The sequence below is a fragment of the Pseudoliparis swirei genome, chromosome 20 (assembly GCF_029220125.1).
Source record: "Pseudoliparis swirei isolate HS2019 ecotype Mariana Trench chromosome 20, NWPU_hadal_v1, whole genome shotgun sequence".
Classification (NCBI taxonomy): Eukaryota; Metazoa; Chordata; class Actinopteri; order Perciformes; family Liparidae; genus Pseudoliparis; species Pseudoliparis swirei.
The window spans coordinates 8,855,031-8,927,119 of NC_079407.1; the positions used below are offsets into that span (position 1 = coordinate 8,855,031).

Here is a 72,089-nt window from a genome sequence, read left to right on the forward strand (position 1 = left end):
ACGAATTTGAACTAATACTGATACAATTTGATGGCTGACACATATCTACACTAATTCAGTTTTGCACCAGTTGTACATTATTGTTTTAAATATATATTTTGTGTAAAACCCTTTATTGCCAAATATTTGAACTTGTTTTGTTTGTTTTTTCACAGGTTACACTTATTGTTTTTTTTTGTTTTTTAAAGATATCCAAAGCTAAACATGTTAATTGCAGCCACAATAAGCTATTTGCCAAATAGTAGTTCTTTTTTGCGCAACTTTATTTGCATTGTTCGAAAGTGATTGCAGTTTGTATTTGTTTTTGTCTGATGGAGCAATCTGGTTTAATTAAAAGTGATTCCAATTATTCTTTATTCTATTATTTGAAAAAGCACAGTCACAGGAGTCACACAAAGTTGTTATTTTAATAAAAATTCAGCATGAACCATTTTATTCGTGCGGTGGGGCACGAACATTCTTTTTCCTCCTAAGTGGGAAGTTTGAGAACCATTGGTTTAGTCCGACATTTTCAATTGTTGACATCACCTTTCCACTTTTTTTTCTTTGTGCACTGTTGTAACGATGGGACGGTGAGGTAAATCCTCAGTGCTTGAAATGTTTCTATTTCCTGGAACACACAAGATGATCATTTATTATTTTTTAAGGTAAACCACACACACTGGCTGACTCACTCTTACAGGAAAACACATAAAACACTTGCCAGGTTGTTTGCTGCATGTTTATCAGAGTTATGTTTTTTTTTTAAATTCTCTGACAAAATATTTTGATCATTGCTTCCTGTAGGCAGACTCAAAAATAAATCCACACACGCAGCGGATCACTCATGCTCTGTGGATCTCCTTACCTACGTAGCTATGCCAACTCTCACCCACAGCATTTATTTATGTCCCCCTAACCTCCCTCTCATGTCTCTGATGAATATGTTTAAGTGTTTTAAAAAACTAGGAAACAACAAACAAATAAGAAAATATTGTTGGCAATGTGTTGGCTAGTTGTCTGGTTATTAGCAATACAATTCTTATATTAATACAATTACCAAATGATCAGATAATAATTAAGCATTTTTTTTAAAGAAATGTATTTTTATTTGACAAATTAACACGACAGGACTTTAAAGATACAATACAGAGGGAAATGAGAAGGAAAGGGATAAAGAACAACAGTTGGAGAGAGTATTTGCTCGTCAGGTCCTCAAACAAGTCCATTGCTTCTCCCTCATAGAGTTTGACAAGTTGGTCCAGACCAGTGGTGTATAAAGTACCCAAAATTCATACTTGAGTAAAAGTAAAGATACTTGACTGGAAAATTACTCAAGTAAAAGTAAAAGTCACCTATGAGAATACTACTTGAGTAAAAGTATTAAAGTATCTGATTTTTTTTGTACTTAAGTATCAAAAGTAATTTTCTGATATTAAATGTACTTAAGTATTGAAAGTAAAAGTAAATGCTGTTAATAAAAAAAACAAAGGGTCAGAATTTTGAGAATTCTGAAGTTTATTTGTTTGGGTGCAGTGGCCGCCATGAACAAGGAGGATGAACTGAGCAATATATGAATACTATGAAATTACAAAAATATAAAAACACGAATAACATAGAAAAAAGAAGAACCAAAAGTAACAACCAAAATCATCACTTTAAAGTGAAAAATGTATTGTTCATCTTCAAAAGAAGTTGATTTTCAAAATGGACAGATGTCAGTCTCGCTCTTCTTGGACTGAAGACGAGTCCTGCGATGCTGAAGAGCCGTTCACAGGCCCTGGTGCAGGTAGAGTGTGTCTAGCTTCACAGGCCCTGATGGTGCAGGTAGAGTGTGTCTAGCTTCACAGGCCCTGATGGTGCAGGTAGAGTGTGTCTAGCTTCACAGGCCCTGATGGTGCAGGTAGAGTGTGTCTAGCTTCACAGGCCCTGATGCAGGTAGAGTGTGTCTAGCTTCACAGGCCCTGGTGCAGGTAGAGTGTGTCTAGCTTCACAGGCCCTGGTGCAGGTAGAGTGTGTCTAGCTTCACAGATGCTAGACAAATATGCTAAATCACATCGTGTTTAACGTACGGGTACTTTGTTAGCATCGCTACACCGTGCAGCTTGACAGCAGCAGATGTAGCGGGCTGACATTCAAGCTAATCTGAACCCCCAAACGATGTCGACATCTGAACGCTGATTGGCCGAAACTCGACACGCCCCATCAAAGATGTTTTATTGCGAAGAGCACCACTTCACACTTTTCTCCGCGTCTCACTGCAATCTCAACGGCAGCGGGCCAGGTGACCCCCCCAAAACAAAAACTCTTCGGATCTCCACGATTCACGTGGATGACCTATTTTGAGTTCAAAACGGTGAATTTCACCGAAAGGTGACAAGTTTGCAGGTATGTAAAGATGAATTATTATATGGCAACAGCAGTACAAGTGTTCTGATTGGCTAATGGGTCGTCATGCCAGGCACGTATTGCCCTCCTCGCTGGTCTGATACGGATCTGTACTGTCCTCTGACGTCATTTTCAAAATGAACGATATTGAAAAAATGGGCACCAGCAGAAAGGGCACTTTTCTCATCCAGGACCTTGCTGAATTTTATTTGAATACTGCTGCCATAAGTGAAATAAAGACAACAACATCTACTATGCATGTCAACTGTTGCAATGGGATTTTCATAGAAATGGCAGGCTTCTATCAATATCTGTTTGCCAATGACTCAAAAAATAAACGTAGATCTAAGGCAAGCATTGACGCCAAAATAAGATTTTAAAAAATCAAACGGTGAAAACAAAGAAAAGGAAGAAAATTATATCAAACTTAACACAGAGGATGCATAGCTTCTTCTGGACAGGTAATGTATTGTTCAGCTTGCTTTACAGATAACTTTACTAATTACTGATTACTGGCAACTGTACAAATGTGTTATCAGGAACAGATGATTCATTTTGATTATATTGAGAAAATAAATGTTTCTGCATTTTTGGTTGGAATGTATTGTGTAAACTGGCTAAACATACTTTAAAGTAGTTATAATCCTGACTCCATTTCTAAAAGAAAACTTGCATGCAAAGTCCATCTGTCACAGTTTGTGTAACCAAACTGTGACAGATGAATAAAGCCTGTTTCTAGGCTTTATTTATTATTTACACAATAAATAAAGCCTAGGAACAAAAGTGACCATAAATCCTGGAATTCTTCAAGTATTTTGTATGACAGACAATATTTAATATTTCATATTTGTTAATACATCATTGTTTTTTATGTTATGATAATCATGCCTACATGGCAGAATGTCCTATTTACTTTTCACCTATAAAAACGTTGACGATTTGTGAGAATAACAACTTATTAATGTTGGACAATGTAGCATTCATGAACAGACAACATGAAACAAGGTTGAAAAGACAGTCTGATGTCATGCCGATGGATGGCCCCAAGGTACTCAACTAAATGGGAGGCTGACTTTGCAGAGTGTTTTATAACAACAGCATGGACGTCATTTTTGTTCTTGCCAGGAGTCATCTGCGCTACCAAGTCAAACTCGGGAAACAGTGCTCGAGGTGGGGTAACAGCTGGGAATTTCAAAAAAAGTTTGAACCTTAATCTGCATCACATCAATCAGAATGGATTCTGCCATGTTTCGGGCTACTTTTGAAAAAATCTCTAGTCTACAGCATGTCCGGGATTTTAAAGTCATAACACAAAACATTCCTAAGGACGATCAATTAAAAGTCACATTTATTTAAAAAATAATGTTGTTCCATCCACACCATTTTTAGGCTGAGATCAGTGCTAAAATAGGTCAGATCATTTATCAAATCATTTTCCATCAAAGACATCTGTCCTTTGCAGTGTGGAGTGGGCATCAGGGTACGCACAGCTTCAGAGCAGAGCTTATTGATGCGTACTGTTATAAACCTCTTTAGCCAGAGGGTCAGAGGTGTGTGACAGATTGGGAACAAAGCATGACAGTCTTTTTTAATAAGAGCCACAAAAGAGGGTTGTTATAAAACCAGAGAGCGGCAAGTCTATGATCTGGTTGTTATTACTGATGTGCCACTGTTGACGCACCAAGAGCTTTCAAGATAGAGAAGAACAAAAGCCCTGAACAATGTTAGTCATATCCCTTAAAAGGGCTTCTGTTGCAGGTTCCACTCAAAAAAGCCATTGCACACAAAAAAATACTCACACAGTCTCTCTTCACCTCTTTCTTCCTGAAGGGTTTGCTTAAAATTGTGCACTCCATATTCAGTCACACTCAAAGCGATTCACACAGATTTACAGAAGAGCATGCTCCCGCAAAAATTAGACAGTGCTTTGACTCTGAATGTTCTATTATTCTCACTTATTTCCCACTTTTCCCCAGCCCTCTTTGGAAACCTTTGCTCAGGGAAACACAATCTGTAATCAGCTTAGTCATGTTGATGCATCAGACATTTTTAATCAGCGGTATTGAAAAGAGAGCAGCTCAATGCTAAGGCGCTTGGCAAAACCAATGCACCAAGAGTAGAGGAGCAAGGGGATGAAGAGAGGACAGCACATGTTTTTATTTTTAGATGAGTATCCTTCCATTTATTGACAGGATCAAATAAAAAACATCTTTAAAAGGATTGAGCCTTGAATCGCTGCTCTTTGTTAGGATTTAAGTAGACACTTTCTTGGAGAGACCTATAAATAAAAGGATACATATTTTATTCAAAGAGGCCGTGAACATATATTGACCCTGTGATCGACCAGGTTTCCCATGAATTGGAGCTTTTAGTTGCTGAATCTGGGAGTGTATTGCGATGCATTGAGCTGTAGCTTTTTTCTTTAGATGCTTACAACATATTTAGAAATTGGTTAGAAACTGCACCTGAAGTCAACAGAGTAAACAGACTATTTGTTTTCGTTTCTTATTCTCCAGGTGAGATGATTGAAAGCTCATGTATTTTGAAGATACAAATGTACACATGCCTGGTAAATAATTCTGTCTCTTCATCTACAAAGCCTTAATTGGTGATGCACCATCATATCTTAAGTAGCTTGTAGTACCATATTTCCCCACTAGAGAGCTGCGCTCACTAAATGCGTGGATACTTGTGGTCTCTAGAGTCTTAAGAAGTAGGAAGGGAGCCAGAGCCTTCAGTTATCAAGCTGCTTTTTAATGGAACCAGCTTCCACTTTCGGTCCAGGAGGCAGACACAATCACCTCATTTAAGAGTAGACTTAAGACTTTCTTTTCTTCTTTTCTAAGACTTTTTTCTTCTTTAATAATGCCTTAGATAGGCTGCTATAGGCTTATATGCTGCTGGGTAATGTGTTAGGATACACTGAGCCCCTATCTCCTTTTCTCTCTCTACTTATGGATGAATTTACATTTCTCCATCACACATTACTAACTCTGCTTCCTCACCGGAGCCTTTGTGACTCCACGTCTCATAGGGTCCATTGGATATGGCTGTATCTGATGCCACCGCCCCCACCCCCCCCCCCTCTTTATGGGTTGTGAACCATGCCTACTACAAACTACTCATACACTCTGTCATACTCATTGAATGTGTTTATGTAACTCTGTATGTATTTTATGTACACATGAAATCTATTGCTTCTGTCCATCCGTGAAGAGGGAGCCTCCTCTGTTGCTCTCCTGAAGGTTTCTTCCCTCTTTTCCCTATGAAAGTTTTTTTTCTATTTTTGGATGATCTGATGTGAGGTCCTGGGACAGGAATGTCGTATATATGTGTACAGATTGTAAAGCCCGCTGAGGCAAATTTTGTAATTTGTGTTATTGGGCTATATAAAATAAACTGAATTGAATTGGTTCTGAAAATGGTGTTGTTGTATTTCCTTATGCTTTGGTTTGATTTAAAGTTGGACTCGAAGAGTGGAACATATAATAAGCCCATATTCCCTCGCTTTAGAATGTTATCGCATAGCCAAAGAATATCCCTTTAAAGCAAGGAGAGTCAATGGCAGTCAAGCAAACGCCTCTTTGCATTGTAAATGCAGGATGTTAGGACCACCAATTTAAACAGCTTCTCCCAAACTTCAAACAGCACCTCTCCTATCCAATTGTACTGTTGGAGCATGTTAGTCAGCAATGAAGCTATATTCTAAACTCTTGTTGACATTTCCGACTTTTTCATCAAGTACACAGTATCATCACACCGCATCAACTTGTTCCCCCAGAAACAAACAAATGGACTAACAGCAAAGCCAGCATTACTTTTCCAACAAAGGTGAGTACATATTCTACATATACAGGACTGTCTCAGAAAATTAGAATATTGTGATGAAGTTCTTTATTTTCTGTAATGCAATTAAAAAAACAAAAATGTCATGCATTCTGGATTCATTACAAATCAACTGAAATATTGCAAGCCTTTTATTCTTTTAATATTGCTGATTATGGCTTACAGCTTAAGAAAACTCTAAAATCCTATCTCATAAAATTTTAATATTTCCTCAGACCAAGTAAAAAAAAAGATTTATAACAGCTGAGTGTTTGTCAAGGCTCAGGAAACCCTTGCAGGTGTTTCGAGTTAATTAGACAATTCAAGTGATTTGTTTAATACCCTACTAGTATACTTTTTCATGATATTCTAATATTTAGAGATAGGATATTTGAGTTTTCTTAAGCTGTAAGCCATAATCAGCTATATTAAAAGAATAAAAGGCTTGCAATATTTCAGTTGATTTGTAATGAATCCAGAATGCATGACATTTTTGTTTTTTGAATTGCATTACAGAAAATAAAGAACTTCATCACAATATTCTAATTTTCTGAGACAGTCCTGTATATGTGATATTATGTTTGGTTGAGCCATTGAGTCACTCTCATAGTGTTTGGTCAGCTGGGGCCTACACTGTAAAATGTAATAGTAAAGTTTACTTAAAAAAATTAGTGAGCTTTACTCATTTCTGCTTACTTTGTTGACCTTACTTTAAGAAACTTAGTAAAGAACACTTTTTGGTGAGTAAAGTTATTAAACTTATTATCTCAAGTAAGCTTTACTTTAAAAAAATGAGTGAGGCGGACTCGGAAGAAACTCGGGTGCACTCGGCAGCACTCGGCTCGAATACGCATGCGCAGTCGACCACTGAAGACGTTCTTTGGCCGAGACGGATTCGCGGCAGCGAAAAGGCAGTGCAGGTGTGCGAGTTACTTTAAGGTAAGTTTCAGCGTCTCAATAACGTTTTGCCGTTCATGTCCTTAGTAAACATCGTCGTATCTTCGCCATATTGTTCATATGTATATTCGTAGTTGAATGTTAACTTTACGAAGCGTTTAATGTAAGCTAGCTAGACCGTCAAAAGTTCAAAACAAACGAGTCACAATGTTAATGGCGGACATCGTCGTGGCTGTCTCACTCGTGCGCATTAACGCAGCACTACGGGAGTCACACAGCGCTACTGTCACTGAGTTAAGAGTGAATGCAATGTTAGGTTGAATGTAACGAGGAATAATTCAACCACGAACCGTATGATGGAGAACTTCTCGGCCACAGCGAATGTGGTACAACGTTTTTTTATTTTTTACTTGTACATCATTTCCTATTTTGTGATATTTACTGGAAATGACATCCATTATAACCAATAGCAAGTTTGAAACTAAGCTCCCTGCCAACCTCCCTACAGACTATTTATGACTTCAATCTATCTATCTATCTATATCAAAGGATAAGCATTTCTAATCATATTTGTCTGTGAAATCTTCCATTAAACTGATGGCTTTTTAGCCGTAAAAATGCATCTTGACGAGGAGTTATTTGCAGTTTGACTAATTGCTTTTGTTGTTTCTTTTGTAGGCTTTGAAAAACCTGGCAATGAATTGTAAGTATTGCTTATTTTCTTCTACACACTACTGCATAACACATGGAAGCGTTGCCAGATTGAGTCCATGTCTTCACAGAGTGTCTCCTGTGACGACCATGAAGGGCCGATGAGGGGAGCTGATGAAATCTGTTCAATCTAGAAGCCACTAGTTTTCTGCCCAGTGTGATGTATCATGTTGTAATGTGTGTACTGTAGGTCTAATATGACTAAATCTTAATTTATTTCTCTTTTCGTTAGATTCTGGCTGAATTCTGTCGCTTATCAAGCAAAAATCTGAGTTGCAATCAGAGTTCTTCAAAGATCTCGACAAATACACTCCTCGCTTCCTGGAGAAGTTCAAGACCCAGAGGGGGAAAGTGTCGGACAGAAACTTGAATATCTGCAACAAGTCACACCTGGGGTAAGTTTCTCAAGCAGTCATTTTTCTTTATGTGGTTAATAAAGTAGTGTCACAGCATTGCAAGCAGAGCTGTCAAATGATTGTCCTTTAACACTTGTGAATTGTGTGTGTTTAAAATATTTTTTTAGAGTACAGATGTGACTGGGAGGTGAACAGCAGTCCTCCGTGGCTCTCCCGTCATCCTTGGAGATGACAACGCAGACTTCTTCAAGAATTTGTAAGTAGACTTTAGTCAAAATTATTTTATTCCACACCACAGGATGCCCAATATATCTCATGTGTTCTGCCTGTTAATCTTTTGGTATTGGCTACTTCTCTTCCAATCAGTGCTTCTATACTTTTTGATTCACTTATCCCTGATTGGGGCCCTTTTAGTGGGATCTCCCGTCTTTCCAGTCGGGTCCAGTTGCAGCTCTCTAGTCGCGCCATTCAAAACCCAAAGGCCTTCACAATAAAAAATTACAAATCATATCACACCTAAATGGGCATCTGTACACCTTCACATGTCTGCATGATGGTAGAGGGGTTCTACTAATATCTCCTGTTACCAAAAAAGGGTTTTCACTTGTAACATTATCGCTATTTCTTTGTTGCTTTTGGGCAATATGCTCGCTCTCCTGCCACAGGAGGTTCAGGAGCAGCCAATATGACGCAGGTGTGACGACTGAAGATGGCAGGTACCTGTTCAGCCTCCTGTGGTAGGAGCACATTTCCCAGAAGCAGCAGTGACAAATAAATGTGGATGTTTACCACGAATATGGTTGGTTGCCCACGTATTAAACGTTGGTCTTTCTTTATTGAAGGTGTGAGTTTAGGATGGCGTGAAGCTTCGACTTGACCCTATGGAAACACAGCAGATGCCACCAAAGGGTCCTGATCGGGGTTTGTTGTGATGCAACTGCATCGACCTGTCCTCAGGCCCTTCGACATTCTGTTGTTTACATTTGCTCTATTATTGTTGTTCCATTCAAATATCATCCCTATTTGTAAATATGATAATTCATATTCTTTATTATTAGCTTTTGCAATCATTCAGTGAATCACATGATCAATGAATGAATCATCGCACTCACTCCTGAGCATCTTTCACTTGATTATCTAATATCAGAATCCAAGTAACCATTGTGTGTTCTACCATAGAAATGCAACGTGAAATTTGACATGTAATTGTGTTTTTTATGCTGCTCTTGTTATTAGGACTCTGATGACCTTCTGGACGTGTCCCACGCCTCCATTGGGACCCTGACGGTGCTGAAGACATCGTGGCCTCCTCACTCGCTGGACCTGGAGTCTACAACTACTGCCATCGTTTTGGGAGGAACAGTCGTGATGGGTGACCGTGATAATCTTCCCCGTGCCGTGTGGCTACTCTTCGGACTTATTTACCCCTGAATTTGGAGTATCCTCAACGAGTGAGGAACACCTTCTGAATTTATTCATAGAGTGCTTCTCACTTGGACCAAAAACCCTAAAATACAATCACTCAAAAATCTACTGATGCCGTAAGGGAATGTGTTCATGATGTGCAGTCAGGCCCGAGAACTTCACCCTTCTATCTCCAATAGAACTCTTTTATAGAAAATGTCTGTTTTTGTTGTTTTTCTGTAGTTAAATTTAGCAAATGCCGAAAACGCTGTGTTCATCATATTTCTGCGTTACAAAACCTAATCTGGCAAAATGTTCAGCGTTTTAAGCACGTTGTTTGAGTTTTAAAACATGTGTTTTTCTTCTAAATAAACGTTGTCTTCCATTGTAACTGTTCTCCTTCTTTTGTTTCAACAACTTACAGTTTTTAGTTCAGCTTACTTGATCATTTTAAGGCAATCGGTTTCCTCACTATTTCTAAGTAATGGGATCTCATTGACTATTAAAGTTAACTAGTTCTTATTAGTACTGTTTACTTAATATAACTTGGATCTTTTAAGTTGTCTTTTTGAAGTTAACCTAACTAATAATTGTTAAGTTAACTATACTAATGTTTACTGCAATTACATGAGTTGCCTAAACTTAGTTTCTTTTAGCTTTAAGAACTTAAAATTATTGAGCTACTTTACTTAGAAATGTTGAGGCAATCGATTTCCTCACCTTTTTCAAGTAAAGTCAACTTATAACATACTTAAAGATTTTTAAGTTACCGTCACTTGTATCTTTTAAGTTGTCTGAACTGACATATTATGAGTTGACTTAACTTATGTTTACTCCAATTACATCAGTTGCCGAAACTCATTTATTTTTAGTTTTAAGAACTTAAAATTATTGAGCTACTTTACTTAGAAAATGTGAGGCAATCGGTTTCCTCACCTTTTTCAAGTAAAGTTAACTTATTACATTTTACAGTGTATATGTATTGTCACTTGTCCTGCATGTTATTAATTTCAGAATTTCCAAAAAATAAGAAAGAAAAATGCATATTAATGGTTGTTTCTATCTATTACTGTTATATGGGGACATTATTTGTCACTTGCTTTTCAACCATTGCGAAAGTAGAGGGCACAAAACGATTATAAGTAAGAAAATATATGAACGCTAGTCCAACATCAAACTGTGCAAAAAATGCAGAAGACGTGATGAACATATTGTATTTTTGTTTGTTTCGTATATTAATTTGAGGAATGTCCCTTTAAAGTGACAGTTTTATCTACCACCATTCTTTGTATTTTTATTCAGTTGTTTCATGTTCCTGAAGGTTAATTCTCGATCGGTTTTCATTGCAATTTGTCACTTTTCCACCCTGGCCCGATTTGACATGCAGGCTGGTGTGATCCCATTACAAAATGATCTTTAAAACTTGATTGTGAAATTATAATGTGATATAATGTGCATCAAAACATATCATAATATCATGTCATTCCCTGTTATTTATTAACATTAATTAATCATGTGTTTTTATTCTCACTTTGATCTTACTTAGTAAAGCCGTTTGAAACATCTGTGTGATAAAGGGATGAATTAATACATATCAGCTATTTATAAAACTTAAAACAATAATAACCTAGAATGGACACTCGGTAGAGCGCATACCTTCGCATATCACAAGATTGGGCATTGAATTATGAACATTTTGGCATTATTTGCATGCCAATTGGATATAAATTGACCGCGCTATGGTAAAAAGAAGATGTTGACCTTTTCATGACCTTGACCATGACCTTTGACCCGATCGATCCCAAAATCTAATCAAATGGTCCCCGGATAATAACCAATCATCCCACCAAATTTCATGCGATTCGGTTTAATACTTTTTTACTTATGCGAATAACACGCATATAAATAAATAAATAAATACACAGCGATCAAAACATAACCTTCCGCATTTTCAATGCGAAGGTAATAAGTGCTTGAACTAATTTTGCAGCAGTAGATGCTGTTATATTTTTTAAAGCTCACAGAGCTATTATGAATGCTTCATTAAGAAATAAGAAATATTAGCAAAAATAAATAAATGAATTCATTTAGTAAAGTGCAAAATTTAGGAGAATAATGCATCTTGCATACAGCATCATCCGATTTCGTACAGCAAAAGGACAACACAGGTGCTTTACGCGATAACTATCACTGTAATATCAGGCTCCCAACATGTTTAGCATGTTGTGGGATGTAGGGGAGCCACATTATCCCTGGGGTTTGGGGATAAATAGATTAAATATGAGCACCGCATAGAAACATCTCTGCATGTGCTCATAGAGCTAGGGCAACTAGGACTTTTCGTTAAATTGATCAGATCATTTAACATGGCTTGAAATGGCCCAGTGTTCAGCCACTAGAGGATGCAATGTAACTTACATCCACTTCTGAACTTCTGAAGTTATACGTATAACATTGATCTCTATTGTCTCTATACGGATGGTCCGAGACAGTGAACAGATGTCAAACTTGCATAATCCAAAGATTTCAGAATAGAGCTTAATTTTGGAAGTTTTTAATTGTGCAGAGTTTAGTTCAAGCACCCATTGTAATGCTACTAGTTTATTTTTCACCGCACTATTGTGAATATAACGATTAATTCCTTCCTCACCTTCACTTGTCATTCAGTCACAATAGACACAATAAACTGTGGACAGTCCACCTCAAGATGTCTCCAAGTCTTACTCTTTATTATTCTATGAATCGCTCCATATCTCATCACGACACACACATGCATCTGCTCTCATTAGGCCAAGGCCACAAAGACTAAAGGAGACAATGGCTTATTTCCACAAATAGAAATTACACAAAGCAAACTAATTGTCAAATCTATAAAAAAAATAACACATGACTCCTCTTTTTCACCTCATTGTATCATCTTGCAGCCTCTTCTTCCATTTTTTTTACCAAAAAAGGTCAAGCCAGCAGTGTATCTTCTTAGTATTAAGGCAATGGTCTTGCAATATACTTTAAGACAAACAGATTTGTTAAGGTACCATTGGTCATTAAAAATCTGTGTCGTTCTTACAAATTACCACACAGTTCACATGTGATGAACTCGCAAAGCAATTTTTACGGCAGACTACTTGGCTCCAACCTCTTGTCATAATAGTATCACACCATCTCACGTCATCTGGTTTGCCCTGAGACCTCCATGTCTGTCCTGCAGTGCATTGCACCCACAGAACATTGTGTGTGACAAACCTTCTGGCTACAAATTAGGGATAGCCAAGCCAGTACATGTTCAGTAGTTATGGCAAATATTGATATATCAATTAGATATTAACATATCATATCATTGGTGATATTCACCTCCATCCTCCCCCTCACCCAAGGTGTTACACGTTTGACACAATGTACCACAAATGTCAAAGCACATCCTCCCAGAGTCATCAATTAATCAATTCTAAAAACAAAGACATCAGGCATTCTTTGCTACTATAAACTCAAATAGCTCCTTACAGCTGTCACACTCTCATATTTCCATTGAGGATAGATGTTTAAGAATATGCCTATAAATCATATGAACATCGCACCCCATATACACACAGATCTTGGATCATAATAATCAGATAAAGGCATTTTATTCAGGATCAAAAGTAATCCAGATGTTTGACCCTCCGTGAGGTTCATCAGTGATGGCTTTGTATGCGTTTTCACCAAATCTCCACTTAACACTACTTGACAGATATGATGATCTGAAGTATGGGACCATCTTAAAAGTACAAACAAGCTTTTCATATTCGTGTACAGCTTTATCTTTTATATAAACTATATACACTTCAGAGAACCCTGTGGACCCACCACCCGCAGGGACAATCATCGGGGTCGGGTGCTATGTAGACCGGGCGGCAGGCTGGGCAGGGGACCTGGGCGGGCCGATCGCCGGCGACATAGACTAGCTCTAGGGACGTGGAACGTCACCTCGCTAGCGGGGAAGGAGCCGGAGCTGGTGCGGGAGGTGGAGCAGTACCAACTAGATCTAGTTGGGCTCACCTCCACGCACAGCGTTGGCTCTGGAACCAAGCTCCTGGAGAAGGGTTGGACTCTCTTCTTTTCTGGAGTTGCCCAGGGTGAGAGGCGCCGGGCGGGAGTGGGGATACTCACAAGCCCCCGGCTGAGCGCTGCCATGTTGGGTTGCCCCGGAGAACGAGAGGGTCGCCTCCCTGCGCCTCACGGGTTGCGGGGAGTAAAGCTCTGACTGTGGTTTGTGCTTATGCACCAAACCGCAGTTCAGAGTATCCGGCCTTCTTGGAGTCGGTGGGAGGGGTCCTGGAGGGCACCGCCTGCCGACTCCATAGTTCTCCTGGGAGACTTCAACGCTCACGTGGGCAATGACAGAGAAACCTGGCGGGGAGTGATTGGGAGGAACGGCTTGACCGATCTGAACCCGAGCGGTGTTCTGTTATTGGACTTCTGTGCTAGCCACTGCTTGTCTATAACGAACACCATGTTCGAACATAAGGTGGTTCATAAGTGTACTTGGTACCAGAACACCTTAGGCCGGAGATCGATGATCGACTTTATAATCGTATCATCTGATCTGCGGCCGTATGTCTTGGACACTCGGGTGAAGAGAGGAGCAGAGCTGTCAACTGATCACCACCTGGTGGTGAGTTGGATCAGATGGCGGGGGAGTCGGCCAGACAGACCTGACAAGCCCAAACGTGTAGTGCGGGTGAACTGGGAACGTCTGGTCGAGGACCCTGTCCGGGAGGTCTTCAACTCCCACCTCCGGATGAACTTCTCACACATCCCGAGGGAGGTTGGGGACATGCAATCCGAGTGGACCATGTTCAAAGCCTCTATTGTGGAAGCGGCCGACAACCCAAGAACCCGGTGGTGGACACCGGGGGTCAGGGAAGCCGTCAAGCTGAAGAAGGAGGCCTACCGGGCCTGGCTGGCCCAGGGGTCTTCTGAAGCAGCTGACGGGTACTGGCAGGCCAGAAGGGCTGCAGCTGCGGTGGTCGCGGAAGCAAAAACTCGGGCATGGGAGGAGTTCGGGGAGGCCATGGAGAAGGACTTTCGGTCGGCCTCAAAGAGGTTCTGGCAAACCGTCCGACGGCTCAGGAAGGGAAAGCAGGGTCTACACCAGGCTGTTCTCAGCGTGGGGGGGAGCTGCTGACCCGGACAGGGGACATCATCGGACGGTGGAAAGAATACTTTGAGGAACTCCTAAATCCGGCCAACATGTCCCCTCTAGAGGGGGCAGTGCCTGTAGACTTGGGGGGGGTCGCACCAATATCCCTGGCAGAGGCCGCTAAGGTTGTTAAAAAGCTCCTTGGTGGCAAGGCGCCGGGGGTGGATGAGATCCGCCCTGAGATGCTGAAGGCGCTGGACATTGTTGGGCTGTCTTGGCTGACACGCCTCTTCAATGTCGCATGGGGGTCAGGAACAGTACCCTTGGACTGGCAGACCGGGGTGGTGGTTCCCATTTTCAAAAAGGGGGACCGGAGAGTGTGCTCGAACTATCGTGGAATCACATTTCTCAGCCTCCCTGGGAAAGTTTATGCCAGGGTACTGGAAAGGAGGCTCCGACCGCTGGTCGAACCTCGGATTCAAGACCAGCAGTGCGGATTCCGTCCCGGTCGTGGAACTGTGGACCAGCTCTTCACCCTCGCAAGGGTCCTCGAGGGGTCCTGGGAGTTTGCCCAACCAGTCTTCATGTGTTTTGTGGACTTGGAGAAGGCTTTCGACCGGGTCCCTCGGGAATTGTTGTGGGGGGTGCTGCGGGGGTATGGGGTTCCGGACCCGTTGCTACGGGCTATCCAGTCTCTGTACGCCTGCAGTAGGAGCTGTGTTCGCATCCTCGGCAGTAAGTCAGACACGTTCCCGGTGGGTGTTGGTCTCCGCCAGGGCTGCCCTTTATCACCGGTCCTGTTTGTGATTTTCATGGACAGGATATCTAGGCGCAGCCTGGGGGTGGAGCAGGTCAGGTTTGGGGGTCTTGGGATCGCCTCTCTTCTGTTTGCAGATGATGTGGTCCTGTTAGCATCCTCAGACCATGACCTCCGGCATTCACTGGGGCGTTTTGCTGCCGAGTGTGAAGCGGCAGGGATGAGAGTCAGCACCGCCAAATCTGAGGCCATGGTGCTCTGCCGGAAACCGGTTGTGACACGCGTCTTGCCGTCACTGGTAGGTTCCCCCTTCAAGCACCACGGAATGATCAGCCAGAGCGATAGTTTGCAATTTACTTTATTGTATATGACCCCAGACAGTGTCTCTGCTCCAGCACTCCCCCCCGTCTTCAGCCCGTCCAGCTCCTTTTGAAGACAAAGCCTCGCAGATACACAAACACAGATTGTCATCAGCTGGTCTGATTGTTATCAGACCAGCTGATGACAATCAGACACCGTTCCCTGAACCACACCCCCGCTCCACCCACTCCGCAGCCGAGCTTAAACACACCCCACTGCCACACCGGTGGATTGCTCCCTCCAGGTGGGGACAGAGTGCCTGCCCCAAGCGAAGGAGTTCAAGTATCTCGGGGTCTTGTTCACGAGTGAGGGTAAGATGGAGCGGGAGATAGACAGGTGGATCGGTGCAGCTGCAGCAGTAAAACAGGCGCTGTACCGGTCTGTCTTGGTGAAGAGAGAGCTGAGCCGAAAGGCGAAGCTCTCAATTTACTGGTCGGTCTACGTTCCAATCCTCATCTATGGTCATGAACTTTGGGTAGTGACCGAAAGAACGAGGTCGCGAATACAAGCGGCCGAAATGAGTTTCCTCCGTAGGGTGGCCGGGCTCAGCCTTAGAGATAGGGTAAGGAGCTCGGACATCAGGAGGGAGCTTGGAGTCGAGCCGCTACTCCTTCGCATCGAAAGGAGTCAGCTGAGGTGGTTCGGGCATCTGATTCGGATGCCTCCTGGACGCCTCCCGTTAGAGGTTTTCCAGGCACGTCCTACTGGGAGGAGGCCCCGGGGAAGACCCAGGACACGCTGGAGAGATTATATCTCCCGGCTGGCCTGGGAACGCCTCGGGATCCCCCAGAATGAGCTGGAAAGTGTCGCGGGCGAGAGGGAAGTCTGGGTCAACCTGCTGGGTCTGCTGCCCCCGCGACCCGACCCCGGAATAAGCGGATGAGAATGGATGGATGGACACTTCAGAGAATTTTACTTTCATCTCAGACCTTCATAGTTTTGTGTTTAACTGACCTGAAGTAGGCCGGTATTTTTTTCTCATCGTCATAAAAGTTAGATATTGATATAACAGATGAAATAGCAACACAGTGTCAATAATTTGCTTTATTGACAATGTTCTATAATTCAATAAATAAGACACACTATAGTGTTTGTATATATAATATGACTATATATAAAACTTTATAGGCTGTGATATCAAATAGCTTTTGCGGGAGACACATTTTATTTGGTGGAAAATAGGGTAAAATGGCTCTTTGGATAGGAAAGGTTGCCTACCGCCGCCCTAGCTGCTCCATCCTGCAGAAGTACTTTACAAAACAAGCTTGATAGCACGATTATAATCTGTTAGGATGCAACTCAGCAGAGCACGACAAATATTATTCAGAATTGTTACATTATGGATGTCTGTCCTTGAGGGTGAATGAGTATGGGAAGACATAATTAGTGGAACAGAAGGACGTGAAGAAAGGGAAAAGTTGACATCAGACAAATGAGAGGCTGGACAATGGCTTTCTGACAAGTTTGTGTTTATATTTGCTTCTCATTTCTTTAGTCATGCTCATGTCCCGTTAGAAACCATACAGTTTGCATACAAATTATTAAAAAAGACCTTTTTGAATTTCCATGGAATAATGCAATTATATTTATTCGCTTCCACTCATCAGTAGCCTGATGAAAGACGGCTGCCTCTCCTTGTATCGTTTAGTGTCACCAAATCCCTTCTCATTTTGAAAGTCCCTCTGTGTGTTCCTTTATCATATTTCTTCTCCTTCTCTCTATTCCCAGTGCTTATTTTTTCCCCTCTGCTGCTGTAGCCCCAATATCTCTTCCACCTCCTGCCATTTTTTTTTTGCCCTCCCAAATCATCACAGCCTATGGCCATCTCTTCCTGTAACTCCCTGTTTCATTCTCTCTTTCTGGATTTGTCCTTCTCGTAATTGCCTGTCTCATTTGAATGATGGGTGTCTCTGTCTCAACTGACAGCCGAGGTCAGACTCATCTCGCTTTGCCGTGGTGACAAAAAGTGTTTTCTGGTTAACTCCGGGGGACGTCTAAAACGCTTCTTCTTATGGGATTAACCAGTTGTGCACTGCTCTTTCCCGGGCTTTATGTCCTGACAAAACCCTTGGGGGTGTTCTAGGTTTTTGACAAAAAAATACAGGAGATGTACTGTGTATATATATATATATACAGGACTGTCTCAGAAAATTAGAATATTGTGATGAAGTTCTTTATTTTCTGTAATGCAATTAAAAAAACAAAAATGTCATGCATTCTGGATTCATTACAAATCAACTGAAATATTGCAAGCCTTTTATTCTGATTTATTGCTGATTATGGTTTACAGCTTAAGAAAACTCAAATATCCTATCTCTAAATATTAGAATATCATGAAAAAGTATACTAGTAGGGTATTAAACAAATCACTTGAATTGTCTAATTAACTCGAAACACCTGCAAGGGTTTCCTGAGCCTTGACAAACACTCAGCTGTTATAAATCTTTTTTTTTACTTGGTCTGAGGAAATATTAAAATTTTATGAGATAGGATTTTAGAGTTTTCTTAAGCTGTAAGCCATAATCAGCAATATTAAAAGAATAAAAGGCTTGCAATATTTCAGTTGATTTGTAATGAATCCAGAATGCATGACATTTTTGTTTTTTTAATTGCATTACAGAAAATAAAGAACTTTATCACAATATTCTAATTTTCTGAGACAGTCCTGTATATCTTAGATGTTGCATTCAAGATTAGTTTTTTGTACATATGTTGTCAATAAGGTCCACGCACACATATAATATATATATATATATATATATATTAGGGCTGTCAGCGTTAATGCGTTAATCTATGCGATTAATTTGGCCGCGATTAACGCACTAAAATATTTTAACGCAATTAACGCAACTTTGTTTACTTCCGGTGTCGTTGAAGTTTTTGCACTCCTCTGAGTGTCAAACCGCGGCAGTCCGCCTCCTTCCTCCCATCTGCTCCTCGATATTCACAGAGAAACATAGGGCGACGTGTCGGTGATGCGGGGCGGACGGTGCAGGTGACTTTTTTGTTGTTGCTCCGCTCGATGCGCGCGCAGACACGCCAGCATGGAGCTCTGCAGCGCACGAGACGGAGAGCTGAGAAGAGTGAACGACACGTGGAGACAGAATGACATGCTGCTGTAGAGACGATCAACAACAGACGTTTAGTTTAATAAAAGAACAAAGACGTCTTGAAGAAAAGAACCGTACATTACTTCTGCTGTAATCTGGCGCTATAGAGAAAATGACAGGGGGGCGGGGCCTCACCCTGATAGAATGGTGGGGGAAACACTGGGATGTGTCACATGCAAAAGCCTTTAAAAGGTGAATTTACATTGTTTTGTAAAATCGAGAAAATGACCCCAGACTCCAGAAGGTTAACGTGACATATTTGTCAGTTTACCAAGGCCACTGGTTCTGCTGCTGTTCAATGTGAAAGATGACAGGACCAATGGGGTCTCTTATACACCTTTTCTTACTAATCTGGATGTTTCACTGAAGAAACAATTTATCATCCATGATATTAAATACCTCGCTGACACTTTATAGGTAGGAGCCTCTTTGAAAACACAGCTCTGTGTGAAGTTTTGTCTTTAAAAAAGAATACAATTAAACAAGTGTCTAAAATACACGCTGTCTGAAGGGATTACTCGTTCATTTAGAAGATTTGGGCTGTGTCTACTACCGCACACTTGAGCACTTCGAGCACTGACTTTCAGTGCTTAGGGCGCCACACTGACAAAACCATCAGAATTCAGTGCACTGAAAGTACCCGGATGGCGCACTGCAAACGGGCAAAAAATGCAGTGTAAAGCGATGGACACCACTGACCCTAAACGGGCGCCATCTTAGCTACATAGCGGAAGAGGAGGAGCCCTTAGGCCAGCTTTTCATTTTATTTCTAAAACAATGGCGGACGAGATGGCTTCGGTAGAAGCGGTCGACCACGAAGCTACAGACCGTAAATGTAAGTATCAGCGGTAATTAAACATTGTACTGGTATTAAAATGTACTACTAACATGCTATTCTCAGATTAAAGCCAGCGACATGAGTATTTGGTGGAGTTAACGATGTATATGATATATACCGACAGTTAGCATACCTTGGTAGCTAGGTAGCATGAGATGCCATTGGATCTGCATGGCAGTTATGATAAGCTAGCTGGCTAATCCACCACCCGGTCCTCTTGCCAGTCCGACGAAGGTGCACTTTTATCGGACACTTTTCGCTTGATGAGCGGGGGCAGGTGGCGGGCTCCAGGCGCTTGCTCCAACGGCAAGGCCGACGACAGATAGCTATGTCAGTCATCGGACAGTGTTAAACAACGGCTGTTCTGTTAAACAATCGAAATAGCAATTTTAATAATGGATTAACAATGGATATGCTCAGTTTAATAACGGGTTAACATGACACCGCGAACGTTTGCCCACACGCCGCCCGAATATTAATACTGTTACGATAGCTATCTAAGCTTGTCCTTCTAGAAATAATTGGAGCTTTCAATCATCGTTGTGTGTGTTTTTTTTTTATGTCGTGGTATTTCACATGTCTAGGGACAGACGAGGACACAAGGGCCTTAATCTCGTGGCGGTGTGTAAATAAATCCCTCTTCACGGGGAAGAGGAACGCCTCCGTGACTGGATTTGAGTAAGTAAAATTACTCATACGGTAGCTAATAGGACTTTATTCTAAATGGTTGCCTTAGTTGCTAACCTTGCAATGATCAATGTGGTCATTACTGTGTCAGGGATGTGGTTGAGGCGAGATGTTAAAGCAGCATATATTTCCACCAGGGTCTTCATAAAGGAGAGAGGGCTTGGGAGCTTGGATCCCAAGCTTGTGAAAAAGAGGTGGGAGAACCTCGTTCACAAATATAAAGTCAGATTAAGCCTAGTGTCCAACAAAGCCTAGTCCAATAAAGTATCTTTCTTGATCATAACTTTGCCCCTGTAGAGTAACACACTTGCACAATGTAGAGATGGCATGGCTAGTGAGTATTTACATGCAGTGTAAATGTACATGGATGCAATATATTATGATTAAGGTGATTGTTGTTACTCTTGTTCGTATTGTGCTCAAAGTAATGTAAAGTAATCGTATGGTCAGCCTTCAGTTCAATAACCAATTACCAGATCTATGACCCCTCCAGTCCTCTTTGTCTCATCCAGCCGGGAAGTGGCAGAGACCCCCCCACCCGCTGTGGTCACACCCCTCCCTGTGGTCAGGAATGCAAGTGGAGCTTCCTCCACAGTGTCAACCCCGAAAAGACGGAGGGTAGACACTGTGGAGGTTGCCGAGCTCATTCAAGAAAATGACAGGAGGTTCTCCGAGGCATGGACGGAGATGAAGGAGAAGGAAAGGAGAGCAGAGGAGGCCAGGGTGAGCGAGGCAAGGGAGGCTGCTGAGAGAGAGGAGCGACGACATCGGGAGGCCCTGGAGAGGGAAGAGAGTCGCCACAGGGAGACGGTTGCCATGGAGGAGAGGAGATTTAATTTTCTCAGAGAGAGCGAGGAGCGGCGAGAGAGAGAGGCAGCCGCCAGAGAGAGAGAGACAGCAGCAGAGATGAGGGAGACAGCAGCCAGAGAGGAGCGCCTCCTCACCCTTTTGGAAAAAATTTCAGCTCAGAAATAATAATCAAGCCTGGTTACTTCAGATTTATGTACATGTCTGTTTACTAACACTTAACCCGTAGGGGGCTGAGGCCTGTTTTACTTTTCTAGGAAGTCAATAGTGATCACTGAATTACCATACCCTTATCATATGAGTCGCTGTCATTTGCTAATGGGCGGGCTGTTAGGAGCTCAAACTGAAATGTGCAAGAGATTAGTTCTATTCTTCTTATAAAATGCTTATTTATATTTTAGTTTTAAACTGCATACATTTGAAAAGTAAAGGGTTCAAGGTTTCTGTGGGTAGTCTCTTGTGGAATTTTAGAGGCATATTGACAAAATAATTTGGTTAACAAGTGAAATGGTGATGGTGAAATATTACAGACTCATAAATTGTTTGCCAATTATAGGGGAATTCTGGTGTTCAGAACCCCCTATAAATATTTAATGTATTAATTTAAATGTAATCGTGGTCTGGGACATAGCACTGAATGGCTATCCTATTTCTGTTTTCTGCCCCAGAGACGTTTCCTGGAGGTGCTGGTGCTGGTTCTGGTGCTGGCTGGTCCTCTGCTGCCCTCCCAACATCTGCATCTGGCTCCAGCAGGTCACCGTTGGTGAGGCAGATGTTGTGGAGCACAGTGCAGCAGACAATGACCTCTGGCACAAACCTCACATCCACCTCCAGGGCCTTTAAGAACATGGACCGCCATCGCGTCTTCAGTATCCCGAAGGACCTCTCCACAACACACCTCGCCTTTGACAGGCAGCAGTTGTAGCGTGCTTGGAGGTGGTTGCGGACAGGCTGCCTGAAGGGGGTCATGAGGCAGATGGGTTGGAACAGGCAGGGGTAGCCACCATCCCCAAGGATACAGTATCCTGGTGGAGGGTATGACTGCTCATAAAAGATGGGGCTGTTATTCAGGACCCTGGCATCATGCACTGAGCCTGGGTAGCCCACACACACACATCTATGAATTTGCACTTATCATCACAGATGGCCTGCAGCTGGATGGAATGAAAAAGCTTCCTGTTAAAATAGCAGGTAGCATCCTCCGCTGAGGGCTTCACTCTGACGTGGCAGCCATCAATAGCCCCCACCACTCTGCTGAAGGCTGCCGACCCAGCTAAACGGGCGAAGCGGGCACCTAGGCGTGGGAGTTCCTCTCCTGTAGGGTGGCGGACAACGGTGTACAGGAGCCCAGCGATCTGCCCACTCATCCTGTACACCAGCCGGTGAACGGTGGCCCGGGGCATGTCGAAGGCCCTGGCCACCACCCGATAGGAGGTGGCGCTGGCAAGCCAAAAAAATAAAAACTAGACAGGAGATCTCGGGGCCCCAACCGTGGTCACAGTCAGTGCCCAGCACAGCCATGAGGGTGTTGAATGACTCTCGGGTGAGCCTGAAGTCCACCCTCATGTCACTGTGGCCATCAAAATACAATGCCAGCAGTGGCATTGCAACATTGATATGGCAGTGCCGCCTGGGACTGGGTGGCTGCTGTAGAGTGTGTGGGGAGGGGAAGGGAAGATTATATTAATATGTAAGTCATTTTATCAATAAAATCTTGTCATTGAGGTTTTGTAGTCTTTTATTGCGTTTTCTGATTTATATTAGAATTGATGCATGTTTGTAACAATAATTAATATGTCTGTGTGTTCAATTGCTAATTGATTCCTGTATCAGGGTAAACTTAACTACAACAGAGATGTGTATAAAAGTACGGTCAGTCAAAGTAGGCCTATTACTGTGTGAATTCAAGCAGATGATGCCTATCATTTGAGTGGATAATTCTTAAAACTAATTGGAATCTAGGGACAAACATGTACAGATTTGTCATGTTTTATTTCCATATGGTGTGTATGTGGATTGCAAAGAAGAAGGCTACTTCTGACAAAGATAATTGAGAATTTAGCATACCTAGCTAGGAGAATTTAATTGCAACTACTACATGAAGCTATGCTGTGAAGGTAAGGCAAAATCACAATTAAATGTACATACACGAATCTCGACTTCAGCCAGAAGGCGGAGGCTCCTGCTGCGATTGTGGAGGTATCGCAGTTTCCACATGGGGTGGAGAAAGGGGTAAACAAGGGACAAAAAGAGGGCAAGAAGTGCATTCATTTTGTCAGTTTAAGGGTTAGGGTTATTTGCGTACGTCACTCCCGGCTTAATTTCGCGGGTGCCGTGAACAGATTTGCGTCCGTCACTTCCGCCAAGTGGTTAACGTAAGTGTTCCATTTGAGACAGCACTTATCAGCGACGGAGTGCACTACAGATGTCAGTGCACTGTATTGCAGTGCACTGTATTGCAGTGTACTTCGTAAAGTGTCCGGTAGTAGACACAGCCTTAGTCTTTAGAAGAAAAAATACCTTTTAATCGCGATTAATGAATTTCAAAATGTGCGATTAATTAGTTAATTTTTTTTAATCGATTGACAGCCCTAGTGTCCTATATAAACATGTTTATATATATAATTATACTATTATATAATTATATAATATATAATAATTATATTGGATGAATTAACCATAAACCCGGTGCTAAAGGAGAAACAAGAGGGAAACCCTAAAAGGGACCATAATAGCTTAATGAATAGGTCATGAAGTATTGGAAGAGTTATTTAAAAAGATGATACAGATTTTATCATCCATGGATCCAGTTAAGGGTCACACAAAGCAATTGCTCAGTAACTATCAATATTCTGGAGTATTTTAGGAAATTCCAGGAGGGACTTTTCAGATATCAGGTCACAGTCAGATTAACACAATTTAAAACATTTTACCAAAGCGATAGGACTGGACAGGTTTTATAGACTATGAACATGTGATCAGTCCCTCTACTGTAATTGTGTGTCACTCTGTATTGCTAGTTCCCCTCAGTATGAAAATACAGTTGCTTACATTCTGCATTTAGCTGTAATAAATGATTATTTTCAGGCTGTGCCTGCCCTGATTGCGCGCTCCTGAGCCAAGTGGTTGCCTCCTTTAGATGCTGAAGTAAGGCTACTTTACCACTACTATCTTTTTGTTTTGAAATGCATATATTTTGCCAAACCACTCCGGTTTAAAATACCAAAAACGTAGGCGTTTGAAAACGCTACCGATGCCCTGTTAGTTTAAAATCTCTGCGGTTGCGTTGTAATGTGGAGCGGCAGAAATTAGGATGTTTGAAAAGGATGGTGTAGACACCCGTGTAAGCTACTTAATTGGTTTGATCGACTACTATTGTTTCATTCAACATTGATAACATATTACAGGCGTCATTGATCTTGTTGTCTTGTTAAATTTGTTATTTTTCTAATTCTACTACTGACATGTGGAGGAAGCAAGCTATAATTGGAGTGTTTTGCAAGCATCCTGTCCATCGAGGTTATCAGCCTTACTGAGTGGATGTTTGAAGTCCCGGTTTGAAGCTTCGAGGAAGGCGACGGACAAAAAGAACAAAGTAAATTCCTCCTCTTATCAATGCTTGTTTGGTTCAGCCCAACTATTATGAAGTTCACAAAAAAACTGTAAATGGAACATGGACTTCCAGCCACCCGGCAGAGTGTGAAAACAGACAACAACGAAACCGAGAGGAAACGAGTGAGAGATCTGTGTGGACTTTGATTTGTAAGTGTGTTTTGTAAATGTTGAAAGTAAATTTGAGGTTTTGCTGTTTGAAGGAAAGATAGAGGACATGTGGTTTTCCATCAACAATTTTAATTACATGCAAAGCTTAAAATATGAACAGGTAACTTTTTTTCAGGCGTGAACTTTCTACTCAGTTCATTCTCGTTAAACAAATGTTGATCTTTCACATTAAGCGTTGTCATTCTTTCGACAATGTCTGAAAACTGAACTGTGGTACAGACACGAGTCAAAACAACTAACCTGTGAATCAGCTTTAAGTCCTTCAAAAAATTTACATATTATTCCACAATGAAACTAGTTTTTACTCCTACCACACCACTTGTGGCAAGGAGGGTCCTTGGTTGAGTTAGTCCATTGGGTGGCTCGCCATCCAGTATCAGTCTACGTGATCCATGTGATTCCTCGGCTCCTAACCGTATCAACAAAAAAACCTAAACTACAAAAGGTCACAAAGAACATTTAAGTTTACACAAAATAAATGTCAATAGCATCAACCAAAGCTCTCTGAAATACTCAGGGAAAACAAAGAAAAAAGCCACATGCAATAAAACAAAATAAAAGTCACTAGTGAGTCACGAGTGAACATCGCTTACGTACACCCTGCTGTCTGGTACGGCAATAATCAAAACAGGAAGTGACCTGCCTTGACCCAGATATTTAAGATGCTGGTCCTGGATTGGCCAATGATATGTTTTGCTTCAACAAGCCAATATATCAGGGGGTTACACACAGCAACAGTCACCTACTTTTACTTTGTTTTAATTGTCAGCTTTCTCAATCCCTGTGGTCATGCCTAGTGAGGAGCATCACCTTGACTAACATATTGAAGATATTCAGTGGGGGCTGAACAAACTCTGGGACTGTACCTTCGAAGACTTCCAAGTATTTTAATAAGATCCCTTTTGTCTTCCTTGTCTTTGGAGTTCTTCTCCCTCTCTCACTCTCTACCTCTTGCTCCACCATAATGTTTTTATCTTCAACTATTAAGGATCAGGCACATTGTCGACAATGTGATTCCTTTTGGAAAATACCAAACATTGTTGTAAACAAAGGTGCGCTGATGTCACTGTTAATGCCAGCGGTCGTGTCTCAACAGACTGCCTTTGCCAAATGTGCACCTTCTGCAATGTTCCTGCCCTCAGTGTAAATCTTAGTTTATATCCTTTTCTTTAACAGGACAGCAAGAATAACAGAGCAGAAACCTCAGAATGGAGGTACATCGAAAACCCAATTGTTTCACAGATATCCAGTTCACACTCAATTAAATGTTTATTTTTTAGCAGACAAAAAGGTAAATAGTCATCAGATGATAGCCAAGGGGCAGGAGCTTTGATGTCATTTGGCTTACCTCTATATAAGTACATTCAAGGTCACTAATCAAGGTGGTTTATTCCTCTCGAACATCTCATTTGCGTTTTGTATCAACACTCTGGACCGCTGCTCCGTGATACTGTTTATTATCACATTACTGTCTTCCATGACAGGAGAGGAACAATAACACAGGATGCTAAACTGAGAAACACTTCAGATGACAAGAATATATGTTATTTAGCAAGTAGTAACCAAACCTTTGATATTGTTTTAAATTGAGAACATAAACAACTTGAGGTTTACATTATGCTATATGTTGCTTAATGTTATTTTTTTAATAAAATGACTGACTGACAATAGTACACATTTACACCCATTACAAATGCCAGTTGAGACACCCAGATTGTATGCACGTTTGCATTCAAATATGTTTACTTCTGATAGAAGAAACTGCTGACCCTGCACATAAACATAAAACAGTATAGAACATGGAAAATGAAAGACAAGTAAAAAAACTGGTAGCTGACAATACGAGAAATACAATAAGAGGGTCATAACTTAAACTACCAGTTTCTTTTGGAGAAATTATGTAGCACGAACACCTGCAAAATAAATTGAACTGTTTGATCACTTGTGAAAATAAAATGCCTGCAGGGCTTGTTGCTATACCATGATATGTGAACAGCTGCATCTCTAAATGAAACTATCGCTGTGAATGCTGGTTATTGAATGAACAGTTGCCACAAACAGGAGCATTTGTTTAACTAACGCACACACACCGTATACAGTAAGTTTCATACAAACATTCTGTAATTACAAAAACAGTAAAGAACAAAACAACTATATGTTATGTAATCTGTTGGATATGGCTGACTAGAACACAGGTGTCTTCTCTATATCAATAGGTCAAAGTTATGACTGATAAAATGAGGAGGAAGGTGTAGTTACAGTGGAATAGAATCCCATTTGCTGTAAGACAAGACTGGAGATCCTCTGTGGAGAAAGAGGCAGAGAGAAGGACTCATTACATTGTAATCTAAAAGTAAGATGTGTACGGATATGCACACATATGATATGTTCCTGTCACTTTCAATTAAATGGATCTAAAAAAAAACGGTGCTATTTTTGCATGATCAGTCAATAAGTTATTACAAGACTAAAAGTGAATTCTGGAGAAAGACGGTAATGGTGTACCACCATAGAGATGTCTATTCAATTCAGTTTATATGAGTCTTATTCAAAGTGTGTGTGAGATCAGAGTTCACTGATATGATGATTGACCCTACTTTCCTCCCACTGAGCCAGCCTGGATACAAATCTCGTCCACGGACTTAAACAAAGCAAAATACTTTCCTGGCAAAGTCTGACACAATGCCTCTTACTACAGATAACCACATAGTTTTGTGTTGATTCTAGTGTTGAGTCTTTGGGAGGGATTGATGGATAAGATAGGGAAGTTAGATAGATGATAGATAGGTGTTACCTGTGACCTTTTGTACTTTTGGAAGGAATGTGTTCCAGAGGTGACACTCTTTAGCGTTCATCTTCATCTTTCGTTCTGGAGGGTTGGTGTTCAGAGTGACATACTCCTGCTTTTCAGGGGTGAACGTGGGCCAGTTATCTCCATCAATGCCGGGATTCCTGACAACAACAAAAAACATCCCATCAAGACAATTCAACAGTGCCCTTAGGGCCCACCAACAGCTTGAGTTACTGAGTGTCTATCTGATTATGCATACCCTGTCCGGGCAAAGTTGGCCCAGTGTTTCATGAATTTCTTTGTCATGTCCACTTCCTTCTTTGTGTATCCCAGTGATGCATTTAGAGGCATTCCAAAGACAAACTCTATCTCATAGCCGTGCATAGCGCCCATCCATTCTGGCCAAGGATTGACGGAGGACCGGTGGTCGAATGAATAAAGGAAAGTCTTACCACCATGTTGAGAGTACCTGGTAATAAATAAATGAACAAACAACATTGAAATATTTTGGCACTTAGGTTTGATTAATTAGAGATAGTGAAAACATGAACATGTGTCACAACTACAAGAAATGAGGATTGACGGTTTGTAAAAAATTTTTTAGAACCATCCAGTTGGACAGGGTAGTATTCACAGACGAGACCTGCATGAAAAAGTGCAGGCAGCTCATCCATTTGAATAAGAGGACACGGGTCAAATTTAGCTTTTCGGATCTTGTTGCATGTTGGTATCTAATAAATCTTCAATTTCATGGGATTACTCAAACTGGACTTTTCTGTATTGCATTGTACTGTCTCATCTGTCCCTAAAACAAGGATTTAAGAATTAATAAAAAGTAAAAGTGATATGTTGAGTGAAATGCAGACTTGCCTACACCTACGTCACATTACAAGATTCATGTAAAAAATAGGATAAATAAACATAAAAGATAAAGAAATTATAGATAATATATATTCATACATCTGTCAAAAACTAATTTAAATGGACAATTGTAAATATGCAGTGTGCAGGAAACATTCACTGATGTTAATGTGCAAGACATGGCTGAGTGTATAACAATGAATTGCTCCTTACCTCCGAGCAAACTCTAGCGCAGGACAAGTAATCATTTGGTCTCCAACCAGACTCCCCAGCGAGTCACGATTTGTCATACTGTTATTCTCATCTGTCCAATCAGTGTAGTGAAACGTGGCCATATCCCTAGTGGCATCACTTGCATGTTTCATTGAAATATGCACTCCTTTCAGGAACTCATCTCTGGTGATAAGACTCTGACCGGTGTTGTTAAACCCAGGAATTGCATAAATTAGGAAGTAGGTCCCTTCTTCCTTGTTTATGCCAAACAGCACATCTTTCTTTGGAAGCTTACCGGTACTAAGCAATACCTGCAGAGAAGAAAAAAAGGCGAGTGATGTTTGTAATGCAAGAAAGTTGTTTTTCCTACTTTCTTTGTCAAAAAATACTGCAATAATTACCCATTGAGCTTAGTTTTGATGTTTTGATGATACCAGGATACAGTTGTTTAGGTCAACGTTTCTTAGATGTGTACTTATGTCAACTAAAGTTCAGTGTATTTTCATGTGTTAAAGGTTTGCAAGTGTGCCAGGCTGGAAATATAGTTATTTAAATGAATCTAGAAACAATTGCTTTTGATGTTGACATTTGTCACATCAGCTTATCCAGAAGACCTGTTTCTTGTGCATTTGCCATAATAACACACACATGCACACACACATACTTCAACTGTATCTTGTAGGAAGTGTCCATCAACGTAAGGGCCAAAGGGTATGCCTATGAGTGAAGGCCATACGATAACATCATATTGCTTCAATGTGAGTTCCATAGGATCAGCCTGCTGCAGACAAGCTTTCATATCAGATGGAGACGATTGGGGACAACCCAGCAGCGTCGCCAGTTTCGTAGACCTGTATATTGGCGTAGAGAAGGGAGCAAGGCAATCGGTGACAGAAGGAATTAGGAGGAATGTGAGGGAGACAGAGACAAATTGTTGACACATTTTGAGAAAGAGAACTAATATTTGGAGAATCTTTGACCAAGCACCATGTGTACATATGCCCATGCTTGTGGTGAAATACAAAAGAAAGTGAACATTTCATGGCTGTGAATGTATCCTATTCATTTGATTGTCATCTTAATGTAAATGGTTACATGTTACTGCTTCATACAATCAATTAGACATAACAAATCTGAATTAGTACACCCTACCTGCGCCAGGTCTCATCCTGGCTGAATATGGCCCAGGGTGCATTAGGAGAGCCACTTTGCATCACAGCTCTTTGAAAAAGACTCTGGCTCCCTGGAGAGATCAGGTGGAAGCCCACAGATGCTGACCCAGCGCTCTCGCCAAACAGAGTCACCTGGATACAAAAGCCAACGGCTGGTATTATTTTTTGTTTAAAAGTATAAACAACTCTTATTATCTGATTTTAGGACACGATTTGTTTCTTACCTTTGAAGAATCCCCTCCAAAAGCAGCTATGTTTTTGGCAACCCACTGGAGGGCCAAGCGCTGGTCCATCAGGCCTGCGTTTCCCTGGAGGTTCTTATCAGCAGGAGTAGTCAGGAACCCAAGAGCTCCGAGTCTAATAAATGAGCAGAAGAATGAGGAAATATGTTGACAGCATTTAACTGGAGGTGAATCCACCTACACTTATCTTGTTGACTCCACAGCCCATCTAAATGAGTTAAGAGAAGGACTTTTCACATTCATACTTCTTTGCTTTGCTTATTGCACCAACTATCATTTTTGATGACCTCTTGCAACTTCCAATGTAGGCAAAATCCTGTGTTAATTGTGATGAAGAGATCCAACTCACAGATCATTGTTTCACCTACCATTATATTAAGGGGTTGCTCCCTCATTGTGAAGGTTAAGTTAATTTTGTTTAATTTAATGTTCTAAGTATGTTAGGTTATCTTTCCTATAGAACAGGTCGACACCTTGTTCTTATATTAAACAAACTAAATGGCCCAGGGTGGTGAAGATGGCAACACTCTCTCTCCTGCAAGTAGCACCCGGAGTAGCTCTCCTGCTCCGGGTTCAAGTACAGAAACGAGCCAAAGTGCTGCACACCCTGACCCCCCTGCACCACCTGCTCCCTGACAATCAGCAAAAGTTCAATCACCACCGGATGACAGGTTTTGACCCAACTTGGCTGTCAGAGGGGAAATACTCCTCCTGGCTGTACAAGACTGATCTCTGGTAAGTAAGTAAATACAGTACATACATAAATACATTACATGAAAATATAGATAGACAAAATACAGTACAGCAAGTGATCTCTGGTCCACTCAGGGTAACTTAAAAATGTGAAATGTTGACATGATATTGTCAGGAACAATAAACTGTGTTACTAATATCATTTTGAACCTTTTGAAAACAAGACACAGCTGGCCATTCTGTGACAACTGTCCTCAAAATATAAGGAGTTTGGTGTCTTAAACCCAACCATGGGTTCCATTGCTCTGACATTCCAATGAACAGATAAATACTTTTCACAATGGGATTTGCTGCTTTTAGCTCTCACAATTTTAAGCTATCAGCTGTCACTTTTAAAGCTTCACAGTTCATGTATTTGCAGGTCAAGACAAACATCCACAACAGGCTGCAAGGAAACCATCTTGCCTGCCTGCGGATCTCGATAAATGGGCCAGATGTTTCTGACTTTGCATATCGAGAGGCTCTGGAAATGTTCCTCCGAAAGCTAAGAAAAATACACTGAAGTGACAAAACCTGCACACTGCAAATATTCACTGTGTTAATGATTATCAGGGAGTTTTCAGTTCCATACAGTAACTATGTGGACTCATTATATAATTTTTTTTAAGTTTACCTCAGTTCTTACCTGTAATTCATTGATACTATAACAACATCTTCAGATTTACTCAAGAAGCGACCATCATACAGATCCAGAGAGGATGTTCCTGAATTGAACGCGCCTCCATAGACCCAGACAAGGACATGAGCCAATGGCTTAGGCTGAGTTTTGTTGAAACGTGGGGTCCAGACGTTTAGGTACAGACAGTCTTCACTTAGAGGAGTGTTTGCGTTCCACATTTCTGAACCGTAGAACCCTTTTAAAAAAAAGACAATATTCATCAGTCACTAGACAGATTGGGACTGTCGTCTCGCAATCAAACACTCATATCCACTCCTATCTCTGTTCCTTTGGATATTTTGAAATGAGCATAGTTTAGTCATGCAGTCAGTTCAATTTCAACTTCATTATGACATTTTATTGTAGCCTAAGTTGTATTTTGAGGTAAATATTAGCTGATGTTCCACCTAACTCATATGGCAGTTTACAACTAATATCACTCAAACAGTTACAGAAGAAGTTTAGTTTCTCTTCACGAGCACCACTTTGTCCAAAGAGAGAACTGCGGTCCAACATCAATCTCTATCTGCGTTGTCATATCTATATTTGGAGTACATTTGGCCATTATTTCTGGACATATGCCTGGCACTGGTTGAAGCTGGTTACTGAATGACCCGACAGGTGGCTGTGTCTACAAATAGATATGTATGCATGACCCTCTCTTTGTGTACTTATGTGGTTGTTTATGCATAATTATGTTTGCTCATCTGCTAAAATGTCACCAAACAGTTTCTTGCCAATCACATCCAAGATGTATTACAACAAGTAACATTTTAGAAAAACTCAATACTGTGTTTAACTTACACTCAAGCTACACAGTAGAATTGGCAGTGTCAATTCAACATTTAAAGAGTACATTAACACTCAGCCAGAAAACATATGGTCCCCATCTACAGACTGTTAAAGAGCCACTGTGGGTCTGTGGTTAGCAGGTCTGTCTTTCAATCAGGGGGTTGGTGGTTCAATCCCTGCCCTTGTCAATGTGTCCTTGAGCAAGACACTTGACCCTGAATTGTTCCCTGTAGCTGTGTCTACGGTGTATGAATGTAACACAATTGCTTTGGATAAAAGTGTCAGCTTAATTTAAACTAGTGATAACATTTCAGAGTTAACGCAACTCTAGTAAGAGTTACTAGTCTCCTCTGAGAAGTGTCAAACATAAATAACTCTTGTAGTGTTATTTACATTTAACACTTGGACTAGTGTTAATCAAAATGAACACTTCTCAGTGTAGTGTAGAGTAAAATAATAACTCTTCCCAGAGTTGCGTTTACTCTGAAATGTTAACACTATGTTCAGTGTTACTTTATCACTCTAAAGATAGAGTGTTAAAATGTATTCTTTAAGTGTTTAATTGACACGGTCAATTTTACTTGCAGTAAAGGGGAATATTTTTGGCTGGTGCTGAATAGCACCATTCATGAAGACATAATATACAATTAAATTATATATGAAGTTACAATCTAACAAAAAAAGTATTTTACTACCGCCATTTTGAAAAAATCAGCTAACTGTCCGTCACAACTTGAGAACACTGAGCGTTAAATATAATGTACACTTACGAGGTTGAAAATACTAAAAGAAGGGGCCATGGGTTTTTCTTGTGAACACAAGAAACACGACGCAATTTGAAGGGAGCAACATTTAACGATCCAAATGTGAAAAAGAACCAATGAAATAAGATTAAACCCTCAAGCCAAGTTGATGGATCACCCCATTCACTCATCATGTTTAGTACTACAAATTCATGTGTGTGATAATTGTGTTTAACCTTGGTCCTTATTTTTCTGACTATCTTACATTACCTCAAACTGAGAATTCTACATATGAGAAGGAACTAATTAAATGATCATGCCCTGCTGAAAAGTTGACATCTCAAACGTTGGCATTTTGAAATGTTTTCACCATTCAAAGGATGCACATTTCTGTACATGCACACTAGACCATACCCCACTGTACACGTACACTACGTCACACCCCAATGTCGCGATGAGGTGTGAATTATATTTGACGGGAGAAGAGAGGTTGGACTGTTGCACTTAATGTTTCTGATAATTATTAATATTAACTATACTGCAATATCAAAGGTTATATTTCGCTAAATATAGAAGAGCAGTCTTTGGCATGCCCTGCTCCGGCAGGTCAAATGGGACTCCATGTTTGCAAAAATGGTGCTTGGTGCACAACAACAGTACTTGTGTTTTGTTCAGAGTGGTACTTTGCGTTCAATATTCATATTGAATGCAAAGTACTGCTTAAGCAGACATATCTGAAACCATGACTAAATACATTTTAAATAGACGTGAAGGCGTAAAGATGTTTGTTGAAATGAACCAAATGAAAACATTCTCCAAGTACACGTGTACACACAAAAGCCATAGCAGGTATGCAGTGAAGGAATATGTGTGTTTGTGTGCTGATTTGCATCACACCTCAGTTTCAAAAATACTCGCATACTACATATTTTGTTTGCAAAGAAATGCTATGCAGCTAACAGTAAAATTAAAAATATAATAAACCTGGAACCCAGAGTAGACCTTGCAAAATATATTTGATATATGTCTTTGTTGCACACACTAATGACTTGTATATACAATATTAAATGTGGTGTGCACAAACCAATTAAAGATGGTCTTTTGGGACATCATGGGCTCTGAATAGTCCTGGTGAGTCATCAAGTACTAGCTTTCTTTTTTATGAACTAACTAGACCTTTTTGGCAGGGCTTTAACCAACCTACTTGAATAACCTGCAGTACATGTACACAACACAATAAACTACATATGTAGGCATTGTGCCCATCTGTGTAAACATGTACCCTACCTGGAAAGGTTGTGTCCGGCAGCTGGTAGCAGGAATTTGAGAATTGTGTGGCATCCCTCACTCCTTCCCAACTCTCTGCTGGCTCTGGAGGACTGAATCGCAGTTTCCCCACAGGTGGTTTCCCATAAGGAATTCCTAAAAATGCTCTAATATTACCACCCAGCACAGAAAGCAACTTCCCTTGAACTTTTCCATCGCCGGTGTTGATTACAAGATCATCTGGCGTGGCCGGTGATACAGTCAGGAAATGAGGTAACAGAAGAAGAAGGGTGATGCGACTGCAGGGAGATAATTTCGCCATTGAAAATCCTGGAGAGATAAAAGACCACACTCACTTTATTGTAAATTTATATTTATCAATATGTAGCCTATTAAATTAAATTATCACACTAAATAATACATAAAACCAGTGGCGTTATTATAACAACAAACATGGCCCCCACTGAACGTTACCAGAAATAAGTTATGCTTACATACATCCTTATGAAGCTATGTCAATACAGTAGGCTACGGTGGGTGTGGTATCATCAATTTAATAACAGTAACTTGAGTAAATAACTGGAGTGCTTTCATAACCACAGGCATGAACATATTTATTTTTAACCCGTGTCCGTGGAGAGTGCTGTCAAAAAAAGTGCGGCTCAAAGATCCAGTTCCCAATTACAAATCACCACAGAACACCAGCTGCGGTGCTCCTTCGCGCAGCATGTGCGTCACTAAAGACATCCTCATATATTTGGAAAAGAATACAACTCGAGTGATTGGAAATGTGCAAAGCGCAGCGGACTCTTTGAGTCAGCTCTACTTTCGAGAGACAGTGACAGCATGCATTGTGAGGTTACAGAGGAAAAGCCGCGTTCAGCGGGGCGTTAAGAGAGAAATGGAGACGCTCCGGGTCAGATCAAACACGTCCTGGTGTTGAATGTACCAGGACCAATTGATAAAAAGGCTAAAGGGACGTCTTACCTTGTCAGACTGCCTGGCTTGAATGAATAAGGAACCTGTAATGATGGGACGAAGAAGGCGTGGACACAAAGCCTCTGTACAGTATCTGGGCTGGCCATGTGTGCCTCCCACAACGACAATGGCTACTCCTACTACTACTACTCCCAACTATTACTACAGTAATAGTAATAGCAATAAAGATAATAATAATAAAGTGATAGAAGAACAACAATACTGAATTAATATTAAGTGTACACTTCTATCCAAAATAGTAATAGTAGGCTACTTATAATTATAAGAATAGTAAGTGTATCTTCTGGGCTAGACTGTATTCATATATTCAACACTCAAAGGAAAACACTAAACAGGTCAGGTGTCAGATGTCTGTCTGGTAGCCTACGATCCTAACCAGTGCAACACTAACAAATTACAAAAATGACATATACATGATCTGTTTTCCAAATCCTATTTAAGTAAATGTATTATCACCTAAATTATAACCTTAAAACGCTAAAGACCAGAAGAATGGCTCCTGCCACTGTATCATTTTACATGATTTTATTAGATTGGAAAAACTGATGCATCAGTCTGTAATATACATTTTACTCTATTGTATTGTTGGTGATGTGGGACTAACTGTAACTACATTTGTAGTTTCCAGTAGTTCCCAACTGAGGTAATTATGGTGTCATTATATAATTAATAGGGTATTTAATACCTCAATATTGCTCAATATTTGATATTCCTTTCAATGTTGTAATTGTTTTGTGTGTATTATATAATTATATTATACACACAAAACAATTTGTGTGTATAACGTATACCAAAAGTATACTTTTAGTATACTATAACCACATTATAAATATTATAATCTTGTGCTAATAATATACCGAAAGTTATGAACACATAATAAATGTATTAATATTGTGATTATTTTATACCAAAAAGTATACTTTTATCTTATTCCAATTACTAAGTAAGAAAACTGTTATTACTATGCTATATTACTTTGTATACTACATACTATTGTCCATTACAATATTATAAATATACGACTAGTATCCTAAAGGCTGAATGAACTTCCCAGTTAGTAATCATAACCACTGTTTTGAATTAAAGTTTACATGTAATACTAAAAAAAAACACAACACTGAAGCATCAAAATGTTTAACTATGAACAGGATCCATATTATGTAGTTTTTCTTTGGCTATATATACTGCTCATTGTTACACTTTCGCCTAATGACCGCTCCCACGTCCGAGGCACTCGTCTGTAGACATTCTTTAATAACACTATAGCCTATGTGTTATTAAAGAAGAGACGAAAGATGATGTCACAGCATATTCATACAACATATTCTTATATTTTGACTCCACAGGACATCCTGTTGAACCAATGTTATTTAAATCAGTAAATCAGTATTAACATCGAGGAACTATATCAATATAACATACCAATATTCTACTATACCGTCCTGTCTGCCAATAAAAAAATGCTTCTTTAAAAAAAAAGTAATAAGTGAAAGATGACGTGATATGTTAAGTGCACTGTACGTTACTTTTAAATATGTAAACAGATAAACTAATTTCTAATTTCCCTTCCCTGTCGCCCATGTTACTGCACCGTTAGCTAGCTAGTTAAGTTAACTGTTCGAGCAACCATGTCGTTTTGATCATTTCAACAATAGAAAAGGTTATGAAGTGATTTTGATTACTATTTGGGAAGCTAATTCAGCCTTTAGGATACTGGTAGTACATTGATAATAGTATGTGGTGTATAAAGGAATATAGCATAGTAATAACGTGTGCTTTCTTTGTATTAAGAATAAGCCAACAGTGTATTTATTTAGTGTACTATAATCACAATATTACTATATTTAGAATGTGTTAATAATATACCAAAAGTGTAATTTTAGGTATATTATTAGTACAATATTATTATATTTCTAATATGATAATAGTATACCAAAAGTATACTTTTTTTGTAGTGGATTTTATATGCACTTCCACATGTAAATGAGAGCCTCTGTTTTAAATGAATACATAAGAAAAATAAGATAATTAATAAGGGATATTATAAAGAATATTATGAAGAATGTATTGAGGAAAACCTAGGAGAAAAAGTATGATCACTGTGTTATTATTGTTACTGTAATGTTGATTCTAAGATGTGTTATGGTTATCTAAATAATAGGATGACTCAGGTATGAATGAAGTATATTGATTCTGAGATCATAAAAAACCCTGTTTCCTGGCAGAAGAAGCTTTTATTTTGAAGAGTCTTCCCGAAAACCGGAAGTGAGAAACAGCTGGCGAGCTCTTCGGGGAAACCTTGGCTGTTTATCAATACAGTAGCTGAGTTACAGACTTGTGTTCTTTTGGAGTTTGGACTTGGTATTTTGGACTTGGGAGTCCAGATTCCAAAGGACGGGAGGACGCAGGACGGTCTTTCTGCAATTTGAACAGCAGCTGACTTGACTGCGTCACCCATCAGCTTTTCTTTATTCCAATTATTCACTGTTAATTATTTTTACAGCCAAACAAAATATGACAACCCTTATTTTTGATTGTGTGTGTGAGTCTATATATATATATATACACATTCCTGTAGGTACATGCTGCACAACATAGGGAGATTACATCCTCTTCTTACTCAGAAGGCGGCAGAGGTTCTGATCGAGGCTCTTGTCATTTCACGCCTAAACTACTGTAACTCCCTTCTGGCAGGTCTACCTGCTAAGGCCATCCAACCTCTGCAGATAATCCAGAATGCAGCAGCTGGACTGTTCTTCAACCTCCCTAAATTGACCCACACTGCTCCGCTCCTCCGTTCCCTTTACTGATTACCGGTGGTTGACCGAATCTGCTTCAAAACATTGGTACTTTGTCATGACCCAGAGTTTTCTGTCTTTTTGTGTGTCTAATTTTGAAGTCCTTGTGTCACCTGTTTCCCTGTGATTGTCTGCCCTGGTCCTGATTGTTTCCTTCTGTGTGATTGCTAGCCCCGCCCTCATTGTGTTCACCTGTGTCTCGTTCCACATTTGTCCAATCACCTCTGCCTTCTTGTGTATGTAAACCCTGTTCGTCTCATTCCGCAGTGTGGCTTCATACCTTGTAGTCGTACTAGCAGGGCTCTGAAGTGTCGTGCTTTTCGGTCTTAAGTCACGCACTCCCGCCACACATCGTATTTCTCATGCTGAAAAAAACTCTCGGCTATTTAATGTTTTAATGTGCCGCAGCGCGCAAACATGAGCTGGCCACGCTGCCCTCACCGTGGAGGAATCAAGCGCTCCTCTGGAGTTCTGCTGTGAGGTGCCACTTATCAGCCAATCCAAAAAAAGAACTGGGCTAAACAATAGCCAATCAGAAAAAAAACCTGTATCTGGGTAAGATTTAATCCAGAAACCAATGAAAATAAAGCATCCTGGAATTGCGCGCGACTAACTAATATTCAAAAATTTCGTTCTGCGGGTGGGAACGCTTGGGACGTCTAGAATCCGTCTGTCGCTCTCGCTACGACACTCGTGACAAACTTGCATACCGTGCTGCGAATGGATCTGGTCCCATCTACATCCAGGATATGGTCAAGCCTTATACCCTAGCACGTTCACTCCACTCGGCAACTACCAGTCAACTTGTGACTCCATCACAAAATCAAGACTGTTTGCTGTTCTTGCTCCTCAGTGGTGGAACGAGCTCCCCAATGACATCAGGACAGCAGAAAGTCTCTACATCTTCCTTCGTAAACTAAAAACATATCTTTTCTGGCTTCACCTTGAATAACAAAGGATTAGCCCTTCAGTGACAGTTGAATGATACTTACTTATGATATTTTTGTAGTTTGGCTTTCTTGACAAAATGTTACTTTCTTGTTGTTCTGATTTGTACTCATGGTTGAATGCACTTATTTTAAGTCACTTTGGATAAAAGCATCTGCTAAATGACGTTTCACGAGTCCACGAGAACACCAGTACAGACAAGAACGCATGTTGATAAACGGTCCTTGCCTCCTTTTTAGCATATAGCATGCTGTGTTATTGAAAGGTATTTGCATGTTAACCTTCACCAGGCACGTGCACAGACATTTTGGGGGGCAGGCGCTCAAACCAAAAAAAGGGGCACCCAATGCCACAAAAAGTATTCTGACAGAGTTGAAGCATTAGCAGCAATACATCGATGAAGCTGTCCTCCACCTGCGTCTCCTCTGGCAGCATCAGACCGATAGCTTACATTTTCTTTATGAATAAAGATGAATTATTATATAGAAAAAACAGTACAAGCGTTCTGATTGGCTCATGGGTCGTCATGCCAGCCACGTATTGCTCTCCTGGTCTGATAGGGATCCGTATTGCCCTCTGACGTCATTTTCAAAATGAGCGATATTGATAGACATCAACAGACATCCCTCTGAACAATACCAGAGGCCTTATGATTTTTTTTTCAGTCTGACCACGCAAATACTAGACTAGCCCCTGTTAAATAGAATGGAATAAGAATGCACTCTCTCTTCTCTCTCTTTCTTCTCTCTTCACTCTCTCTCCCTCTCTCTATTCTCTAAACATAACAAACGTCAGTAAACAGCTGGATGAGGCTTTGAAATCAGGATTTCGTGAGTTTTTGTTTGTTTATTTGTTGAGGAACCGTCGGACCAGTTGTGACGTCATGTTTTCAGCAGCGTAATGTTGTGGTTGATTTATCACAAACATCAGGGGACGAACACCGTCATGACCTGTTTGTCTGGTGCTGCGGGTCAGAGGAGAAGGAGGTGCAGCCGTTTGGTGGCGCGAGGAGCACTGCGCGGAGGAGGAAGTGGAGGAGGAGGAGGGGGAGGGGGGAGCGCGGCGGGGGGAGGAGGGAGGGGGGGGCGGGGCATGTGAGCTTGTGAGCGCCGCGGAGCATGTCAGGGCGAAATTCTTAGATAAATGCCCCGTCGGATATTAAAACACATTTGGGGGGACTTGATGACAGAAAGAGTAACTTTTATTCTTAAATACTGATGAATCAAAAAAGTGTGCTCCAGCAAAAAGGGCACTTTACTCATCCAGGGCAAAAGGGCTGGTGCTTGAGCACCACTAGGGCTCTATCTGTGCACGTGCCTGACCTTCACTAACCAATGGGGCTCTTTGTGAGACGCAAATCAGTCTCTTACGGTTTTACATAAACTGTCTGCAGCCAATGGACTGTGTGAACGGAATCACGTGATTGATTATCCCCTTTGATTAATGAAAACTGTTTATTATATATCCCTGGCTCCGGCACTTCTTCCTCTGCCAGGCCGTTTCAGATTCATATAAACTTGTATAGTGAACGATTAATATATGACAAATAATAGCATAAATAACTTACAAACAATATGTTTGAAAACAAAGTGTAAAGAAGTACATTTTAGTAATTGCACAGAACTTAAACTTATATTTTTCTTATAATATATATTCCAATATAAGTACAATACTTTATTATATTTGCAATGGACGATTGAAAATGTCAGTATATTTTAAGTATGTATATGTTTTGCCTGGGTTTTCTTACTTTCCACAGTAGTACAATTGTGAGATTACTGTAGTTAAGTACACATAACTATATTTCTCTCTTTAAAGTATTTGAAGTGGGATGTAGCATAACAGGGAACTACTGAAGTAATGTACACATGTCTCTACAGTACTTAAGTACTTTGATACCGCCAGTTTCAGCAATACATTGTGAAGGAATCACTGTGTCTCTCCTGGTCACCTCAGCGTGACAGAGATGACTGGCACTGAGCGTGAGACAGTTATTCAGATGACGTTCCTTTCACCGGTTCAACAACAATAAACAATAACATGAGCATTAAGCAGAGTTGAAAACAGGGCTTCATTGTACATTAAACACAGCGATGGGTTGATTTAACACAGTCACGTGATTTGTATTTTTTGTGCTTGTCCTGTCTTGCAGTTCTTAGAACTCAAGTTAAACATAATGAAAACAGTTTTTAAGTATATCAGTTATATACAGAACATATCTGCAAAATGTTCACTGATTTAATCATTGAGACTTCTTTATTCTAGCTCTCACTTGTATTATGTACTTGATGAAAAACTATTTTTTGCCACACGGCTGCAAAGATCATTCTGGTTGCTATCACTCATTCTGATTTTAATTAATTGAACTTAATTATACAATTTTGAAAGTCTTTTATTATCATTGAGTTATATTGCTCAATGACTGTGCATATATATATAGAAGGAAATATGCTTTGTTTATCAAACAAAACTCTTAGGAATATGCATGATTGTAAGTTAGGATATGTGTTATAATGGAAATGCACTATATTGTCCTTTATGACTTGAAATAAAGCTAATTTGTCATGGTGACACAGTGTCTTATTCCTTATTATAGCACTTCCTGTGTCTGCCCCTTGTTTCTTTCTAACACTACTGTCTAACTATTATGTGTAAACCACAAATGATTCTCGAAATGACTGAAGTCCAGAAATTCAGGAATATCAGGATTAACTTGCATTTCCAACACCACCCTATTGTTACATAACAACTCTCGGTCAGTGGCCCTAACTTTCAAGCTATGACTCTCTAGGTGCCCACTATAGCATCAACTTTAGACGTGTCTGGAAGCGTGTTTATATGCACACGTCGAAACAAAGCTCTCTCTTTAGGCAACGAAATCACTTACTTAGGTTTTGAAAAACATTGTGGTTGACATTAACTTGACTGACTAAAGATTCATGTGCTGAGCGAGTGATGGAAAGAAATCACTATCTATTTTTTAAATCTTGGTATTAAAAAAAAAACAATCTATCAATGATTCACACACACTTCATTTTTCACAGATGTCTAATGGAATGAATTCCCTCTTCCTGGAAGAAAGAGTGAAAGCATAATTTGAAACCACAGGAAAACATTTGATTTATTTTCTTTTTCTCATTCTGTCTTTGTCCTTCTTGCTGTCTCACCATCTTTCAATGTAATGGTGGACATCAACACAAAATAATGTGAGCTTTATGGAGGTCCTTAGAGACTTGTACAGCTCAGCTGGAGAGTTGGGTGTATGCACATACAGAAGTAGGAAGAGAGAAAGAAAGAAAGAATGAAAGAGAGAGCAAGGCAGCAAACAGTTTGTGAGAAAAACGAGGCAGCACCATAACCACCATCAGGAATTAAGCAGTTAAAGGGAGAATTGAAAGGCATTTGATGTTTGAGGAGCCTTTGAGACAATGTTTTATCTCTCTCCTTCCAACATCATCAAAATAGGCTTGGGACTGGAATGTAACACACATGCACACACACACACATACAGAAAAGTTAATTTCACCAATGCCCTTTTAATGTCAATCTGCTGTTATGAAAGCAGGGATAAGCAGTGAAAAATAAAACAAGGAAGAAAAAAACATTTGATACATTTCTTGTGTGTAAGCATTGAGCAATTTGATAGTAAAATATCCAATCATGCTGTCACAGAGAGGAATATTGGTTTATCTAATGCTCTTTCATTCTTTCTCTATTTCATTTTAATGTGTGTGTGTGTGTGTCTGCAATATTTTGAAGCAGGATATTTGTTAGGTACTTACATCTTTCACTGAAGCTTTATAGACACATTCTGAAAAAAAAGGTTCTGACTAAAAGGTGGATCACTTTATAGAGGCTTAATATTCAATATAGTAGTGTGAAAGTATTCATGACAAAAACTGTTTGAAAAAATATGAGTGATGTGCAAATTATTGCAGAAACAAAAGACCCAAAAGAAAATTCCGAGGTCAAACCAAACACACACCTTGTGTGTAAAACATCCACTTTATGGCTGGAAACTACAAGCAATGTTACAGAGTTGGATGTAATGAAAACCACATTTAATTACCTCCTGTATTTTTTTTACTTTTTTAAATTACTATAACAAGGCCTAGAATAAGTTTGATTATTACATTGGATGGGTTTATGTGTCCTCTACCTCTATCACAGGTTCCATAACCCGTGGGTTCATTAGACTTTGAAGGATCAGCGGTAGCGGTTTGAGTGTCGAGTCTTATCTGCTCTGAGGATATCCAGACACATTGTACATGTCTGCTTGTGAATGTAAGACAAGTTAAAGAAAGACATTCATTTATTCAGATTGTGCCGTAGACATTTCAGTTTCACAATCCCTTAGTCGATGATCCGCTACACTGACATACCCTTCCCGAAGTGGTAGAACAGAGATAAGAGAGACCAGATGGTTGGGTTGGGGATATGTTACTTGCATGTGCCTGAACTGAAACAGACGGAAAGGGGTAATAGATGTTTAGTAGCTGGTGAACAAGTTTTACAAAATGCCGCTGTAACTAGGTAACTGACAAGGTCAAGTTCGACAGTTTAGCAGTGAATGCTTAAATACAATATTCATATTGATGAGATTATAGTATTTGACAGCTGCAGAACTAGAAGTAAAGAAACCTGGTTATTTTGAAAGATGAGATAACAATTAAAAATACATAACTATTTTATACTCATTCAGTGGTCTGACAATAAAAAACTAAACAATGTATAGGGAACAACGGTATTAGGAATTGGGCTGCATTAGGTGACCACAGAAAGCAGGAAGACACTGAACGGAGGTTGCAAGGCCTGTCACGCTCTTGACATTACTGAGAGTCAGGGCTGGGTGTTAGTTCAATTCAATTCAGTTTATTTGTATAGCCCAATTTCACAAATTACTAATTTGTCTCGGAGTGCTTTACAATCTGTACACATAGACATCCCTGCCCCAAAACCTCGCATCGGATCAGGAAAAACTCCCAAATAACCCTTCAGGGGGAAAAAAGGGAAGAAACCTTCAGGAGAGCAACAGAGGAGGATCCCTCTTGAGGATGGACAGATGCAATAGATGTAATGTGTACAGAAGGACAGATTTAGAGTTAAAATACATTCAATGAATATGACAGTGTATGAATAGTTCATTGGAGGCATATTCCACGATGGAGACCTCCACGATCCATCAGGCAGATGGAGGTAGAGAGGAGTGGGCGGAGTCTCAAGTTAAGAATGCTAACTGCCATCTCTCAATTTTTTCGTCTTCACAAATTTAAAGCTTTGATGTCGCCACTTTGATCATTTTTTTCCGCCTGTAGCTTTTATTCCTTGTCTTTTATCATCACACATACTTCGAAAAAATGTGTTGCCACTTTAAGACATTTTTAAAACATTAAAAGGCTCATAAGAATGTATTGTACCCTCAAATAGGAAATGCAAAAGCTGAAGAGCTATTATGAATATTATATTTAACATCTGTCAATATACCCACCTCACTGTTGTACACTATTCCTTTAACTGACTATATGGTTTAAGTTGGCCAAGGTATATATGTTGACTCAAATGTGTCTCCTCATGTATTCAGTTCAAAACTAAAGATCAAGATGTGTTTTCCTCTCGCTGTAACAGCAGGAAGTTGGCACTTAGGATGTAGCTGGATTAGAACCTAATGCTAAAAAAATCCCCACCAGACACATATAAAAGGGTATTTAGGTCAGATGAGTGTCCACTTTACTGATGTCACTGTGTATAATTCTGTGCATTTAAGTATTTAAGACATGACAAGGAAACACAGTCATGTCCCACTGCCACTTGAGGCTGCAATATCCATTTGTCTGACCAAAAGACGATCTTCTTTTCTTATCTCCATTCATGTTACTAAATAATAGGTCTCAATCTTGGTTTATGTTCGTATCCAGATTTGGGTCAGGCTTCACTCTACTGAGTAAGTCAACATGGTCCTCATGGATGTCACAGACGGATTACTAGGGATTTAGCCTGTTTATGCTATGGCTAAAAGGTCAGAGAAATGTTAGTGCAGCGTGACTGCAGGATAACAAGTGGACAATGGTTGTGTGTGTGTGGGGGGGGGGGGTGGGGGGGGAGGGGAGGGGGACGACAAGTGCATGAGTGGGAGGGAAAGAGGAAAAGGCAGTATGATAGATTATTAAACTATTCCAATGGTGTATAATGTCATTAGAAATCCTACTTTTGATGTAATCTTAATAACAACACTCAACTTCCTTGCAACACATTTAGTGTTGCATCGCTCACCGACTCCTCAACTCACTCTTTCTCACTCTTTGCTCACGTATGTGCACACATCCACACACAAAAGGGTCTTATCAGGCTGCTGTGTGTCTGAAGTGTTGTTTTCATATTGCAACCGTATTTCATTTTGGCCTACTTTCTTAAATTTGCCTATGGGGTTTTGTACGGGGAGAGGAACCATCACATTTATATATGAAGGAAAGGAAAGAAAGGTTGGAGAGTTGTTTATGTTCACGTTCATTTTCCTTGCCTGATCCCTATCTCTATATCCTGCCCTTTTTCCTATTGTAGTTCATGTACTGCATTTTCTCTTTTGTCTCTCCACAAGCGTGTGCTGCTGTGCAAGACGGGTTTAATCACTGAGGGCCATGTGCCGTGGGGAATGATACTTAAAAGCTGAGGGGCAAAGGGAGGAAAGGAAATATTTATTTTAGTCTTTTGTGGAATGGTATTCTAGAGACAAATCAAATAAAAGAAACAACAATAAGTCTTCCAGTCAAAATCTGTCTTTGTTGAAGACGAGATGGGATGAATGCATAATGAAGTGGTAGACGGTATCCTCTCTATTTCAACATTTATATTTCATAAAATGTCAAATTTATCAAACTCTTTATCAAATTTCTTGCGATGAGTTGTGGAGAGAGCTGTTCCCTCAACAAGTTATTTGCTTACTTGCTGTTGCATCACAGATTTCACAATGTTTATTGTGACTTTTGTGCTGTAACAAATGGTAACTCACTGGAAACATATAAAGATCATGTCCACGAGCAGAGAGAGAGAGAGAGAGAGAGAGTAAAAAAGGGAGATATAACATTTTGAAGTTGATCCATTCACTTTTGAATGATATTACCGCGAGAAAAACATGTTCACACAAACACTGAGGTGCACACATACACAGTCTGTCCACAACACACATACATGCTCAAACATTCATGAACATAATGGCTCTTGTTGGTGACTTTCAATTTGTTGCGGTTAAAACAAACTCACTTTAAAATAATTTGTGTCTTTAACACGGTAGATGCTTATTTGCATAGAGACTATATGTTTATTAATGGAATGTGAATGTTCATGTGTGTGTGTTTGTGTATCGCAATCTTTTCCATACATTATATTTTAGATCATGAAAGCAATTTAAGACAACATACATAACCAGTTTAACCTAGACATCAGAGAGAACAGTTAGCAGGTGAATGCAAATCAAAGTCTAGTTTGGTTGTTGTGAAATTAAAATTAAGCTATATTCATTTCCAATCGTGTCACATGCTCCTGACATGTGTGTGTGTGTGTGCAAACTAAGCAAATGTGGCTGCTATTAACTGTTAACATTATATTTAATGAAAACAAGTGGAACTAAAGCAGCACTAATGACTATGATAACAAAGGCATTATGTCACATTATTATAAAAGCATCTGCATTAATAATAATGTGACATAATTTCTTTATCAATATTTATAAATGTTTTTGTTATAGGGAGTCTGGGGACTAAATATATGAATACATAACTGCTTATATGGACTATTTTGAATTGCTGAACGTTTTCAGACGTCTGCTCTGAAAGACTTTAGTTCTACACAAGTTCTACACATAATACACCAAATATGGACTTCCTTTATAAGGAGACAATTATATGTCATCATTAGTCTCACCGATTGGTTCCCGAATATCATGAAATCAGTTAGTATCTGGTGTTAGGCCTGTTGAGAGGCAGGTACCATATTATGAGTGAAAGAGAGAAGAGTGGCATGCATTTGAGGATGTGCAACTTTTTGATGGGAACTTGGTGGACTATGATGGTGACCCACATCCTTGCAGTGTTTTGTTTAGTTCCTGCCTGTTTCCTCCTATCTGTTGACCATGGACTGAGGCCAACTCAGAGCTCTGTGCACGGCTGGCAACACAAGAGGAGTGTCGCCAAAAGTAGGACCTGCACATAAAAAGTTGCAATATGTTGTTTTGTTCTCTGTTTGTAATAATATTGTCTTGTACACACACACACACACACACACACACACAGAAACACACTACTATTATTGTTAAGGTGAGAGCTACTCTTTTCTTTTGTGTTTTAATAAAATACATTTCACCTCATCCTCCTGAGAACCAAGGGCAAATAGTGTCTTCCAACTTCTTATTTTTATGTGAATTCCTACCCAATAAGAGTTAAATAAACATCTTACAATTTAAACATCAGTGGACCACAGGACCATTTCCGTGTGAAATGACATAAAAATATAGAAGATAAACTAACAAATTATGGCTGAGTGATATTAATACATTAATATATTCAACTTGATTATTGAACTAAATCATTCATCCATCTGGATTGTTTTTCTTGTTGGTTGAAGGATAGTAAAACTGAACATCTTATTCAATTAAGTTTATTTTGTATAGCCCATTATCACTAATTACAAATTTGCCTCAGAGGGCTTTACAATCTGTACACAAACGACATCCCTGTCCCAGGACCTCACATCGGATGAGGAAAAACTCCCCAAAAAAAGGAAAAAACCCTTTAACAGGAACAAATGGGAAGAAACCTTCAGGAGAGCAACAGAGGAGGATCCTTCTCCCCGGATGGACAAATGCAATATTTGTCATGTGTACAAAAGGAATCATTACAGAGTTACAACACATTCAATCAGTATGACAGAGTGTATGAATAGTTTGTAGTAGGCATATTCCAGAGAGGAAGCAGAGTTAATAATGTGCAATGGAGAGATGAAAATTCATCCATAAGTAGAGAAAGAAAAAACGTCCCCCAGCAGTTTATAGACCTAGAGCAGCATATCAAGGGGCTGGACCAGGCCAAACCTGATTCAGCCCTAACAATAAGCACTATCAAAGAGGAAAGTCTTAAGTCTACTCTTAAATGAGGTGACTGTGTCTGCCTTCCGGACTGAAGGTGGAAGCTGGTTCCATAATAGAGGATCTTGATAACTCTGGCTCCCATCCTACTTTTTAAGAGTCTGGGAACCACAAGTAGCCCGGCATTTAGTGAGCGCAGCTCTCTTGTGGGGCAATATGGTATTACAAGCTCCTGAAGATATGATGGAGCATCACCAATCAAGGCTTTGTAGGTGGGGAGAAGAATTTTAAATGTGATTCTTGATTTTACAGGGAGCCAGTGCAGAGCAGCTAATACTAGAGTAATGTGATCTCTTTTCTAAGTTTTAGTGAGTACACGAGTTGCAGCATTCTGGATCAACTAGAGGGACCTAAAAGACTTATTAAAGCAGCCTGACAACAAGGAGTTGCAGTAATCCAGTCTAGAAGTAACAAACACGTTATGGTCAGAACTAACTTAGAACCGATTTATTTATTTTTATTTTCTAAACCATGGGCGTCGTAAGGCCTATTTTAGGGAGCTTCAGCCCCCCTAAAATGTTCTTCAGCTCCCCCCCCCCCCAAATATTTTTGATTTAGTATTTTTTTTTTTCATGAAATATAACTCTTGTTTCTCACATTGACACGTTATTTATAACTCTAACATGCTACATATCTGCGTGTAATCTGGTTTGTATGTTTTATACCCCTTCAAATAACAATCCCATAGCCAAGTTATCATACTTAACCAGTGGTCCCCAAACTACGGCCGTATCCGGCCCGCCTCCACATTTGGTCCGGCTCCCTGAACAATACCAGAGACGCGTTCCGATTTATTCTTTTTTTCACCTGGCCCGCTGCCGTTGAGATTGCAGTGAGACCAGTGGTGTAGTGGTCCCTGGAGAAGTGGGTATACTCTTAATTTTGCAATTTTTTTAAGCAGCCCATACAGCAAAGGATAAACGGCCTGTTTTATAAATAGTGACATACTCTATTTAGTTTACCCAAAAATTATTAACCTAGTATTATTTACACATTGCCACATGATTCCTGCTGCTTGACCTCAGGGAATAAGGATTATGAAATTATTGACCCAATACTGACCCACAGACTGGTAAGAGACAACTACATAATTATGCAATTTGAGTAAACTATTCCTGATCCTTACTCCATCCACACAAAATTGGACAACTATTCTCTCGCCTTGCAAGTTGTCCATATAGACCTTTCTTTCTTTTGTAAACTGTCTCTTGGAACAGCTAATTTACAAAACATAGTGTAGGTCAGAGTGTGGTACTATTATAAAAATAACATGACTTGGAGCAGATATTACTGGTCCTACACAGGTGGTGTTATGCATGAGTATAACATATATTCAACATGAGGCAAACACAGTTTTACAGTGAGAGATTTGTTTATTTTTTAACATTTATTTAAATAAATTATTTCAAAACTGAATTTGACCATGCATCCTTGTTCATGTTTCACTTTAAATTAAAAACACAAATCATCCTCTTCCACACATCAAAACCAATTAGATAAACTCAAAAGTGCAAAGTCCTAAAACTGAAAAAATAAATGGTTTTCAACAGCTGAACACTATTTTAGCATACCTCTTGAGATATATACAAATATCACCACAAATATTGAATATCATCATTCAAATAATTCAACAATATATTAAAAGCGATGTGTTACAAAACAACAATATCTAGTTAACAATGAACACAAATATATACATTTGACAACATATCCATGAAAACCACAGTGACTCTCAACACAGTGCTGGGTTTCTAAATAAGTGCTCATATTACAGTATATTCCAGACAGACTTGCTTTCTGCAGGGGTTTTCACACCGCATTGCCTGAAACGCATAGACGAGGCAGCACGGTGTCTCTTCAACCAGGTTCTCGTATACTTTTGAGGATCAAACATGGAAGTAGATGGGCCATTGATATTAATCATCATCAAGTTTGATATGTTTGAGATCAGTAGGACAGCCCTCTTGTCTGAGCTTATATTGTTCATAAGGCTAAAGTTCCTCTCACACTCTGCTGTGCTGACAGGGAATGTTTTCATACAGTTCATGATGGGCTTTAGGTCCTTGGGCTCACTATTGGGCTCTTCCAGTAGGTCTCGCATCCCATTCAGTGCTTGGTCTGTGCACTTTGGCGACTGTTTTTACAGCCAACAGCACATACAGTATCAAGGGCATTTTGAACTTGTGCGACGCACAGCCAGATTCTGGCACAAATATGGCAGCACTTAAGCATAGGGACGTCACGTGGAAACCATGAATTTGGGCAAATTATAAAAACGGGTACTTTTATTTTATAAAAGTTTACAAGTGCTTCTTCCTCACGAAGTATCAGTGTGCGACACGCTTGTATCGTCAGCTTTAGTCGTACTTTCTGTGAAATGCAAATGTTCGAATGCCAATTAAACTAGACAGTGAACATCAACATAATTAAAAAGTATCCTTGTGAGCATTCTAGCATGCATTTAGCTGAAATGCATGCTAGTCTGCATCCTGTACCAAAGTAGGCCTTTGGCCGCAGAGTCTCCATGACAGTAGACAACAGGAAATGGATAACATTTATTAAGTGCATTTATAAGAAGGACTTTATACCTCTCATCCACACACACAGAGTAAGGTACTACATAGCTTTAAAATTATGAGCAATTTGGGGTTCAGTATTTTGAGCAAGATAATGTTCTAGTTTGACTCTAATAGCTTGGTTCTGTAAAGATATAATAAGCTGATGCTATTCGGATACTTAATCATTAATTGAATGACCATGAAAATACAGGCTGGATGGGAAAGGTGAAATAGAGAGATTACAACTAGTATATTCTTTTCTTTTGTGTTTCTACATTTCCCCCAGGTTGAATACACACACGCACACACAACTATTCTAAACATTTTCTTCAAGTGTGTTTTCATAAAGTAATTTGGAACTCCCGCCGTATTAGTGGGAATATGCAGAGTTAAAATAGTGCAAGGAAAGCAAGTCTTGCAGTGACAGCACTTTTCAACACAATAAAAGCTCTGTGCAAGATGCCAGAAAGCATCGCTAGATAAAGTGTCCTTAATTCTAATCCGGGGAGAAATGTGAATGAAAATATGGAAGGAGAATGTCTTTCTGGTGCAAATGAGGATTTTATTTTTTCTCTTTTCGAGGAAAGTACTGCTTTGTGCAAATCTGTTCAAACTGGCTATAATTACACTGCCCTATTAAAATCTCTTATTGTCTAATTTGGAAATAATTACTCACAGTAGACTTCCTTTGACACAAATATGAGAAGAAATAGTTATCACACACATACAGTCATAAAAATAGAAACAATTCTTAAAGTTTAGACAAGATTACCCAATAACTGAATACATGCGTAACAACTAAAACACAACTATCATCTAACGCATCATCTGCAGTGGCGGTGCGTCAATAGAGTGCGCTAGGGCGCCGCCCCACTTGAAAAAAAGAAAAGAAATATATATTATATATACTGTCAAAAAACATTGTATACCAAATAATTTAACTTTGAAATATACCGTTTTGACACGCTAAATGTGTGTGGGAGACCGTAAGCCCCTGTCAACAACCACTTAAGTTAAATGTGACAAAATATAATATATCGCCATTCATCATCACTGAGAAAAGCCCCTCCCCCTTTTACAGGCGCCGGCCAAATGTGAGTCTATGGCAGCGAGCAAACGTCTCACGGTTGTTGTGGCAAGGACAGCTTCTCATTGGCGGATGAAACTTGAATCTTCAGGCGCAGAAATGTGAGCCCTGGCCAATGACATTGTTTCTTATTTCAACGTGATTGGACTATTCGTCGAATCAGAGACCTTTATCATTCCCTCACAGCCCATATAGCTCCCACGTATCTACGCGAGCAATATAGCTAGCAGAGACTTTATGTTAGTATGGCGACTGAAAACTCTGTGGTATCTTATCTCTACGCGAAACACCTTTCAATCGATGATCAGATGTTGACAAGAAGAGGCTGAAAGAGTTGGGACCCCGAGCGTCCGGATAAAAAAATTCAGCAGCAAAGCAGTGACCGTGGGAGGACGTACACCCGGAGCTTCTCCTCAACCAAAGCTGGTAGCTCAGTGAGTAATGCGTCTTTTTGTTTCTCCTGTCTGTTGTTCCAACTTTATAACTTTATCTAAAATACCAATTCAACCCCCAACAAGATAGTTTGTGTGTGTGTGTGTGTGTGTGTGTGTCATAGAGACTAGAGCATCAAGGGGGCTCCTGGCCTTTTGTCTATGTTGATGAGCCATCAAGACTCACAAAACACAGTTTTTTGTCAACTCTGATTGTTGGCTTTTGTCTGTCGTATGAAGCCTGTTTGTAGTAGATATTTCCTGTCTCTGTCTCTCTCTATATATTTAACTGTAGGTTTGTGACACCATACTTGGTCACACCAGGGAACGCTTTGCCTTCAAAGACCACCTCATCAGTGCCACCTTACTCCAGGGCCCCCAGTTTGAATGCTACGTCAATGTATTCCCTGAAGTTGCTCTGGCCACCAAATTGAAGGCCTATTCAATGCTCAATGGAAGTAAGCTGAAGACAGAGCTTAGCCTCATCTATGGCACAGAGGAATTTCGATCCTGTTGTGGTGCTGTGGATCTTTTCCAGTTGTTAAAATAATCTATGGTAGGTATTTTCAGAGACACAAACACTGCTGAAAATCATCATCACAACTCCCATGACCACTGCTGAGGTTGAGAGGTGTTTTTCAACACTGAAAAGGGTTACAACCGTTCTCAGGAACATCATGACTCAGGAGAGACTGAATGCCTTAGCCATGCTCTCAATGGAAAAAAGGCGTGTCACAGACATGATTGACATAAACCAGAGTTATTGAGATGTTTGCCAACTTGAAAGAGAGGAGGGCTGAATTTCTTTACAAGTAGTGGGGCCTACTCTGTCAAACACCCAATGTAAAATATGATGTATCTCTTTCTGAATCTATTCTGCTCTAAACCTCTTTCATGTGAGGGTGTGGACACCTCTTTTATTCTGTAAACCTCTGAAACCCAACCCAATGTTTCTTAAATCATTCTGCTCTGAACCTCTCATACCCAAAGTTACAGTTTGTTGATAGTTGTTATTGGACAGCACTGTGTTTAAAAAGAATAAAGCTTTATTTTTATAATATTCTTCTCAAAACCTCTTTTCTTCAAATTTTGGGGTGCTATTTAAACCGCGCTGCCCAACTGCGCCCAGAGTGCTTTACAATCATGGCCATGGCCCTGTTGAGACTCCGCCCACTCCTCCTCTCTCCCTCCATCTGCCTGATGGATCGTGGAGGTCTCGATCGTGGAATATGCCTACTACCAACTATTCATACACTCTGTCATATTCATTGATTGTGTTGTTACTGTGTTTTAATTTATGTATAATAATTCCTTCTGTACACATTACATCTATTACACCTGTCCATCCTGGAGAGGGATCCTGTTAGGACTCAGCCAGCCGGGGCCCCACCTCCAGAGCACACCTGAAGCCACTCTGCACGTCGCAGCTGTAGCTCGTTAGACAGGGAAGAAATAGAAGGACTGCCAGTAGCTCGCTGCGAGTTCGTTCTTGAGGCTCAGTAGGAGAGCTCAGTCAACCCTGGAGTGTGTTGATGTCCAGAGCGTTTTTTTGGATTATCGTGAAGTAACTTTCCCCGTGGATTATTTTCAAGAGAGTGAGTTTTTGTATTTTTTGTTTTTGTTTGTGTGCTTCCCTCTGCCAGATTAAGGAGGCAGTTTTTCTTTTGTTTTTGTTTCTCTGAACTTTCTGCTCCCTGGAGTATTAAAATAAATTACGCCGTGCTTTCCCGGCTAAACATTAACAGTCTGTTGTTGTGCAATTGGGTTCGAAGACAAATCATAACAGATCCTCCTCTGTTGCTATCCTGAAGGTTTCTTCCCTCACAGGGATGTCTATATGTAGATTGTAAAGCACTCTGAGACGAATTTGTAATTTGTGAATATGGGCTATACAAATAAACTGAATTGAAGTGAACTATGAGCACACAGTTGGTTAATTCATGTTGAATTAATAATATATTTAATTTTGGCTGAAACTTAATTTCGAATTGCCTGAGCACTCTCTCAATCTAACTTATTTTTTAGTCTACTGTGGTATTGACTCCTTTGTCATTATGTTTGATTTTTACAAAAACTTTCTTTGATGCAAAATAAAATATCTCACTCCAAATATGAACTCTGTTGAAATCAATAGAAATATTTGAAAATGATATACCTTTTGATATATTTGAGAGACTTGCGGTTCTGTCTCGGAGACAGAGAATGAGCTCTTTGCATTTGAATAATTTACATGTGCTTTGCCTTTGAAACATCACTCCATTGTGGTTGATGAGTTTGTGTGTCCTTGTGACCCTGAGAGGTTTGTTGTTGGGGAGAAGACTCCTGGAAGAGTCTTCCAAGGGAAATTGCTGATGAATCTTATGAATAGGATTCAACAGGATTGATTGGCCTACACAGGCCAACAAAAACAGGTGTAGAGATCAAGATGAAAATACTGGCCTTGGCAGATATACCCCCTGGGTTTGTCAGCTGTATTGGAAGAAGAAATGTCACATTGCTCGAAAAGCGTTGTTTTGGTTGTGTTTGATATCTCCTCCTTTCAGTTAGATGTTCTTCTTTATTCATACATAAGCTTACGAATCCAAGGGCAAACGTCTGCTGGAATATATTATATGGTAGATTTGCATTCAGTGGAGTGCCCATGTCCAAGGTAAATATTATGAGGACAGCATTATGCTCATGTTGTGATGAGCTAATTTTACTTTGCAGTAAAGTCAACGTCAAACTAGCAGAGCTCACCACTTGCTTGTCTCACCAATGGTGGTTCCTCTACAGTTTAACATTTTCTTATGGAAACAAATGCTCTTGTGTAAACCTTATGCTGTGCCGTCTTCATCTACAGACACCGACGATGTCAAAGTAGCTCCAGACTGAAGAGTTAGTGACATGCTAAAAGTTAAACTTATGACATACAAAGGAACTGCGGCAATGAACACATCCTCTATGTATCAGCAATAATAAACAATACATATTCAAATCCAAAGTTTCTAGCATTTAGGTTTGTGTGGCTGCTGTGGTTCATATGTGTTCACGTCTGCCTGAGGTTTTCGGTGTGTGTTAAAGTGTGTGCCTATAGGTTCTATTTGCCGCATTGGTACACTCTGAGCTACTAGACTGATCAAGCAGTCCCCCGAGGTCATACAAGGCTGGGTAATTGAACCATTGAGAGTTTCCCACTAAACTGTAACTACCATTTCACTCCCATGATACACATATACATACACACACTCACACACTTTCAGCCACTTTCAGCCCTGTGGCTCCAACACACAGCCACTCCTGCTGCTTTGTGGACACAGACTTTTCTTCACATCCTATCATCTCAATTGCCAATTCTCTAACCATCCACTAGCTCTTTAACTGTATTCCTTTAAATCCCATGTCATCTTTCCTTTCCCCTGAACTCCAATAAAGCTGACATCACTTTGAGCTATGTTCCTACATTGTCTTTATAGATGTCTTATCTCATTGTTCCACAGCAATCTTTTGTAACTCCAACCATTCCTTGTTGTCCTTACAGTTAAACGTTTCCTTAGGAGATTTTTCAATGTTTATTTCCGATCATAACTGGTGAGCAAATCACAATCAAAGCATTCAATTAATATTCAAATTATTCATTACACTTAAAATAGTAAAACTTCTGCAGTATCTAGTTGCAATGGATGAACTAACACAGGTCATTCCTGCAAATGAAGCTTCGCGTAAGTTCAGACAGGAAGACCATACCCCTCACACCAGCCTTTCATCCCTCAGTCCAATAATCATTTCCCACAAATGCGCACTAATTACTTACTCGCCGTCATTGCTCGGCGCCGTCAATCATGACTCCAGCTGCGCAGAACAGCTCGTCCAATCGTCTCACTGCTGTCTCACTCAAATATGACCGTCTCTCTACCTTCAGTTCATTCAGGTTGCTGTCATGCACCCCTCCACCACCCCATCTCCAGCCAGTCTTCAAGGATCCATCAGCTTCAACTCATCATTCCATCAGCTAATCAGCCACCACCAGGTCTGGACTCCACGGCCCTCAACTACAAATCTCCCCATAGAGTCCAAGCGCCAAAGACTGAGACTTCACCGTTGCGCATCACATGTTAAACAATAAACATCCTTTATTAACACTATTCAGGGTCTTACCTGATTGAAATGCTAATTGTCATAGAGCAGTGGTCACCAACCTTTTTGAGCCCAAGATCCCTGACCTCCACCTTCATGACCGGCAAGATCTACCTATAATACCTAGAAAACGACTGTCCAGACTGGACTTATGACTTGAGGCTTTTTATTTGGCCTAATTCTAATTGAATGAAATCAAAACACTTTGGTCCAGCTTCCAAATTGATGAGACCAGGAACACAGAATTTAAGTGCAATATAAAAAATAAGATATTTGTTCACTGCACACAATATGAACAAGAAAAAACACATTTGCAATGAGCAGCTGGATGAACTACCAATATAAATGTTGTATTTATTTACATTACAACATGACAATGACAACATGATCAGTCAGTGCAACTCATGTAAGTTCAGCTCATCATAATGCCATCAAGCCATGTGACTCCAGTCAGTGCTCTGGCTGTGACTGAACTCTGTCTGTGAGCTTGTAGTTAGTTCATAAGCACAGACAGTCTGAGGCCGTCTGTGAGCTGTCTGTCAGTAATCCAGCTCCTGGTCTTTGATTTGGTGATTTTCTCAACTTCACTGACGAGTTTTTCAGGGCAAATTTGGTATTCATGAAAGTTTTCTCATCTGGGATTGGTTCTGAAGTCAGCCCGTTGGTGAATACGTTCACATCAGCTCTACAGACATCCTCAGATTTAAATAATTATAATAATAATACATCCTGCATCTGTGCTTTTTCAAATAATAGAATAAATACAATTGCAATCACTTTCAAGTAAACCAGATTGCTCCATCAGACAAGAAAAAAAACTCAATGTTGAGCTTTTGTTTTGAAGGACAACAGCAGAAAAGCCGAACTCACGGAGGTAAGACCTGGCAAGTCGCCAAGAATCTCGGCAGTTGCGCATGCGCAGGCGTAATTTGTTAATGCCGTAACGTAAACATTTACACTAAGGTACAGGCATTACAACATTTATTTTTTGATGACGTAGTTGTATGTCCTTGTACTTTGAACTTGTGTAATATGTGAAGTTATGAATAAAGGTCTTTCTGCATTTCCCCTGTGCCTCACCTGTAGTCCTACGCTCCCCTCTTTGGGGGCGCACAGCTGAGAACACGGCTGTCAGAGAACCCGTTTTCAGACGTTCATTAAAATCAGGCGGAGATCTTTTCTGACGTCGATCTTCCAGTCAGGAAGAAAACGTTTCAGAAGACACTTCAGAAAATGTTCGAGAACGAGGAACAATGTGTTTCTGATTTTATTTTCATTTTATTTTGGAGATCGACAGGGAACGTCTCCGAGATCGACCGGTCGATCGCGATCGACGGGTTGGCGACCACTGTCATAGAGGGTATTGGAAGCAGAGTTGGGACTACTGGGGCAGTTGAGACCCTAAAGCCCTTTGGTATTCCTGCTGTCATAATTTCATTACAAACAGGGTGTCACTCTGGATACTAACCAGACCAGGTAATATAATTGCAGGATAGGCAGGCTTGTTTTTTCCAGACATACCATATAGCATATCAGTCCAAACATGCAAATATAATGAAATATTTAGTTTGTTTGAAAATAGTTCGTTTTTTAGGTCCAGCAATGATGTTCCTGGGTCAATGTGACCCGGTGAATGTTGAATCATTCAAAAGTTGTCATTAACCCAAAAATCCCAATAAATATAGTTTATACACCACTACTAACAATTCAATGAGTTTTTCGTTAAATGGAGTTATTAACCCAACCATAGATCAATTAGGATAACTCACTAGTTTTAATGAAAAATACATCAAATACGTTCAAACTGTTTTATAGGTACATTGGAGACATCTAGATAGAAATTGAAACTTTCTATCATAACATGTATTTTCTTCTACATTTTATTTGCATTATTACCTTCGCATTGAAAATGCGGAAGGTTATGTTTTGATCGCCGTGTATTTATTTATTTAATTGTATGCGTGTTATTCGCAAAACTCAAAAAGTTTTGAACCGAATCGCATGAAATTTGGTGGGATGATTGGTTATTAACCGGGGACCAGTTGATTAGATTTTGGGATCGATCGGGTCAAAGTTCAAGGTCAAAGGTCATGAACAGGTCAAAATCTTCTTGAATCGCATGAAATTTGGTGGGATGATTGGTTATTATCCGGGGACCATTTGATTAGATTTTGGGATCAATCGGGTCAAAGGTCAAGGTCATGGAAAGGTCAACATCTTTTTTTTACCATAGCACGATACATTTTTGTCCAATTGGCATGTAACTAATGCCAAAATGTTCATAATTCAATGCCCAATCTTGTGATATGCGAAGGTATGCGCTCTACCGAGTGCCCATTCTAGTTAAACTTTGTTTTTTTCATGGGGAGATCAATAGAGATGAGACATCTTTGCTGTTCAGCATCATATTGACCCACTCACTCAAAACCAAACCAAATGAGTCATAAGGATTTGTATTATGTATGTATATTTATAGTTTTTAGATACATCGATTATATTATAAAAGATAACCAAAGGCCGGCGCGCAGTCATCCTTAGTACAATTGTATGTATCTGCAGAGTGTAATCTTGATAGGACTTCTAAGCAACCCTTTTGTATGTGTCGCAGGGGAAAAAAAGGTTCCCATCAAAATAGTATCCGTATTTTTCGTAGGGGTAGGTGTGCGTCGGAGATTGGGATAAAATAGGGTGTGTTAACACTCTGTCACTCAGTCAGTCTATTAGAAATCCAATACCATATTTATTAAGGGAGACATGAAAGAAACCCTTACTTTAAAGTTTAGTATTACCGGTCCAATACAGGTGTATTTAGGGTGAAAGTGAGAAGATAAGAAACATTGTTTTGTCTGGAAAGATACATACGTTATGGTTTTTTAACTTAGATGTGATGGACGTCCTTATTTTAATACCATGTGGACATCTTTATGTTAAATGTTTTACTCTTGGGGTAATACTTGGTCTCAATAAGTCACTTACTGACACATGTATCTTTGAGAAACTGCAAGGCCTTTAGTGGATTGAGTTGGTTTGAAGGCATTACTTATTGAACCCTATCCGGGCCTTGCCGTGGCCCGTACAGATTGTAAAACCCTCTGAGGCAAATCTGTAATATATAAAATAAACTGAATCGAATGTGCATTCTGTCACAGTTCATCTCCACACCATCCACACTCTACTTGTCAGTATTACTCCCTCATTAGTTTAACCGGTTAACAAACCTGCCTCTGATCATCTGATCCTGATTGGCTTCTGTTTCCGGAAATTTGAAATAAGTCAAAGATCCCTGTAATTGTGTGTGTTGCATTTGGGTCCATATACAGTGAGGTTTCTATTTAAAGTCCTTTTCAAACTCCAGCTAGATTAGACAAGACTATGAATGAAAGGTTAATGTCTGTAAAAAAGAGTTTAATTCTTTCCTTCAATCATTTTATTTTAAGTTTTTACAAGTTACACCAGACAACCAAAAATAACAACGAATAAATACAAATTACATAACAACTAACTATATGAACAATCAGACAAGGACACAACATAAATCATAAATCATCATCTTCCATATTGAACCTACTATAACCATTCGTTCACAGAGTTACTTGGGTCCCAAGATTGCAAAGCCTCTTCTTATGGTTTTGGCATAGCCCTCGCCAATAAAATCCATAAAAGGGTTCCAGATGGAAAATAACCCGTTCATGTCTCCTTGGAGAACATGTGTGAGTCTTTCCAGTGGCAGCAGTTGTAGGACATTGTGAAGCCAACTAGAGACAGATGGTGTGGTGCTGTTCATCCACTGCTGTAGGATAGACAGCCGAGTGCAGTACCATAGAAGACTGAGGATGTCTATGTCTGTTTAATATAGGGGAGGCAGAGTGTAGGCCTAGGATACATATGAGAGGATTGAGCTCAATAGGACATTTTATTCTAGAAGATATTTGGTTCCCAATTTCAATCCAAAAGTTATTAATTTCCGGGCAGAGCCAAATTAAATGCACATAAGTACCAAAATGCTGCTTACACCTTAAATATATGCCAGAACAGTCTTTGTCATATTTGCTATGGGGTAGTTTGTAATTTATGTATCATTATTTAATTGAATTTCTTGGGATTTGTAACTACTACATATTTGTTTACTATTTAACATGATTTGTTTTCCATTGGTGATCAGTAATTGTAGTTTTAAGATCCTGTTTCAATGATTGTCTGCTGCTGTGAGTACTTAATTTACTTAAGGAGAGCAGTTTATAATAAATATAGCTTGTTTGTTTCCTCTTCAGCTGGCAGACTACAAATTTGTAAGAAACGGAAAAACTGTGTTTTGGGTAGCCCATACTCATCCTGAAGTTGATTAAACGACTGGATTCCATGTGTGTACCAATCTTTAAAAAGTGTTTAATTCTGCAATCATATTTGAAACCAAGAAATGATTGCTTGAGCTCATTACCAGTTATGCTCAGCATAGGCCTACTGCATACACTTCACATTGTGCAGTTGTTCATTGGTGTGTTCATGTTTGTGAAGATACATTTTGTGGCCAGACAGCACACTCAAAAATAGACAGAGCCACAGGAGTATTTAGCGTGCCATTGTTATTCCACACAGACAGCTGCATCCATTGCCCACTATAAATACACCGAAAAGCAATTAGAAGATAACATTAAGTTCTGAAATATTGACATTTGAGCAGGTTATGATCCCTCTGGACTTAAGTCAGTGTCATGTTGGTGCGGGGCTGGACCCAAAACCAAGGACTTGGAGGAAGACTAATACACAATTATATGTATTACAAGGCCAAAGATGGAAGAGGTATGGGATCCGTGATGGTGTCTTCTGCGAGCTGGTGGCCGGTTGGGATGGCTAGGCAGTTCTCCAGGAGAGTTATGGGGGAGCAGAGAGGCTGGAAAAGCACAAGTTTACAGACAAGAATATCCTGAAAATCCGAGAGGTTCTTAGTCGTTCTTGAAATGTGAATTGACGATCTGGCGAGGAGTTGAGGGAGAACTGAGGTAGATATGCTGTGGGTTTTGATGAAGTAATGGGTTTCATGTGTCTGTTGGCAGCAGGAGGACGAAAGGAATGACACACCCAGGCAGACACACACACACACACACGACAAACATGGGAACATGAAGCACAATTTTAAAATCACACAGTAAATGTTGCACTTAAAGAGATAAATTGAACACTATTGCTGAGTGTATATGGTCCCAATCGGAATTTGAGTTGAATTAGGTCTTGCCTTAGTGTTGAATTGACTCTTAATAGAGTAAACATTTAACACTACCTAACACTGTATAGTTCATGCATTTCACATTTCATTATTGTGCAGGGCAACAATACAAAACATTGACCTTAGATCTGCATACAATGGCATAAAGGGACAATGTACAAGGAGGAGTCTGCCATGCCGTACTGCATTTGAAGATCAAATGGTTTAAAATAAAACCGGTCATTTATGTGCAATACCTTGACAAGCCTGTCAGGATGCAGCCTAACCTCAAATGCATGGTAATGCTGATCAAAACACATGGTTTCCAGCAAGTTTACACAGGGCAATACACAGTCATCTTCAACAACAATAGTCCTTATCTTACAAAACACAGGCATCTCAATTACTACCTCAGTACAGATAATGAAGTAGGGGCGGTACTCTGTACCATAATGTTTTATCCACATAGCAGAAAACACACTGGTAGATGATACAGCTCCAAGTCTGAAAGCAATCTCTGAACCTTCTTTTAGCGCATGAAGTGTCACCATCATTCCTGGACCTAAAGTTAATCTTCCCTTGCTGAAAGACTCCCAATACATCCCCTTGCAACTTTGATGCTTTTTGGCTAATGTCAGTGTAATGTTTTTAAAGCTTTTTAACTGATTCTTGAAGAATTTATGTTTAGCCTCATAACGCATCATGCCCCACATGTGCAGAACTGGGTGGATGTTTCGAATATTACGAGGGTAGTGTATCATGAAGTGATGCTTTGGCAATAGATTGATTGCAGGAAAAGGTGCTTGAAAAGCCGATGATGATCTGTGATTAAATGTTTGAGGTAAATGGTCATGCCTTCTGACAGGACTGGAGAAAATACAATATTTACTATCTGTAGAAGCAAAAGTAGAAGATGCCAGTGTTTATCACCCGTCTGCATTAAATCACCAAATATCAGAGGCATATTCCGCAATAAGCACCAAGACTCTATGGCATTCAACACCAAATCATTACTTGCATCAAACAACTTTACTCCTGGTGGACGATTTCACTGCTGATTGAAACCATCGTCAAAAGCATGTATCCTACCAACCAGTTGTTCAGCATTTAAGAAGTTGTCCTGAATGTATTGCAGAACAAATTTGACCTCAAACTGACCAACTCCATTTAAAATGTCATGCATTACATCCACAGAAAAATTGTTGGCTGTTTTGAAATACTGAAGTGAATTCCACAGACAACTGCAACACCATATAAATGAGGCAGAGAAGGATTTGTTTGTATAGTTTGACAGTGCTGTGCATGCATTGCGACAGTTCTTAGTACAACTTCCGGATCATCTTCACAGAATACAGTTTGAAAACAATGTTTCTCAAGTAGACAGAAACGACAGCAATATCGAGCACTAAATGACTCCACAAAGCCAAACAGACCGTGCAACCTAAGATTATCCCCAGTGACCTGAACTATGGTGCCATTAATGACACGTTTTAACATGGGAATTGGAAGTCCCTCTGTCTCCAGTAGTTTCAGATCATTGACGAGTGGCTCAAGTATCAAATTAAAACCATAACGCTTGATATCCTGTGCATTAAAAAGGGCACACCAATGTTAACCAAAGATGAATATAAGATTAGGGGGAAATTTCTTAATGTAAAATATATAGCACCTAATTTATGCAACCCCTTTTTTGAGCCGAGGGGATTTGCAGTTTCAAAGTCATCGTAGAATAACTCAATCTGCAAAGCATCTTTTTCTGTACTAAATAAGGGACTTCCTTCTTTGGGCACAGACCTGAAATTGAACATATCTGAAACTTCAGGATGTTTAAAAATTGTCTTCAAGGTTTCAAAAATGGGAACATATCAAAGTTGATCGGTTACAATAACCTGGAAATATGTTCCAGTAACCTTGTTTCTTTTACTGTTAAATCTTGTGCCAAGCACCTTTTCAACAGGTTTTACATTACCCCATTTGTTTGTAAAGTGTTTTTTTTAGCCTCTGAATTTAAGGGTGTGAATGGGTTTTCTAACATTTGGTGAGATTGTTCTATTTTTTTCTATTTTGTTCTTTTATTCTGCGTCACGTGGAGATAAGCACTGTAAAGCTGCATCTTTAGTCTGACTATGAATCTCAAAAAACACCTCTTTCATGGATGAAACAAATCTATTTACAGTAGACTGACCTAATCCAGCTGCCTTGAGTTGTGCGACTGGACAGGCACACATATCCACAGTGCTCCCATTGGAAATTCTCAATTGTTCACATGTTGTAGGCGTCTGGTCTACATTAGCAGTCACAGAAGTGGTGGCTGTCTCGTCTGCATTAGCCGTCATCAACTCTCCTGCACTGCTTAAATTGACATCAGTCTGAACTCCTGGGTCATTAAAGTCAGTATTTTTGGTGTTCAAATGTTTCCTAAAACCTGAAAAAGTACCAAACCCACAGCCACATCAAGTCTGAACACATTTAAGGCGAAGATTTTTTTCAGGCAAGTAACCATGAACCAAATGTAAATGGTGAAAAAGATGCAGGTGGCTTTCAATGATGCCTTCAGAATCCTGCTCAAGTTCCGAGATGGACAAGCACAAAGATGTTTGTGAGCCGGAATGTTCCCACTTTTCATGCTGTGTTGAGGAATTTTATGTATACATTTTATTGTCGACTAAGTGTCTCAGATAATGTAATTATAAAAGCCTTGGCTGACCCAGCACTGAGTGATACCAGGTATTCGTCTTGTTTCTGGAAGCAATGGAACAAATGTTTGTATGTTTTTTAATCCTGAGTGTTTTTTTTAGATGAAATGGCTGGACCGGTGTCCTCGTATTGTATTTTATATATTATTGTTGTATTTGTTTTATGGACGCATGAGTCTGGAATAAAGATATATATATAAATGCCTAACAAGCGTATTTGAACAAGTTAACTCCGCCTGACAATCAAAACACTTCATGGTGTTGGAGTAACTTCAAGCACTAATGGAGCAACCTCGCCTTAACTTCGGCAACACAAGGACTCTCCTTGACTTTACCAACATCGATGTTTTACACAGTTGATTGGATGAACGTGTACATGTGGTGGAGCATGGTGTTGAATGATGTGCCAAAAACTAAAGGTGCCTTGAACAGTTCATCAAAAGCACCAAGAGAAGAGGTTGACCTGCAAGGTATGGCATTCTTGTCAAGGATGATGAAGAACTGGTGGATCACATTCTTCCTAGCACCGACAGCCAGGAGGTAAGGTTGAGTGCTGGTAGTGATAGTATCAAGGTGCTCTTGGATGTTGGTCCCAGTCTGAGAAGACAAACACAAGGAGAGCCATTACAATTACATAGTAATAGTATCAGTATTGGGAACTATAGTAATAAATGATCAGGGGTGGGATTTTAAAATTCATCATACATTTTGAAAAAATGGATAACCTTCTTGAATACCACAAGATGCTTCTCTGCTTGGGATGCAGACACCTTTCCTGGTTTCTTCCGACCCTGAGCAGATGGTGGAATCAGGTGCAGCAACAGTAAAAGTGAAGACAGGTCTCTGTCCCAACCCGTAACAATTTTGTTGTTAACACACATCAGCATATCTGCAATGTCAAAAACATTAGCCAAACACTTAAGTGCTTTTGAGGTTTCCTCAGTATAGACCATGTTATCTTATATTAATATCTCAATCCAGCTTTACATATGTTAATATGCAATAGTTTACACATGTTGATACATTTCAAGTCTGAATGCAAAACAACAACAAATGGCTTATGAAAGTCCACATCCACTTCAGTGCCATCCTCAGAAGGATCAGCTGCCAGAAGGTGTTCCTCAAGCTCCCTGATGGATGGAAGCTTTCTGCATTGTTTGATGATCTTTTTCTTAACCCTTGTGTTGCCTTAGGGTCATTTTGACCCGAATCAATATTACACCCTCCCCCCGCCTCTGGGTCATTTTGACCAGATTCAATGTTTCACCCTCCTGTTATCTTTATATTTACTAACATATTTTACCCTTTGGGTTCAATTTGACGCCAGCAATTAAAACCTCCAGAAAATTATTAGAATTAATATTGTTTTCCAAGTTTAAGTGTGAGGCACTTTATGTTTGTTTGTTGACTACCGAAAGAACACCGACAATAAACATTGAATGGGCTCAAATTAATCCTAAAGCGGGGGGAGGGTGTAATATTGATTCGGGTCAAAATGACCCTAAGGCAACACAAGGGTTAAATGTGGTTGGCCACCTCTTCAGAATCTTGCTTGATGTATCCTCTCCAAACATCAGAACGAAATCCTGCTCAACCTAGTGTAGGGATGTTGGGGGACAGTGTCAGGATTTTATAATCTACCAAACATAATTGTTAGTTGTTGTTAGTGTCAATGCCCATATCCTGTTCATCTAAAATGTCAGATATTTATCAAGCCTTTGACATCTTTAAAACGCGGAAAGTCGGAATGTATGTCACTAGACTGCTGGGGGTCAAGGATTATGTTGCGGCGATAGACAAATGTCAGTTTCATCTTCTTCTTGATTATGTCCTCATCAACTGAATGTTTCATCAATGATATGGCTTCTTTAGATTCATCGTCGCTCAGGACAGTCTCTGGAAGAAACTCGGACTCTCGTCTGACAGTTGGTCCTCCAGACATGTCATCACCAGATGGTCCTTTGGCTGATTAAACACCATATAAAAAATACTGTGTGATAAATACTGATCACAACCATGTGCATTTTTGATTTTTTTTGGGTAATTTAGATTTGACATAACTTTTAAGAAAAATCTATCATTTATTATTGACTGGAGAAAAATGTGCAATAAAAGGCAATCACTGATTCTCCATACATTCCTCCAGTATTAGTACAGAACTACCTCCAAATGCTGATCGTCTGTCTTTAGCAGTACATCTCTGAAGTTTCAATTCTCCAGGCGAGGTACCCAGTACCACTCCCGCCATCATAATAATGCTCCTTGGAGGATAAAAGGAAAACAAAACAGACATTTCATAAGTAATATTTAAAATGTAACATCATGCTCTGGAAGAATTATACATGTTTCAATACAGCATCTCACACAACCACAATCATCACTGTGTTTAACTCACATAGCCATTCTTGGAGTAATGGTCACTGAGGTAGTGGAATAAGGCCACAATTCCTTTGGCATACATGTCCTTCAACTCTCTGGGCGGTGATGAACTGCAAGATTAAATAATTCATTATTTTGTAGTCATATTTCCAGGATTTAATGACAGATTGAAAACACAAGGGCCAACTAAAAACAATTAGTAAATTACTCATTTTTCTCTGTTATGTCAGCTGCTAGAATGTTCACCATTTTCCTTCTGCTTTCATCCATCAAGGACTTGGTTCGCTTGTTTTCATTTATTATCAGTTCCCCACCAGATTTCTTGATAAGAATGGATTCCACCAACTTAAACACAATCAAAAACTGTTATATATATATAACAATATATCCATTACAATTCACAGTTGACTTGAAGTCACTAGGAGAACCAAATCCACAAAAAAATTGTTTTAGGGACTTCTGTACCATGTACATTAGTAAGCATTACTTATTTCAAATTAGGGGTTGATGGTTGGGACTGGTCACAGGACGTTGCACCGGAGACCGATTCTAGCCATGATTGAAAAAGAAAGAGGGAGATTAAAAACATTATATACACTACCCACAAATGTTTCCCTTTATCCATTGAACAACATAGCTTCACATGACAAATGACTCACTTACCCATTAAATAATATGCATTACAAATGTAACAAACCTGTGTCATATTTGATGGTTAGCACGCCAGTTGATGGATCCTTTACTTCGTCCTCAAACACATGGTCATCCAACTCAGTTCCCGAACTGTCAACAACTTTCACCCCTTCGGTTATGGCTGGGACACCAAACTTTGCAAATGCTAGAATCATAAAGGTCATTAGATATGTTTATTACTTACCAATACTTGTCGAATGTGTATTATTACCTATTAAATGAAGGCGTTAATAAAAAGTGAAATTAAATGCTTGAAATGATTGGGGATTAAATTGATCCTCAACCAATTTGAAACATTTATTAGCCTTTTTAAAAAATTCTCAAAAGGTTACTTTCCTTGATTTTAGCATTCATAACACAGTAAAATGAATATCCAGGGGTGCACATAACGGGTACGCAGGTACGCATGGGCGAATATAATCAAAATGCGTAATGCAACTTGTGTTACTTCGCGCCTTTGCGTACTTGACCGATCTGATATTGATCGTCTCTAACCAGCAGCATGTCATTCTGTCTCTACGTGTCACGTTCACACTTCTCCGCTCTCCGTCTCGCGCGCCGCAGAGCTCCGATGTCGGCGTGTGCGCGCACATCGGGATGAAAGTGGACGTCACAAAAGCTGACGTTACATATGGAGTGAGTACCAGTGACAACACACTGTAAAATGTAATAAGTTAACTTTCCTTGAAAAAGGTGAGGAAACCGATTGCCTCAAATTTTCTAAGTAAAGTAGCTCAATAATTATAAGTTCTTAAAACTAAAAATAAATGAGTTTTGGCAACTGATGTAATTGGAGTAAACATAAGTTCAGTCAACTCATAATATGTCATTTCAGACAACTTAAAAGATACGAGTGACGGTAACTTAAAATCTTTAATCATGTAATAAGTTGACTTTACTTGAAAAAGGTGAGGAAACCGATTGCCTCAAAATTTCTAAGTAAAGTAGCTCAATAATTGTAAGTTCTTAAAACTAAAAATAAATGAGTTTCGGCAACTGATGTAATTGGAGTAAACATAAGTTAAGTCAACTCATAATATGTCAGTTCAGACAACTTAAAAGATACGAGTGAATGTAACTTAAAAATCTTTAAGTATGTAATAAGTTGACTTTACTTGAAAAAGGCGAGGAAACCGATTGCCTCAACATTTCTAAGTAAAGTAGCTCAATAATTTTAAGTTCTTAAAGCTAAAAGAAACTAAGTTTAGGCAACTCATGTAATTGCAGTAAACATTAGTATAGTTAACTTAACAATTATTAGTTACTAGGTTAACTTAAAAAAGACAACTTAAAAGATCCAAGTTATATTAAGTAAACAGTACAAATAAGAACTAGTTAACTTTACTAGTCAATGAGATCCCATTACTTAGAAATAGTGAGGAAACCGATTGCCTTAAAATGATCAAGTAAGCTGAACTAAAAACTGTAAGTTGTTGAAACAAAAGAAGGAGAACAGTTACAATGGAAGACGTTTATTTAGAAGAAAAACACATGTTTTAAAACTCAAACAACGTGCTTAAAACGCTGAACATGTTGCCAGATTAGGTTTTGTAACGCAGAAATATGATGAACACAGCGTTTTCGGCATTTGCTAAATTTCACGACAGAAAAACAACAAAAACAGACATTTTCTAGGAAAGAGTTCAATTGGAGATAGAAGGGTGAAGTTCTCGGGCCTGACTGCACATCATCTACGGCATCAGTAGATTTTTGAGTGATTGTATTTTAGGGTTTTTGGTCCAAGTGAGAAGCACTCTATGAATAAATTCAGAAGGTGTTCCTCACTCGTTGAGGATACTCCAAATTCAGGGGTAAATAAGTCCGAAGAGTAGCCACACGGCACGGGGAAGATTATCACGGTCACCCATCACGACTGTTCCTCCCAAAACGATGGCAGTAGCTGTAGACTCCAGGTGCAGCGAGTGAGGAGGCCACGATGTCTTCAGCACCGTCAGGGTCCCAATGGAGGCGTGGGACACGTCCAGAAGGTCATCAGAGTCCTAATAACAAGAGCAGCATAAAAAACACAATTACATGTCAAATTTCACGTTGCATTTCTATGGTAGAACACACAATGGTTACTTGGATTCTGATATTATTAGATAATCAAGTGAAAGATGCTCAGGAGTGAGTGCGATGATTAATTCATTGATCATGTGATTCACTGAATGATTGCAAAAGCTAATAATAAAGAATATGAATTATCATATTTACAAATAGGGATATTTGAATGGAACAATAATAGAGCAAATGTAAACAACAGAATGTAGAAGGGCCTGAGAACAGGTCGATGCAGTTGCATCACAACACGCCCCGATCAGGACCCGTTGGTGGCTTCTGCTGTGTTTCCATAGGGTCAAGTCGAAGCTTCATGCCATCCTAAACTCACACCTTCAATAAAGAAAGACCAACGTTTAATACGTGGGCAACCAACCATATTCGTGGTAAACATCCACATTTCTTTGTCACTGCTGCTTCTGGGAAATGTGCTCCTACCACAGGAGGCTGAACAGGTACCTACCATCTTCAGCCGTCACACCTGCATCATATTGGCTGCTCCTGAACCTCCTGTGGCAGTAGAGCGAGCATATTGCCCAAAAGCAACAAAGAAATAGCGATAATGTTACAAGTGAAAACCCATTTTTGGTAACAAGAGATATTAGTAGAACCCCTCTACCATCATGCAGACATGTGAAGGTGTACAGATGCCCATTTAGGTGTGATATGATTTGTAATTTTTTATTTTGAAGGCCTTTGGGTTTTGAATGGGGTGACTAGAGAGCTGCAACTGGACCTGACTGGAAAGACGGGAGATCCCACTAAAAGGGCCCCAATCAGGGATAAGTGAATCAAAAAGTAGAAGCACTGATTGGAAGAGAAGTAGCCAATACCAAAAGATTAACACGCAGAACACATGAGATAGATTGGGCATCCTGTGGTGTGGAATTAAATAATTTTGACTAAAGTCTACTTACAAATTCTTGAAGAAGTCTGCGTTGTCATCTCCAAGGATGACGGGAGGGCCACGGAGGACTGCTGTTCACCTCCCAGTCACATCTGTACTCTAAAAAAACATTTTAAACACACACAATTCACAAGTGTTAAAGGACAATCATTTGACAGCTCTGCATGCAATGCTGTGACACTACTTTATTAACCACATAAAGAAAAATGACTGCTTGAGAAACTTACCCCAGGTGTGACTTGTTGCAGATATTCAAGTTTCTGTCCGACACTTTCCCCCTCTGGGTCTTGAACTTCTCCAGGAAGCGAGGAGTGTATTTGTCGAGATCTTTGAAGAACTCTGATTGCAACTCAGATTTTTGCTTGATAAGCGACAGAACTCAGCCAGAATCTAACGGAAAGAGAAATAAATTAAGATGTAGTTATATTAGACCTACAGTAAACACATTACAACATACTACATCACACTGGGCAGAAAACTAGTGGCTTCTAGATTGAACAGATTACATCAGCTCCCCTCATCCTTCCTTCATGGTCGTCACAGGAGACAATCTGTGTGAAGACATGGACTCAATCTGGCAACGCTTCCATGTGTTATGCAGTAGTGTGTAGAAGAAAATAAGCAATACTTTTTTACTTGAACATCATTTCCAAGTTTTTCAAAGCCTACAAAAGAAACAACAAAAGCAATTAGTCAAACTGCAAATAACTCCTCGTCAAGATGCATTTTTATGGCTAAAAAGCCATCAGTTTAATGGAAGATTTCACAGACAAATATGATTACAAATGCTTATCCTAGATATAGATAGATAGATAGATTGAAGTCATAAATAGTCTGTAGGGAGGTTGGCAGGGAGCTTCGTTTCAAACTTGCTATTGGTTATAATGGATGTCATTTCCATTAAATATCACAAAATAAGAAATGATGTTCAAGTAAAAAATACAAAAACGTTGTACCACATTCGTTGTGGCCGAGAAGTTCTCCATCATACGGTTGTGGTTGAATTATTCCTCGTTACTGTAGTGTTATGGAATAAGAGGGTTTTGAGCCCGTTGTCTCTCCAAGTATCTTTATTAGCTTAACCATACATAACACCGTGACTGACTGGATTCGGGTAACTCCAAGAGCGGACTGACGACTGTACACGCCCCCCCTCTGATCACACATGCCTTCGTATCACTCCGCATGTCTATAAAGTAGTACCATTACATTACAGTTACATTCAACCTAACATTGCATTCACTCTTAACTCAGTGACAGTAGCGTTGTGTGACGTAGTGCTGCGTTAATGCACACGAGTGAGACAGCCACGACGATGTCCGCCATTAACATTGTGACTCGTTTGTTTTGACGGTCTAGCTAGCTTACATTAAACGCTTCGTAAAGTTAACATTCAACTACGAATATACATATGAACAATATGGCGAAGATACGACGATGTTTACTAAGGACATGAACGGCAAAACGTTATTGAGACGCTGAAACTTACCTGAAAGTAACTCGCACACCTGCACCGCCTTCTCCCTGCCGCCAATCCCTCTCGAGCAAAGAACGTCTTCAGTGGTCGA

At 39.8% G+C, this 72,089-nt stretch overlaps 1 protein-coding gene and 2 long non-coding RNA genes across 5 annotated transcripts; 1 reads left to right on the forward strand and 2 right to left on the reverse strand.

The window, feature by feature from the left end:
• The first annotated feature begins 7,114 nt into the window (after positions 1-7,114).
• Positions 7,115-9,951, forward strand: LOC130211294 (uncharacterized). 2 transcript variants are annotated; one of them, XR_008835003.1, is made up of 6 exons: positions 7,115-7,131; positions 7,768-7,792; positions 8,033-8,195; positions 8,324-8,412; positions 8,999-9,077; positions 9,393-9,951. It is a non-coding gene; the product is annotated as an uncharacterized LOC130211294 (long non-coding RNA). The 2 variants fall into 2 exon arrangements; XR_008835004.1 differs by having other exon boundaries at positions 8,999-9,065.
• Positions 9,952-26,277: 16,326 nt separating this feature from the next.
• Positions 26,278-35,539, reverse strand: LOC130211288 (cholinesterase-like). Of its 2 annotated transcripts, XM_056442031.1 has the most exons (10): positions 35,500-35,539; positions 34,534-34,842; positions 31,679-31,907; positions 30,283-30,415; positions 30,039-30,190; positions 29,551-29,737; positions 28,887-29,197; positions 28,072-28,281; positions 27,816-27,973; positions 26,278-27,325 (listed from the first exon to the last, which is right to left on the reverse strand). In XM_056442031.1, the coding sequence occupies exons 2-10, from the start codon at positions 34,832-34,834 to the stop codon at positions 27,231-27,233; spliced, it is 1,776 nt and encodes a 591-aa protein (XP_056298006.1). In that variant the 5' UTR covers positions 34,835-34,842; positions 35,500-35,539; the 3' UTR covers positions 26,278-27,230. The 2 variants fall into 2 exon arrangements, with proteins under 2 accessions (XP_056298006.1, XP_056298007.1); XM_056442032.1 differs by lacking the exon at positions 35,500-35,539 and having other exon boundaries at positions 27,823-27,973; positions 34,534-34,912.
• Positions 35,540-69,254: 33,715 nt separating this feature from the next.
• On the reverse strand, positions 69,255-70,995 carry LOC130211297 (uncharacterized). The gene is made up of 3 exons (XR_008835007.1): positions 70,749-70,995; positions 70,532-70,620; positions 69,255-70,124 (listed from the first exon to the last, which is right to left on the reverse strand). It is a non-coding gene; the product is annotated as an uncharacterized LOC130211297 (long non-coding RNA).
• Between the last annotated feature and the right edge of the window lie 1,094 nt (positions 70,996-72,089).

Bases quoted from the DNA above. Each gene is read 5' to 3' on its own strand.
- LOC130211288 (XM_056442031.1), bottom strand. From the start codon at position 34,834: ATGGCGAAATTATCTCCCTGCAGTCGCATCACCCTTCTTCTTCTGTTA. The intron at 31,908-34,533 runs GTAGGGTACATG...TTTTTTTAAAAG, and splicing joins GCCGGACACAACCTTTCCAG to GGTTCTACGGTTCAGAAATG. The intron at 28,282-28,886 runs GTAAGGAGCAAT...ATTTATTACCAG, and splicing joins GCGCTAGAGTTTGCTCGGAG to GTACTCTCAACATGGTGGTA.